Genomic DNA, 72,089 nt, shown 5'->3' with positions numbered 1-72,089 from the left:
CTGAAGTCCGTGGTGAAGGCCGTCTTGTGCTTGTCCATGTGAATACTCAAATTTTGAGACTCGAAAAAGCCGGTTTTCCCGGCCGCGGCGGTGGCGGCCGCCCTTAAAGGCGGCGGTAGCCGCTATCGCCGGCGGCACGGCCGCCGTCGACAGCGGCTGCAGTCGCCTGTGAATACTCAAATTTTTTGAGGCTCAAAAGCCTGTTTTTTTCGGACTGCGAACAGTCCGGCCGGACCGGAGGCCTTTCGGAAAGTTCACCGAAAATATGCCAATATGGTACTTGAAACGTCCGAAAAATTATGAGGATCACGGAACTGGTCTCGGAATATTTTTTGGAAGTCCGGAACTCCCGGAAAAGCCTCCGGAGCGGAAAAAAGAAGGCACGCCCGCCCAACCTGGGCGGACATGCCCGCCCAGAGTGGGCGGACATGCCCGCCCAGGCCGGGCGGACGTGCCCGCCCAGAGTGGGCGGACGTGCCCGCCCAGGCCGGGCGGACGTGCCCGCCCAGAGTGGGCGGACATGCCCGCCCAGGCCGGGCGGACATGCCCGCCCTCGAGGGCGGGCAGATGCGCCCAGGGGCACGTTTTTTCCTATAAAAAGAGGCCCCGGGGGCTCCATTTAGACACACAGTCTGTGTTGACGGACCTCTCTTCTCCCTTTGCGCTCTTTGCGATTCTTTTATCGCTTCCTGCATTTTATTTTATTTTAGTCAGCTTTCATTTGCTTTCTTGCTCTATTAAGTGGTCATTAAATTTCCAATTTAATTAATATTTCCCTTAACGAGGAGCTTAACCTGGAGTTAAGAAGTGGCCGTCGACTAAATCAGGTACACAAACTAAACTCTGTCTATCTAATTTTAGCATTACATGCATGCTTCTCTTCTACTCCTCCTAATTCTATAACTGCATAAATGCATTCATATCATCCACTAGGCAAATAAATTGCCTCAATTAAATAAAATTAAGCTTAGATGCCCGGTTAATTAATAATCGTGGTATTAAAAGCTTAAATCCGACAATATTGGCTATAGAAGCCTAGTTAATCAATAACTATGGTGAAATTGCCTTTATTTCGAACAGTTCTTGGCCTAAGTCCAGTTAATCAATGATTGTGACTAAAAGGTCCTACTTAAACACGTTTTTTTTTATGGCAATAAATTGCCTATATTTCAATTTAATTGATCACTTTAAAGCCCATAAATTGCTTATAAGTGAAAAGTTAATCTTGCATAGCGACAAATCGCTTAAATCAAAGAAATTTGGCTAGAAGCCTTTAATTAATCGCTTTAGACAAACAAATTGTCTATAAGTGAAAAATTAACCATTTTTATAGCGACAAATCGCTTAAATTAATTTCTTTTGGCTAAAAGCCTTAAATCAACCTTTGGCAACAATTGCCTAAATCCATTCATTTTGGCTAAAAGCCTTAATTCAACTTTTGGCAACAATTGCCTAAATCAATTCATTTTGGCTAAAAAGCCTTAAACCATTCAATTTTGGCGACAATCGCCTAAGCAATCAATTTTTTGGCAATAATAAGCCCAATTAATCTTTGGCAAACAAATAAGCCCAACTTACCTTTTGGCAAGAATAAGCCCAAATCCTTTCTTTTGGCAAAAAGCCTCAAATCAACATTTTGGCACCAAGTGCCTGAAACAAAGCAAATTCTTTGGCAAAATGCCTAAACAAAAATGCACAAAGCATACACACACTCATGCATAAAGCATCCCATCAAAAGCCCTCTAGAAGAGGCCTATCGAACTACGTTGACTTTGATCTTCCATTCAAACGGAAGTACGTAGGCACGTTCGGGATCTAACCCCGAGCGGCAAGTCGCAATCATTCGAAATCACATAAACATTTTTTTTTCCATTGGTCCAATTACTTCATCTCACCTTGCAAAGCATTCATTTTCTTTGGTTAGTTTATTCAGCATGACATAGTCTCGGGATCCACCTCGGGTTCGTAGACCATGCCTTAGACATTGGGATAATTAATCTAGTAACTAGGTTAATTAAAATTGGAGTCACTTAGGTTTTTTTCCTAGTTTACCCTAAAAATAATTAAACAAGGTGGCGACTCATACATTCACGTGCATTTCTTCCCTTAGTCACATGCAGTCATACGCATTTGCATTGTGATATTTTCGGGGAGGGGTTCACAGTTTGGCGACTTCACTGGGGAATGCTATGTAATCTTTTTGCATAATAGTGGACTACAATTGTTGAATAAACTAACCTGCCCTTCTTTAGGGCATTACTTTACTATGCTTTGTTTTGTAGGGTACCTTGACATACTCGATGAGAGGAAATTTGAACTTAAGTGACAAATTTGATTAAGACATTTAAATTTGTTGATTTATTTGCACGATCGAGAATCCTTTTCTCCATTGCATAAAAAATGAATTTCAAATGAATTTCTTCTCTTTCTGTTCAAACTTCTGAGTCTGGATAGCAAGTAGCGCTGATCGGCAGGTCTCTTTGATTATGTCGACGGACAGCCAAAGCGTCCTCCCTGTTACCACAAACCATCCCTAATCCTTTTGGGGGTGGCCCATGAGTATGCGTACCGTTGGACCCACGCGAAACTCTTTGTTTCACATGTGGTTAGGTATATCCTTACTCAAGGTTCAAGGGTCCCCTTATAAGCCAATTCTCTATTTGTGTCATAGCCTATAGAACCTATCCTTTAGGACTGTATGCACCCAATGATACGAATCATATCATTAAACAAAGTATGACGTGATGTTGTGCGCATTCATGACATATCATCTCATTAAAAAAAAAAGAACATTTAAAAAGCTGGAAAATCACATTTTTGGGCCCTGAGACCTGAAAAATTACATTTTGGCCCCTAAGGCCCAAAAATTCTCCATTTGGCCCCTAAGGCCCAAAAATGCCCAATTTGGCCACAAAGGCCCAAAAGTTCACATTTTGGCCCCTAAGGCCCAAGAAAAATTTTCTTTGAGAACTTAGGGCCATTCGAAAAGTCGAGGTGTCCTAGCATACCAACATTACCCTACCACATAGGGTCAGACCGTCCCATCTCACAGGGTCAAGTCATTCTTCCCTATATCAACACCACCCAACATTGTTTGGTCATACCACCCCACATCATAAGGGTCAAGTCCAAATACCTTACCCATACATTACCCCACCTCACACTATCTCACATACCCTATGAAAATACCTTATATAGGATTAGTCTAATCGTTTTGACTATGTCCTTTCACAGGTAACCCCCGTTCAAGTACCAGTCACGTCTACAGTACTATCACCGACCTCACCAGCTTCACCAGCTTCACCAGCTGCACCAGTTTTACCTACAACTCCTACAACCCTACCTGCACCAATGGCATCACTCACTGACATCCAAAATCTCATTGAACAACTGGAGGCCAGGATGGAGGCCAGAATGAATGAGGCATTGGCTGCCCAAAGGACTGCCCTGATAGCTGAACTAGGTAATGGTAATGGAAATGGGGCTTCGGCCGGGGGAAGTGGACCTACTACCTCTAATCAGGATCCTGCTGATGAACCGACAAACCCTGCCCTTAACCTGGATGACATGCCCTCCAGAACTGCTTCTGAGCTGGAAGCTCAGAAAATGAGAGAGAAGCTGGAATTGTTGGAAAGATCTATCACTGCTCTCAAAACCCACAAGGAAGTGGTGGACATGGACTCCTTGTCCTTGTTCCCCGAAGCAAGATTACCTACAAAATTCAAGATGCCTAACATGGACAAGTTTGATGGAACCACTTGTCCCAAAACTCATCTGAAAATGTATGTAGGTGCCCTAAACCCGTTTGGCCTGAACAGCGAGCTCCTTGCTCAGTTGTTTCAGCAATCTTTGACTGGTGCTGCATTAAGATGGTTTGTTAGCTTGGATCGTTCCAAAATGAAGAATTGGGAGGACATATGCAATGCTTTCAACACGCAGTACCATTATAATATTGAAGTGGATGTTACCCGGAGGGAGCTAGAAACCACTAAACAGAAGAACAATGAGCCTTTCTCCTCGTTCCTTTCGAGGTGGAGAGCCAAAGCCGCTCAAATGATCAACCGACCCTCTGAACAGGAACAAGTTGACATAATAATCAAGAATTTACTGCCAGTCTACCAGTCACAGCTTCAAACACAGTACTTGCCTACGTTCCAATCGCTTATTGCGACTGCAACTAAGGTGGAAGACTTAATCCAGTTGGGTCAACTCAAAGAATACTCATACAAGAAGCAGAATCATGCTGGGTCCAGTGAGACAAATGAAATAGCCAGTATAATCCCCACGAATCCTTTACGTGTTGGGAATTTGGGAAACAATCAGCCAAGGAGGCAATATACTGATCTCGGCATGCCAATCCTTTTGGTGTTCTGAGAAGCAGTGAAAGCAAATTTACTGAAGCCTTTAGAAGCAAGGCCATTACCAAACCCCCTGCCCCGAAATTTCAAAGCCAATGAATACTGTGAGTACCATCAAGGACATGGGCATAAAACCGAATCATGCTGGACTTTGAAAAACCGTCTACAAGACCTGGTTGACAATGGGTCCATCATCCCCAAGAGCAAGCTGAATATCAACCAATCCCTTGCCTAACCATGGGATTAATGCAAAAAAAAATTTGCTGAACAAGAATCATTCGATCCTTTCGAACTTTTCTCATAAATAAATGAAGTTTGTGCCTGAGAGGGTTGAGATCAAGCCTCCAAAAGAACAAAGGAATTGTTCAAAACCAACAACAACCTGCCTGATCGATTTAAGCATCGAGAAGAACAAAGTTACTACAGTCAATCCAATCCTAGTCTATCACAGTCCACCTAGAGTCTATCTTTTAGGGTCTAGTTTCTTTTCTTTTCATTTTCATTTCCCTTCAAGTTTTCATTCAATTCAAATTTGTAAATCTAAGTGTCTTTTGTACACAAATTTTGTCTTATCAATAAAAAGGAATCAGTTTACGTTCTAATCATGTTTATACTCTTTCCCTATCATTTCCTGTGAAAGCACAAAAAAAAAAAAAATCGAAAAAATAATAAAAAAAGAAATTAAAAAAAAATGATGATAAAAAAAAAGATAATAAAAATTGGCAAAGGAAAATGCATTCATTTGCTCTGCATCAATCAAAGCTGGGGCATACTAAGAAGCACCATCAAAAGGGAAGTTTTGAAGGGTAATCATGGAAAGGATCCAGCAAAGGGTACGCAAGACTTCAAACAGTACCGAGGCAAAGCCGATTGAAGGGGCTAGGGCCAGAATGGTTTCTCCGAAAACCCAGGAATGGAAGATGCTCTGACAGAGAGGTGTCTGAATTTTGAGCTTAAAAGCGACAGAATAAAGAAGTTATGTTTGGAATTGGATTGGGTCTGCACGAAGTCGCAATGCTGTCCATACACTACTCAAGTTATCTTAGAATCAAGTTGCCTCGAAATTCTTTATGGAGAGGCTGCTTCTAAGCAAGCAAAAGGAAAAACGGGACAAAAGGAACCCCTGGTCAAAAGGAAGCAAACAAGCAAAAGAAAAAAATGGGTCAGAAGGAACTTCTGCACACAAGAAAGAAATCAAGGACAAAGCTACAGGAAATCAAGTTGTCAAAAATGGGTCAACTGCAAGCTCTCCGTTAAATTCAAGCCCATCAAGGGTAGATGACAAATCATTTCAGCCATACGGACAAAGACCAAGCGGCTGCTCACATTTTGAAAAAGCAAGTTAAAAGAAGCAGTCATTTCCACAAATTGGATGACAACAAACACCTTGAAAATCGAGCGCCAAGCATGGCACAAGTACGAGTGTCCTTATAAACAAGGATCATTTCTCAAAACAAAGAAAAGGAAGAGTCTCCTCAAAATTCCTTATGGAGAGGAGAACCATTGAGGAAATAATTTTCAAATTCAGAGGAAGATAAAGTTCAAGAAAAGGAATCAAATTAACCTCAAGAATTCAAACATGGCGAAGCCACAAACTCAAAGCATAAAAGCTTCTTTAACATTCAAGCCACTCAAGTTACCACCACAATGTGGGTATTCAAAACTCTTTGTGATGAATGCAAGTCATATTTCGGTCAACCAGTGGTAAAACCACTACAACAACAAAGTCAGATTCGCCTAGGTTCATCACTATCATACGAGCCCGGGTCAATAAGTTGATTCAACAGCATCCAGCCGGGAAGGAATCCCGCAAAGACATCCAGCCGGGAAGGAATCCCGCGAAGACATTAAGCCGGGAAGGAATCCTGCGAAGAAATCAAAACAGAAATGAATTCTGCATCAACATCCAGCCGGGAAGGAATCCCGCGAAGACATTAAGCCGGGAAGGAATCCTGCGAAGAAATCAAAATAGAAATGAATTCTGCATCAACATCCAGCCGAGAAGGAATACCGCGAAGACATCAAGCCGGGAAGGAATCCTGCGAAGAAATCAAAAAAAAGAAATGAATTCTGCATCCAGCCGGGAAGGAATCCCGCAAAGACATCAAGCCGGGAAGGAATCCTGCGAAGACATCAAGCCAGAAATGAATTCTGCATCAACATCAAGTTGGGAAGGAATCCCGCAAAGACATCCAGTCGGGAAGGAATCTCGCAAAGACGTCAAGCCGGGAAGAAATCCCGCGAAGAAATCAAGCCGGAGATGAATTCCGCACTAGCCGAGCACGAAGTTCGCATCCTGGAAGGAACTACGAAAGACCTGATTCTCTCCATCCCCCGAAGAGTTCTTGGAGATACGTAGGCAGCCACGAAGGCGCGGTCACAAACATAAGTTTGCATCATAAAAAGCATTTTCTCTTTGCCAATATAATAAAAAAAAAAGAAGAATAAATAAAAAAAAAGAGAGAAGAAAAGAAAAATAAAAGTTGGAGTTGAAAACCCGAAAGGGCGGCTTCAGGCAAGAATTGAGCCCGCTAGACTGAAAACCCGAAAGGGCGGTCTAGGCAAAAGTTAGGGCAAAGAGCCTGCTAGAGTCGAAAACCCGAAAGGGCGGCTACTAGGCAAAAGTTAAGGCGAAAAGAAAAACAAAAGTGCCTTCAAAGGTCTCCTTGGGAGTATATAAATCATTTTTTCCAAGAATCACTGAGTTCCTTCGAGTCAAAATGCATTACAAGAAAAATTTGAGTCTCTAAATCGAGTCTCCAATGAGTCTCTAAAATCAAGTCTCCATCACCAGTGGTCATTCCACAATGGGTCACAAAGATCGAGTCATTCTCAAAAAAGTTCGTTTTGAAAGCGTCATTCTTTGAGTCATTCCTCGAAAAAAAAGAGAGCGAGGAAAATGTCAATTCACTCCCCGGGGTTTCCAAAACAGCCCTAAAAAAATGTCAAACATAATCGTTGAGAGGTAATTCTTTAATACCTTGTCGCCACTCGGACCATCGTTTCTTTGATCCTTTCAGACGAGCGATGTCATCCACATTGTCCGTTTTCCTCGAGTCATATAAGTGGCTTTGTTCTCTTTGATTCCTCAATCGATTGGACAAGTACAAACCCAATGTTTTGAAGTATTCCATGGTCAGCACCATTCTGGGGGCAAGAAGTGATAAGAACCTTCACCATTCTCCCATCACAGAAGTAATCACGGAATTTTGTCTTTCATTAAGAAGAAATTCCATTTCAGCTAATAAGGGCATCAATTCTCTCAAGCCGGGGGCAAAATCCTCCAAGTTGGATTCAGGGGCAAGTGTTATAAAAAAAAAAACATACACAACCCAGGGTGGAACCCAACCATCGTCAATATCTTTTACCCAAACCCAGGGTAGAACCCGGTTAATGGTTAACTTTCTTACATAAAACCTAGGGTGAAACCCTAACCAATAACCAACCCTTTTTCATCCAAAACCAAGCCATTTGATCATTTCGACTTTAGGTGGACCCTTTGGTTCTCAATGAGAAAAGTAAAAATAAAGCAAATCTCTTTTCAAGCCCTCATTAAGAGGCAAAACATCTTTTCAAGTCCTCTAAGAGGCCAAACATCTTTTCTAGCCCTCATTAAGAGGCAAAACATCTTTTCAAGCCCTCATTAAGAGGCAAAACATCTTTTCAAGCCCTCATTAAGAGGCAAAATCTCTTTTCAAGCCCTCATTAAGAGGCAAAACATCTTTTCAAGTCCTCTAAGAGGCAAAATTTCTTTTTAAGTCCTCAAAGAGGCAAAAACATCTTTAAATTGCAAACATAAATCCTTGCATTCGATCATTTCATTTCAAGGAAGAACCCAACGGCGGGGTTTCCTCCTCTGCCTATCCTCAAAATTTGGTCTTCAGACAACCACCGACGCCCATAAATCATTTTTATGGTTGCCGGTGGGGGGCAACTGTGAATACTCAAATTTTGAGACTCGAAAAAGCCGGTTTTCCCTGCCGCGGCAGTGGCGGCCGCCCTTAAAGGCGGCGGTAGCCGCTATCGCCGGCGGCACGGCCGCCGGCGACAGCGGCTGCAGTCGCCTGTGAATACTCAAATTTTTTGAGGCTCAAAAGCCTATTTTTTTCGGACTGCGAACAGTCCGGCCGGACCGGAGGCCTTTCGGAAAGTTCACCGAAAATATGCCAATATGGTACTTGAAACGTCCGGAAAATTACGAGGATCACGGAACTGGTCTCGGAATATTTTTTGGAAGTCCGGAACTCCCGGAAAAGCCTCCGGAGCGGAAAAAAGAAGGCACGCCCGCCCAACCTGGGCGGACATGCCCGCCCAGGCAGGGCGGACATGCCCGCCCAGAGTGGGCGGACATGCCCGCCCAGGCCGGGCGGACATGCCCGCCCAGAGTGGGCGGACATGCCCGCCCAGGCCGGGCGGACATGCCCGCCCAGAGTGGGCGGACATGACCGCCCAGGCAGGGCGGACATGCCCGCCCAAAGGGCGGTCATGTCCGCCCACTCTGGGCGGGCATGATCGCCCAGGCAGGGCGGACATGCCCGCCCTCGAGGGCGGGCAGATGCGCCCAGGGGCACGTTTTTTCCTATAAAAAGAGGCCCCGGGGGCTCCATTTAGACACACAGTCTGTGTTGACGGACCTCTCTTCTCCCTTTGCGCTCTTTGCGATTCTTTTATCGCTTTCTGCATTTTATTTTATTTTAGTCAGCTTTCATTTGCTTTCTTGCTCTATTAAGTGGTCATTAAATTTCCAATTTAATTAATATTTCCCTTAACGAGGAGCTTAACCTGGAGTTAAGAAGTGGCCGTCGACTAAATCAGGTACACAAACTAAACTCTGTCTATCTAATTTTAGCATTACATGCATGCTTCTCTTCTACTCCTCCTAATTCTATAACTGCATAAATGCATTCATATCATCCACTAGGCAAATAAATTGCCTCAATTAAATAAAATTAAGCTTAGATGCCCGGTTAATTAATAATCGTGGTATTAAAAGCTTAAATCCGACAATATTGGCTATAGAAGCCTAGTTAATCAATAACTATGGTGAAATTGCCTTTATTTCGAACAGTTCTTGGCCTAAGTCCAGTTAATCAATGATTGTGACTAAAAGGTCCTACTTAAACACGTTTTTTTTATGGCAATAAATTGCCTATATTTCAATTTAATTGATCACTTTAAAGCCCATAAATTGCTTATAAGTGAAAAGTTAATCTTGCATAGCGACAAATCGCTTAAATCAAAGAAATTTGGCTAGAAGCCTTTAATTAATCGCTTTAGACAAACAAATTGTCTATAAGTGAAAAATTAACCATTTTTATAGCGACAAATCGCTTAAATTAATTTCTTTTGGCTAAAAGCCTTAAATCAACCTTTGGCAACAATTGCCTAAATCCATTCATTTTGGCTAAAAGCCTTAATTCAACTTTTGGCAACAATTGCCTAAATCAATTCATTTTGGCTAAAAAGCCTTAAACCATTCAATTTTGGCGACAATCGCCTAAGCAATCAATTTTTTGGCAATAATAAGCCCAATTAATCTTTGGCAAACAAATAAGCCCAACTTACCTTTTGGCAAGAATAAGCCCAAATCCTTTCTTTTGGCAAAAAGCCTCAAATCAACATTTTGGCACCAAGTGCCTGAAACAAAGCAAATTCTTTGGCAAAATGCCTAAACAAAAATGCACAAAGCATACACACACTCATGCATAAAGCATCCCATCAAAAGCCCTCTAGAAGAGGCCTATCGAACTACGTTGACTTTGATCTTCCATTCAAACGGAAGTACGTAGGCACGTTCGGGATCTAACCCCGAGCGGCAAGTCGCAATCATTCGAAATCACATAAACATTTTTTTTTCCATTGGTCCAATTACTTCATCTCACCTTGCAAAGCATTCATTTTCTTTGGTTAGTTTATTCAGCATGACATAGTCTCGGGATCCACCTCGGGTTCGTAGACCATGCCTTAGACATTGGGATAATTAATCTAGTAACTAGGTTAATTAAAATTGGAGTCACTTAGGTTTTTTTCCTAGTTTACCCTAAAAATAATTAAACAAGGTGGCGACTCATACATTCACGTGCATTTCTTCCCTTAGTCACATGCAGTCATACGCATTTGCATTGTGATATTTTCGGGGAGGGGTTCACAGTCCACTAAGGCCATCAGTATTTGGTTGTATCCAGAAAATCCGTCCATGATAGAATAACATCCCATTCCGGCAGCACTGTCGATCAAAACATCTATGTGCGGAAGTGGAAAGTCGTCTTTAGGCGAGGCTTTATTCAGGTCCCTGTAATCAACACAGACCCTTATCCTCCCATCTTTTTTCAGCACCGGGACTATGTTTGCCAACCATTCTGGATAGTGAACTACTTCCAAGAATCTTGCATCCAGCTGCTTCTGGACTTCAGCTTTGATCTTGTCCTGCCACTCTGGTCTGACCCTTCTCCTTTTCTGCTTTACTGGCTTAACACTCGGATTAGTAGGAATGAAGTGCTCTGCTATTGATCTGTCGATTCCTAGCATGTCCGCATAGCTCCAGACAAATACCTCTGAATTTCTTCTAATACATTCTTGAAGATCCTGTCTGAGCTCAGGTTTAAAGTCTGATCCGATTTCAATTATTTTAGGATCTTCAGTGGTGCTTAAGTTAAATGTCAAATATCCGAGTGGTATAATCAATGCCATGAACGTGACAATCAGGAAAACAAGAAAACGAATAGTCAAAGTTCACTTCCATTGATTGAAATAAAAGAGGAAAACCATCCATATTGTTCTCAAAACAAGGATCAGAAAAACAAAATACAGGATTAACTGCCTGCTCAATACATTCATTACAAGTGTTTTTTATCGCCTGGATTACTTCATCAGCATCTGCACCTTCTTCTTCCTCCGGGGTAGCTTCTGTTTTCCTCGAAACATCACGAAAATCGGTTTTGGTTTTAGTTGGTTATTATTTTGAAAAAGAGGTGATAAAACCCTTTTTGGATACGCGGTGCCGATGAATCGGTCTTATAAATTATTTTAGTCGCCACCCATTATTTCGGCAATGGGACCGTTTATTTTGTAAAGGTGACTTCATTTAAAAACCCAATTTTATTTAAGGCCAAATTATTTGAAAGAAAACTGGTCAGGCGTACCAAGTACGATTCTAGGTAAGGGAATTAGGTACGTCGGCCCGTTGGAAACCGAAGCCCGAAAAATCGGCCTCTTTTAACCTACGATTTCTAATTGATTTTATTTTAGAAAAGCCAATTATTTAAACCCAACCCGAATAAATCGAACCGAGCTCCTATGTGGAAAATTATTTGATCGTCCCAAACAAACTCATCCATTGCATTCATTCATAAATTAAGCATCACATCCATCATTCATCCTCCATACATATCAAATAAAATTAAAAGACCAGCTCTTGCCTTATGGTTAAAGGCGGACCACAAACCGGCTTTAATAATATAGTTAAGAAGGAATAACAAATATTAAATCTCAAAATATCATGATCACAACATATTAATTAATTTGGTTTGATTAAAACTTGATTTGCCCATTATTGACCTTTTTTTGGATTGAGATTAAAATTTACTTAATGAAATAAAAATAACAAAAATAAACTACAACTGGACGACAGTCGCGTCACGCGGGTGTTCTATGGAAGAACAGTCGCGTGGCGCGACTCTTGTCTTTTATTCTGGAACTTATAGCGGTTGCGTCACGCGGGTGTTCTATGAAGAACAGTCGCGTGACGGAACTCTGTCATTCCTGCTGGAATTAAGAACAGTCGCGTCACACGGGTGTTCTATGAAGAACAGTTGCGTGACAGAACTCTTTCTTGCGTGACGGAACTCTTTCCTACGTGACGGAACTGTTTGTGACTTATTTATAACACTCAGACTTATTGATTATTCATTTTTAGCGAAACATTAAATACAAATATAAAACAAAATATAACTGAGTACACAAACAGCTGCGTCACGCAGGTGGTCCAATCCAGGTTAAGAGCTTTTGGACAGGAGCAGTCGCGTCACGCAGGTAGTAGCTGCGTGACGCGGCTGCTCTGGTCCGCAACTACCTTTCAAACTATTCTTTTCTACGTGTTTTTTTTTATTATAAATGATTAAAATCAACCCAGAAGATTTCAACAATGGACAAACTCACGTTTAATCAATAATAGGTCAACTAAACATTATGAAAATGAGATTTTTAGGAGATAAAATGCTAGAAATAAAAAGGAAAAGTTAGAATCGTTACCTAGCCCTCAGATTTGAGGATTGCATGCACTGAGATTAACTCAGAAGTGTTGTTTCACGATTCCAGAAGTGTATACTCCAAGTCCTTTCACAAAATAGATAGTTTTCTTTTTTTTTTTTTCTTTCTTTCTTTGCTCTCTCTTCGTCCTCTTATCTTTTTGTATTTTTTTTTTTATTTTGAATCTAAAATATCTATGACTTGATCTTCCCAAGTTTACTCAGTTGAATTCTTAAGGAAGAACCCTAGTCGTTAACCTAAAAACTTAAACTCAGAATGCGGTTTTTCTTAGAGGAAATGAGAGCAAAGTGTCCAAAAGTCCCGTTTTTGCTGTAAATGTTGTATTTATATGGCTAGGGCAACAGAGCAGCCGCATCACACGGGTATAAGCTGCGTGATGCACCCGTAAGCTCGCGTGACGCGACTTACTTTTCGTACAGTTGCCGCGTATCCATATAAACAGTGCAGGTCATTGCACGGGCGCGCGCCAGAGGTGTTAGCCCTGTTAGAGCTGCGTGACGCAACTAAGAGTGCCATCACGCAGGTACTAGCTGCGTGACATAACCCTAACGCGGGTCAGGCTCCTTTGGGCGGTTTGATTCAATTATTGGTTCAAACACTTCTGGTTTATCATGATACCTTCTCCCTTATCCTCGTATCATCATCAGGTTAGGTGGAGGCATAAAATCACGCGTCAACAGTTTGCCCCCCCACTTTATCATTAATTGTATAAACGATTAATGTTAAAGTGGTCTATTGACGCGCCTTCTATCAGGCAATCATCTCCGAAGCTCGGTTTGATCGGCTTGGAAAGATGCTGAGTCAATCATCTGGTCACCTCCTAAGCTCGATTTGATCAGCTTCGTCGGTTTCCGTCCAACATGTGAATGACTTTAAAGCTCGGTTTGATCGGCTTGGAAGACACCTTCGGGGCTCGGTTTGATCGGCCTGAAGGACTTTGAATGTTTGGTCACCTTCTCAGCTCGGTTTGATCGGCTTCGTCGGTTTCCATGGAATCTGAAAGGGGCATCCTCGAAGCTCGGTTTGATCGGCTCGAAAGATGTTGATTTGATAACAAAGTCTTCGAAGCTCGGTTTGATCGGCTTGAAGAGCTTTGATCTGGCCACCTTCTCAGCTCGGTTTGGTCGGCTTCGTCGGTTTCCGTCCAACATGTGAATGACTTCAAAGCTCGGTTTGATCGGCTTGGAAGACACCTTCGGGGCTCGGTTTGATCGGCTTGAAGGACTTTGAATGTTTGGTCACCTTCTCAGCTCGGTTTGATCGGCTTCGTCGGTTTCCATGGAATCTGAAAGGGCATCCTCAAAGCTCGGTTTGATCGGCTCGAAAGATGTTGATTTGATAACAAAGTCTTCAAAGCTCGGTTTGATCGGCTTGAAGAGCTTTGATCTGGCCACCTTCTCAGCTCGGTTTGGTCGGCTTTGTCGGCTCCAGTCGGTTTAGAAAAGGCATCCTCAAGGCTCGGTTTGATCGGCCTGAAAGATGTCGGTTTTACCCTAGTCAACTTCGCAATTCATCATCATCGACCGGGGGGAAAATTTCAAACAGCTTTGCAATGCACTATCACTGTTTTGAAATTGTTCTGATTAACTTCGCAATGCACCATCACTAATCAGAAGGACCTATCGGCTTCGGAAAACCATCACCGGTTGGCCTGAAAAATTGTTCATAAAAAGAAAAGCAATATCCGTGTGCAAACGAACCTTGCCTTTTGTTAGAAAAATATTGGAACGTCATACGTTCCCATGTAAAGATGCACATTAAGGCAAAAGGTTATATTTTTGCCCCTAGTACGGAATTTCGGCCTAGGACCAAAGATATCCACTTTTATAGGCATATTTTAATCATTTTGCAAAAGTTGCAAAATTTTTTTTTTTTTTTTTAGCAAAAATTTCAGCATAAAGGATTTGACAAAACTTGTTATCTGCATTTTCCAGTATACCCTTTATGATATAGTGGTTGAAAGAAAAATTACCTGAGGGTAATCTGGCAATTTGATGCTCCTGCCCCCTGTGCGGTGAGTAGACAAAAATTGCTGAAGTGTACGAGCCGCATGTGAACGTCAAATTGCCGAAGTGGACCATTATGGGCTTTAAAATCAGCCGCACGGGCCTGTTGGGCTTAAAAAGGGATAACAGGTCCATCTCGGTGGAGTGGGCTTGGGCCCATTGTTTGGAGAAATGGGCTTGAGCCCAGATATTTACTATAAATAACTTTTTTTCATAACCGATTCAATTTCACTTATCACAAACCCTAAACACTTGAGAATTCTCTGAACTTTCAACCGAAAAGATGTCTTAGATTTCAGAAATCCTCGCTTCTGCTTACACTCCTAAAATGGAGATTCTCGGGGCCCTACCCGATATTCCAACGTTCGATGGCGAACCGGTGCCGGTGAGCCGAAATCCGTTGACCCCCGGGACACGACCGCTGCAGCTTCTGCCATTGCCGGGTACGGAGTTCCCGATCAGATATGAGACGAGCCGGATGCACGGCTTTCAATCCGAGGTAAGTAAAAATTTTCTTTCAATCTTCATTTTTTACTGCTTTTAATCCATAGTTGTAGCAATTGTGAACTCCTACCCCGAATATCATAGGCATACGAATGCATGTGACTAAGGGCAGAAATGCACGTGAATGTATGAGTCGCCACCTTGTTTAATTATTTTAGGGTAAACTAGGAAAAACCCTAAGTGACTCTAATTTTAATTAACCTAATTACTAGATTAATTAAACCCAATGTTAAAGGCATGGTCTGCGAACCCGAGGTGGATCCCGAGACTATGTCATGCTGATGAACTAACCAAAGAATGAATGCTTTGCAAGGTGAATGATGTAATTAGACCAATGAAAATGTTTATGTGATTTCAACTTGCCGCTTGGGGTTAAATCCCAAACGTGCCTACGTACTTCCGTTTGAATGGAAGATCAAAGTCAACGTAGTTCGATAGGCCTTTTTAAAAGGGCTTTGAATGGGTATGCTTTATGCCTGGGTGTGTGTATGCTTCGTGCATTTTGTTTAGGCATTTTGCTTGAAAATTGATTGATTTTTAGGCATTTGATGCCAAAAAATGTTGATTTTAATGGCTTTTAGCCAAAAAGATTGATTTGGGCAATTGTTGCCAAAAATTGATGTGATTTAGGCGATTCTCGCCAAAATGCTTGATTTTAAGGCTTTTAGCCAAAAGATTGATTAATTTGAAGGCTTTTAGCCAAAAAAGGTTGATTTAGGCAATCTGTTTGCCAAAAGATGATTATTTAGGCGATTGTCGCCAAAATTTATTATTTGAAGGCTTTTAGCCAAAAAAAAAGTTGATTAATTTAAGGCATTTTGCCAAAGAATTGATTTAAGCGATTTATCGCTGAAAGTAGTTAATCTAATTTATAGGCAATGTGTTTGCCAAAAAATTGATTAACTGGATTGTAATGTAGGCAATTTTATTGCCAAGAAAAACGTGTTTGAATTAAGGCCTTTTAGTCACAATTATTGATTAATTGGACATAAGCCGAATTTGTTCGAAATAAAGGCAATTTCACCATAGTTATTGATTAACTAGGCCTTTTTTAGCCAATATTATCGGATTTAAGCTTAACACCACGATTATTGATTAATCGGACATTTAGCCTAAATTTATTTAATTGAGGCAGTTTAATTGCCTAATAATGACGTGGATGCATTTATGCAATTATAGAATTATTAGGAGTAGAAGAGAAGCATGCATGAAGTGCTAAAATTAAATAGGCAGAGTTTAGTTCATGTACCTGATTTAATCGTCGACCGCTTCTTAACTCCAGGTTAAGCTCCTCATTAAGGGAATATTAATTAATTTGATTTTAATGACCACTTAACAAAACAAGAAAGCAATTAAAGCTAAACTAAAATGCAGAAAAGCAGTAAAGAATCGCAAGGAGCGTAGGGGAGAAGGAGCGTTCGTCAACACAGACTGAGTGAGTTGAAAGGTCACACCGGGGCCGTATTTATAGGCCAAAATGGACTGTTTCGGCAGCCTGGACCGCCGGACCTCGGCGGCTTGGGCCATCAGAGCGCGGCGTTTCCGCTATTTTTTTGTTCCGGAGGTTTTTTCGGGAGTTTCGGACCTCCAAAAAATATTCTGGGACCAATTCCGCGATCCTCGCGACGTCCCGGACGTTTTAAGTACCATATTGGCATACCGCCGGTAAATTTCCAAAATGGCCTCTGGTCCGGCCGAACTGTTTGTAGTCCGGGAAAACTGGCCTTTTGAGCCTCAAAATTTGAGTATTCACAGTTGCCCTCCCACTGGCTATCATAAAAATGATTTATGAGAGCCAGTGGCTGTCTGAAGGAGCAAATTTTGAGGATGGGCAGAGGAGGAAACCCCGCCGTTGGTTTTTTTTCTTTGAAATGAAATGATCAAATGCATGGATTTATGTTTGCAACTTAAAGATGTTTTTGCCTCTTTGAGGACTTGCAACTTAAAGATGTTTTTGCCTCTTTGAGGACTTGAAAAGAGATTTTACCTCTTAGAGGACCTGAAAAGATGTTTTGCCTCTTAATGAGGGCTTGAAAAGATGTTTTACCTCTTAGAGGACTTGAAAAGATGTTTTGTCTCTTAATGAAGGCCTGAAAAGAGATTTTGCCTCTTAATGAGGGCTTGAAAAGATGTTTTGCCTCTTAATGAGGGCTTGAAAAGAGATTTGTTTTATTTTTGTTTTTTTTTTTCTTTTAGAACCAAGGGTCCACCTAAAGTCGAAATGACCAAATGGCTTGGTTTTGGAAAAAAAGGTTGGCTATTGGTTAGGGTTTCACCCTAGGTTTTATGTAAAAAAAAAAAAAGGTCAACCATTAGCCAGGTTCTACCCTGGGTTTATGTAAAAGAGATTGACGATGGTTGGATTTCACCCTGGGTTGTGTATGTTTTTTTTTATAACACTTGCCCCTGAATCCGACTTGGAGGATTTTGCCCCCTGCTTGAGAGAATTGATGCCCTTATTAGCTGAAATAGAATTTCTTCTTAATGAAAGACTAAAAATTCCGTGATTACTTCTGTGATGGGAGAATGGTGAAGGTTCTTATCACTTCTTGCCCCCAGAATGGTGCTGACCATGGAATACTTCAAAACATTGGTGTTGCACTTGTCCAACCGATTGAGGAATCAAAGAGAACAAAGCCACTTATATGACTCGAGGAAACGGACAATGTGGATGACATCGCTGGTCTGAAAGGATCGAAGAAACGATGGTTCGAGTGGAGACGAGGTATTGAAGAATTACCTCCCAACGATTATGCTTGACATTTTTTAGGATTATTTTGGAAACCCCGGGGATTGAATTGACATTTTCCTCTCTCTTTTTATTTCGAGGAATGACTCAAAGAGTGACGCTTTCAAAACGAACTTTTGAGAATGACTCGATTTTTGTGACTCGTTGTGGAATGACCACTGGTGATGGAGACTTGATTTTAGAGACTCATTGGAGACTCGATTTAGAGACTCAAATTTTTTCTTGTAGCGAAATTTGACTCGAAGGAACTCAGTGATTCCTGGAAAAAATGATTTATATACTCCCAAGGAGACCTTTGAAAGGGATTTTTTTTTAAAGGACATACTTTGCTGTTTATCCTACAAAAATGGACTCTCTAAAAGAATTCATGAAAGCACTTTTTTTTTTTTTTTTTTACTTTTGCCTAGTAGCCGCCCTTTCGAGTTTTCGACTCTAGCAGGCCCTTTGCCCTAACTTTTGCCTAGACCGCCCTTTCGGGTTTTCAGCCTAGCGGGCTCAATTCTTGCCTGAAGCCGTCCTTTCAGGTTTTCAACTCCAGCTTTTATTTTTCTTTTCTTCTCTTTTTTTCATTTTTTTTTATTTTTATATTGGCAAAGAGAAAATGCTATTTATGATGCAAACTTATGTTTGTGACCGCGCCTTTGCGGTTGCCTACGTATCTCCAAGAACTCTTCGGGGGATGGGGAAAATCAGGTCTTTCGTAGTTCCTTCAGGGATGCGAACTTCGTGCTCGGCTGGTGCGGAATTCATCTCCGACTTGATGTTAGTGCGGAATTCCTTTCCGTCTTGGTGCAGAATTTATTTCCGACTTGCTGTTGGGGCAAAATTCAATTCAGACTTAATGCTGATTGTGGAATTCATTTCCGATTTGATTTCTTCGGGATTCCTTCCCAACTTGATATTAATACATAATTCATTTCTGACTTGATTTTTTCGCGGGATTTCTTCCCGGCTTGATGTCTTTGCGGGATTCCTTCCCGACTGGATGTCTTTGCAGGATTCCTTCCTGACTTGATGTTGATGCAGAATTCATTTCTGACTTGATTTCTTCGCGGGATTCCTTCCCGGCTTGATGTCTTTGCGGGATTCCTTCCCGACTTGATGTCTTTGTGGGATTCCTTCCCGACTAGATGTCTTTACGGGATTCATTCCCGACTTTGATGATGTTGAATCAATTTATTGACTCGAGCTCGTATGATAGTGATGACCCTAGGCGAATCTGACTTTGTTGTTGTAGTGGTTTTACCACTGGTTGACTGAAATATGACTTGTATTCATCACAAAAAGTTTTGAATACCCACATTGTGGTGGTAACTTGAGTGGCTTGAGTGTTGAAGAAGCTTTTATGCTTTGAGTTTGTGGCTTCGCCATGTTTGACTTCTTGAGGTCAATTTGATTCCTTTTCTTGAACTTTATCTTCTTCTGAATTTGAAACTTATTTCCTCAATGATTCTCCTCTCCATAAGAAATTTTGAGGAGACTCTTCCTGTTCCTTGTTTTGAGAAATGATCCTTGTTTATAAGGACACTTGTACTTGTGCCATGCCTGGCGCTTGATTTTCAAGGTGTTTGTTGTTATCCAATTTGTGGAAATGACTGCTCCTTTTAACTTGCTTTTTCAAAATGTGAGCAGCCGCTTGGTCTTTGTCCTTATGGCTGAAATGATTTGTCATCTACCCTTGATGGGCTTGAATTTAACGTAAAGCTTGCAGTTGACCCGTTTTTGACAACTTGATTTCCTGTAGCTTTGTCCTCGATTTCTTTCTTTTATGCAGACGTTCCTTTTGACCCATTTTTTTCTTTTGCTTTGTTTGCTTCCTTTTGACCAGGGGTTCCTTTTGTCCCGTTTTTCCTTTTGCTTGCTTAGAAGCAGCCTCTCCATAAAGAATTTCGAGGCAACTTGATTCTGAGATGTATGGATAGCATTGCGACTTCGTGCAGACCCAACCCAATAACTTCTTTATTCTGTCGCTTTTAAGCTCAAAATTTAGACACCTCTTTGTCGGAGCATCTTCCATTCCTGGGTTTTCGGAGAAACCATTCTGGCCCTAACCCCTTCAATCGGCTTTACCTCGGTACTGTTTGAAGTCTTGCGTACCCTTTGCTGGATCCTTTCCATGATTACCCTTCAAAACTTCCCCTTTAATGGTGCTTCTTAGGATGCCCCCCAGTTTTGATTGATGCAGAGCAAATGAATGCATTTTTCTTTGCCAATTTTTATTATCTTTTTTTTTTCATCATTTTTTTTAATTTTTTATTATTTTTTTTCGATTTTTTTTTTTTTGCTTTCATAGGAAATGGTAGGGAAAGAGTATAAACATGATTGGAATGTAAACTGATCCCTTTTTATTGATAAGACAAAATTTGTGTACAAAAGACACTTAGATTTGCAAATTTGAATTGAATGAAAACTTGAATGGGAATGAAAATGAAAAGAAAAAACTAGACCCTAAAAGATAGACTCTAGGTGGACTGTGATGGACTAGGATTGGATTGACTGTAGTGACTTTGTTCTTCTCGATGCTTAAATCGATCAGACAGGTTGTTGTTGGTCTTGAACAATTCCTTTGTTCTTTTGGAGGTTTGATCTCAACCTTCTCAGACACAAACTTCATTCATTTCTAAGAAAAGTTCGAAAGGATCGAATGATTCTTGTTCAACAATTTTTTTTGCATTAATCCCATGGTTAGGCAAGGGATTGGTTGATATTCATCTTGCTCTTGGGGATGATGGACCCATTGTCAACTAGGTCTTGTAGACGGTTTTTCAAAGTCTAGCATGATTCAGTCTTATGCCCATGTCCTTGATGGTACTCACAGTATTCATTGGCTTTGAAATTCTGGGGTAGGGGGTTTGGTAATGGCCTTGCTTCTAAGGGCTTCAGTAAATTTGCTTTCACTGCTTCTCGGAACACCAAAAGGATTGGCATGCCGAGATCGGTATATTGCCTCCTTGGCTGATTGTTTCCCAAATTCCCAACACGTAAAGGATTCGTGGGGATTATACTGGCTATTTCATTTGTCTCACTAGACCCAGCATGATTCTGCTTCTTGTATGAGTCTTCCTTGAGTTGACCCAACTGGATTAAGTCTTCCACCTTAGTTGCAGTTGCAATGAGTGATTGGAATGTAGGCAAGTACTGTGTTTGAAGCTGTGACTGGTAGACAGGCAGTAAATTCTTGATTATTATGTCAACTTGTTCCTGTTCAAAGGGTCGGTTGATCATTTGAGCAGCTTTGGCTCTCCACCTCAAAAGGAACGAGAAAAGGGCTCATTGTTCTTTTGTTTAGTGGTTTCCAGCTCCCTCCGGGTAACATCTACTTCGATATTATAATGGTACTGCGTGTTGAAAGCATTGCATATGTCCTCCCAATTCTTCATTTTGGAACGATCCAAGCTTACAAACCATCTTAATGCAGCACCAGTCAAAGATTGCTGAAACAACTGAGCAAGGAGCTCGCTGTTCAGGCCAAACGGGTTGAGGGCACCCACATACATTTTCAGGTGCGTTTTGGGACAAGTGGTTCCGTCAAACTTGTCCATGTTAGGCATCTTGAATTTTGTAGGTAATCTTGCTTCGGGGAACAAGGACAAGGAGTCCATGTCCACCACTTCCTTGTGTGTCTTGAGGGCAGTAATAGACCTTTCCAACAATTCCAGCTTCTCTCTCATTTTCTGAGCTTCCAGCTCAGAAGCAGTTCCAGAGGGCATGTCGTCCAGGTTAAGGGCAAGGTTTGTCGGTTCAGTAGCAGGACCCTGATTGGAGGTAGCAGGTCCACTTCCCCCAGCAGAAACCCCATTTCCATTACCACCACCTAGTTCAGCTATTAAGGCAGTCCTCTGGGCAGCCAATGCCTCATTCATTCTAGCCTCCATTCTGGCTTCCAATTGTTCAATGAGGTTTTGGATGTCAGAAAGTGATGCCATGGGTGCAGTTGGAGTTGGTGAAGCTGGTGAGGTTGGTGATAGCACTGTAGGTGTGACTGGGACCTGGATAGGCACTCGAATAATGGGTTCCTGTGAAAGGACATAGTCAAAATGATTAGACTATCCTATATAAGGTGTTTTCATAGGGTATGTGAGATAATGTGAGGTAGGGTAGTGTATGGGTAAAGTATTTGGACTTGACCCTTTGAGATGGGACGGTTTGACCCTGTGTGGTAGGGTAATGTTGGCATGCTAGGACACCTAGGATAGAACCCAATGGGATGTGCTATGTAAGGTAGAGTGCTTAGGGCTGGACACCTCGACTTTTCGAAAGGCCCTAAGTTCTCAAAAAAATTTTGTTTTTTTGGGCCTTAGGGGCCAAAATGTGAACTTTTGGGCCTTTGTGGCCAAATTGGGCATTTTTGGGCCTTTGGGGCCAAATTAAGAATTTTTGGGCCTTAGGGGCCAAATTGAGAAGTTTTGGGCCTTAGGGGCCAAAATGTGAACTTCTGGGCCTTTGTGGCCAAATTGGGCATTTTTGGGCCTTTGGGGCCAAATTGGGCACTCTTGGGCCTTAGGGGCCAAATTGGGAATTTTTGGGCCTTTGGGGCCAAATTGGGGATTTTTGGGCCTCTGGGGCCAAATTGCGAATTTTTGGGCCTTTGGGGCCAAGATGTGAATTTTTGGGCCTAAGCACCAAAATGTAATTTTTCAGGTCTTAGGGACCAAAATGTGATTTTCCAGCTTTGAAATGGAATGTTTTTTTTGTGAAGCATGGGGTGAATGCGCACAACATCACGTCATAATCTGTTTATGATATGATTCACATCATTGGGTGCATACAGTCCTAAAGGGTAGGTTCTATAGGCTATGACACAAATAAAGAATCGGCTTATTAAGGGACTCTTGAACCTTGAGTAAGGATATACCTAACCACATGTGAAAAAAAGAGTTTCGTGTGGGTCCAACGGTACGCATACTCATGGGCCATCCCCAAAAGGATTAGGGACGGTTTGCGGTAACAGGGAGGACGCTTTGGCTGTCCGTCGACATAATCAAAGAGACCCGCCGATCAGCGCTACTTGCTATCTAGACTCAGAAGTTTGAACAGAGAGAGAAGAAATTCATTTGAAATTCATTTTTTATGCAATGGAGAAAAGGATTCTCAATCGTGCAAATAAATAAACAAATTTGAATGATTCAAAATAAATTTCAATTAGGTCCAAATTCTTTTTTATTAAGCATTCTTAAAGAAAGAATACTTAATCTTTGTTGGGGTGCCCTGCAAAACAAAGCATAGTAAAAGAATACCCTAAAGAAGGGCAGGTTAGTTTACACAACAATTGTAGTCCACTTTATGCAAAATGATTACATAAGTCCCCAGCGGAGTCGCCAAACTGTGAACCCCTACCCCGAATATCATAGGCATACGAATGTATGTGACTAAGGGCAGAAATGCACGTGAATGTATGAGTCGCCACCTTGTTTAATTATTTTAGGGTAAACTAGGAAAAACCCTACGTGACTCCAATTTTAATTAACCTAATTACTAGATTAATTAAACCCAATGTTAAAGGCATGGTCTGCGAACCCGAGGTGGATCCCGAGACTATGTCATGCTGATGAACTAACCAAAGAATGAATGCTTTGCAAGGTGAATGATGTAATTAGACCAATGAAAATGTTTATGTGATTTCAACTTGCCGCTCGGGGTTAAATCCCAAACATGCCTACGTACTTCCGTTTGAATGGAAGATCAAAGTCAACGTAGTTCGATAGGCCTTTTTAAAAGGGCTTTGAACGAGTATGCTTTATGCATGGGTGTGTGTATGCTTCGTGCATTTTGTTTAGGCATTTTGCCTGAAAATTGATTGATTTTTAGGCATTTGATGCCAAAAAATGTTGATTTAATGGCTTTTAGCCAAGAAGATTGATTTGGGCAATTGTTGCCAAAAATTGATGTGATTTAGGCGATTGTCGCCAAAATGCTTGATTTTAAGGCTTTTAGCCAAAAGATTGATTAATTTGAAGGCTTTTAGCCAAAAAAGGTTGATTTAGGCAATCTGTTTGCCAAAAGATGATTATTTAGGCGATTGTCGCTAAAATTTATTATTCGAAGGCTTTTAGCCAAAAAAAAAAGTTGATTAATTTAAGGCATTTTGCTAAAGAATTGATTTAAGTGATTTATCGCTGAAAGTAGTTAATCTAATTTATAGGCAATGTGTTTGCCAAAAAATTGATTAACTGGATTGTAATGTAGGCAATTTTATTGCCAAGAAAAACGTGTTTGAATTAAGGCCTTTTAGTCACAATTATTGATTAATTGGACATAAGCCGAATTTGTTCGAAATAAAGGCAATTTCACCATAGTTATTGATTAACTAGGCCTTTTTTAGCCAATATTGTCGGATTTAAGCTTAACACCACGATTATTGATTAATCGGGCGTTTAGCCTAAATTTATTTAATTGAGGCAGTTTAATTGCCTAATAATGACGTGGATGCATTTATGCAATTGTAGAATTATTAGGAGTAGAAGAGAAGCATGCATGAAGTGCTAAAATTAAATAGGCAGAGTTTAGTTCATGTACCTGATTTAATCGTCGACCGCTTCTTAACTCCAGGTTAAGCTCCTCGTTAAGGGAATATTAATTAATTTGATTTTAATGACCACTTAACAAAGCAAGAAAACAATTAAAGCTAAACTAAAAGGCAGAAAAGCAGTAAAGAATCGCAAGGAGCGTAGGGGAGAAGGAGCGTCCGTCAACACAGACTGAGTGAGTTGAAAGGTCACACCGGGGCCGTATTTATAGGCCAAAACGGACTGTTTCGGCGGCTGCTCCAGCGGCCTGGGCCGCCTAAGCTCGGCGTTTCCGCTATTTTTTTGTTCCGGAGGTTTTTCCGGGAGTTCCGGACCTCCAAAAAATATTCCGGGACCAGTTCCGCGATTCTCGTGACGTCTCCGACGTTTTAAGTACCATATTGGCATACCTCCGGTAAATTTTCAAAATGGCCTCTGGTCCGGCCGAACTGTTTGTAGTCCGGGAAAACTGGCTTTTTGAGCCTCAAAATTTGAGTATTCACAGCAATAGGACTATGTTTTGTGTTTATGCCTGCGTCAACAGTCGCGTCACGCTGGTAGGAGTTGCGTGGCGCGGCTATTCTTCCATGAACAGGCACCAGAAACCCTAGCTTGCCTTGAACCTTAGAATCGACCCTCTTTTATTGCATTAAAACTTAATTCGTTGACCTTTAATTGTTGGTAGATTTAGGTGACTTGATTTTGCCCTGAAAATTGCATGAAAACAACACGAACATAGTGAAATTAGGTTGAAATTGAATTACTGCGTACCTTCGATAGTTGCGTCACGTTGCTGTTCTTTGGAGGAACAGGTGCGTAAGAGTCTTGAACAGTTGCGTGACGCAGTTAGAGAGATGCGGGGCGCGACTTCGTGGTTGCGTGGCGCATTTGTTCTTAGGGCAACGTATTTCGAACAGTCGTGTGACGCAGCTGTGGAGTGGCGTTATGTGAGTGCTGAGATGCGCTACGCAGCCGTGCTTCTGGGTGCGCAACTTGGACGAAGCTGCGTGACGCGGCTACGTGGGCGCGTGACGCGGCTTTGTAGTTGCGTGACGCAGCTACGGTTCAAACCGTTTTTGGTCTTTTTTCATTTTTCCTGCCATATAAGAAGATAAACAATTGTTAGTATGTATTTATTGAAATTGAAAATTTTTTCTTACAGGTTAATCTGGGCAAGGCCCGCTCGGGTGGATCGGCCACTGATGCTTCTGCTTTCTGGGATTTACTGGACCCTCCTATGCGAGCCCGGGTCGTTGCTGCTGAGTTCAGGGATTACGCCGCAGGATTGCGTCGCACCCAGCCTCGTTTCCCGCCCGCTATGTGATATGCATTGATGGAGCGGTGGAACGACTGCACACACACTTTTGTGTTCGGGTTCGGTGAGATGACCCTCACACCCGTGGACTATGCTGCGATCACTGGCCTGCGCTTCACTGGCCCGGTTCCCCCGCTGGATGCTCGGTATCAGACGGCCACTCTCGGGGCCCAGCTGGTCCGTTCCTTGCTCGACGTCACCTCACAGACTCGGTACACCGTGCAGGGATGTATGTCCTACGAGATGGTCTTCCGGTTCTGGGCCGAGAGGATCAGGACCCGTTTGGAGGCTTGGAGGGAGTTGCCAGAGGAGGCCCGACCTGCTGCTCCTGCGTATACTCGGGAGGAGAGGGACCAGGCTGCTCGGTCTTTCTTATTCTACATCATCTCATCTCAGCTGCTATGCACCTCCCAGAATAAGGGAGATCTGGCGGTCCTGGCCTGTCTTCGGGATCTGAGCCAGGTCGGGTCCTTCGACTGGGCCACACTCGGTTTGGCTCATCTCTATCACGGTCTGGATGTCTGGACCCGTGGTAGTGGTGAGTCGAACTGGCTGTTCATCCGGCCTATGGAGGTAAAATTCTTTCACCCTTCACTTTTTTTTTCATCATTTATCAACTGTCCAACTAACTAATGTCATTTCTTTCTCTGCTGCAGGTATGGTCTTATGAGTACTGCATCTACCCGGGCGGTCCGAGCGGTGATTCTCCGGTCGGGTCTAGGAGGATTCCTCGCTACTTGGCCCACTGCCATCATACTTATGCCAGTGGCTAGGATCCAGAATATTGGCGGAGCTTCCTTAATGATCGGGAGCTGTCTGATGTAAGTACATACAGAAACTCTGAACATTTAGCTTATCTTCTTCTTCTTCTTCTTTTTCTTTTGCACAACAAATATTGATTTCTGCAGCTATCCTTGACTCCATGGGACTGTGAGGCCTGGCGGACCTACCCGGGCCGAGAGGTGGCTGAGTTGCACACCCGGTCGAGGCTGCTGATGCGCGGGTATTGGGCCGACCGGTACTTCCTAGGAGAGAGGGTCTTTGACACTCCAGTAGCTCCAACACGGCGGAGGGTGCCTCATGCCCCTCCTCGGCACATGTGTCTGCTGGAGGGCTTAACTCGGGAGGACTTGGAGGTAGAGTACAGAGGCTTCTCGGCGAACGATTTCCTGTCTGTCGGTGACTTCCCCTCTTACTTCGCCTCTCGGATGCAGGCGCGGCTCCCCGAGGTTCTTGAGTATACACAGGTAACTTTTCTGATCTTCAGTCTTATTTACCGTTATTACTATTTTCACTGTTTCAAATCACTGATGCCATTACTTTCTCTGTAACTTAATGCAGGAGCAGAAGACGCATAAGACTGCGGCTCACTACCGAGCTGAGGCAGGTGGCGTGGCGGCTCCGGCTGGACCGGCCGGTGTAGTGCTGGGTGACGTCCCGCTCCCACCGGACATGGAGGTGGTGTTGGACCCTAGTCTAGGTTTGGGATCTGGCGTCATTATTCCTGCTGATCTTCGGTAGGCTCCTCCTCCGGTGCAGTTGGACCCTGAGCACGCTACACACGTAAGTCATAAACTGAATTTACAAAGTTAGAAGCATTTTACCTGAGTAATCTTTTAATGGATGTTCCTTGTTTGCAGGTACCGGCCCAAAAATATCAGGAGATTTGCCAGCGTTTCGGGTTTGCCCGGTCCTACATTGGTCGATTGTACTTCGAGCAGCATGAGTTGGTATGAATTTTACACACATTTACCTTTTTTGCTTCTTATTATTTGGTAAACTTTCTTACACATGTCTACTTTTACAGGAGCTGGAGAACCGGAGGTTGCGGAGGCATCAGTCTCGTCAGTCCAGTGCTGTGAGCCAGCTTCAGGCGGAGGTAGAGCGGCTTCGGACGAAGCTGGAGGTTGAGGGCATCCTGTTCGACTCTTCTGATGAGGATGTGGATGGCTCTTCTTCCGATGAGGCACCACCGTCTCCATCTCCTTCGGCTGCCGCTAGTCCTAGCCGTAGGCGGCGGTAGTCCTGCTGCACGTCTCAGCCATTTTTGAACATTTTTGCACATTTTGAACACTCAGTAGTGTTAAATTATTTTTGGATGGTTGTACAGTTATTTATTTTTATTTTCTTTTCATGGTATTATTTACACACATTTTTTTATATCGTTGTATGTGTTTATATCTTACGACTGCGAAGTCTTATTCCTGCAAAAATAAAACACAAATACAAGAATATGAAAAATATTACGGTGTCCTGTTTGTTTGCAAAAACGGTGCACCTTGTTAGTGGTCTATGGACCAATTTATTATAAATAAAATGAATGAAATAAATTAAAATAAAGAATAAAATAATGGACTTAAAACGAAATACTACAAAAATCAATCACCAAGCAACAGTGGATCGTATCACTTACCTGACAGGGTGATTAACGCGGTCATAAAGGTTCAACCTCCTTATTTGTACAAATCTTCCTTCTTATTGATTAGTGCGGCTTTAAATGCTCACCAACCCAAGTAGTCCATACATGAATGTCTTTTCAACTACCTCTGACAGTGGACATTAAGTCGAGTGATGACAATGCTTCACTCACCGGTCCCTTTACCCTTCTATAAATGGGCGTTTCATTTCACTTTTCCTTCGCATCCAATCATTCAAAGCAGATCAATTTCTTAGATAATCCTTTTTCATGGCTTTCAGAAACCAAGTCTCAACCTTCGTCCAATCCATTTCTGATGACTTATGGCAGATTCCCCCTATGGATCAACTTGCCTGGTTAAGGTATTTCAAAGATCTAAAACCTAATCATGGCTTCTTGTCTTGGCTCGTTACTCATTTTAATCCGAATACCATGGTTTTCCGGTTTGAAGACTCTGAAGTGACTCCGACCTACGAGGAAATTTGTGCCGTGATGGATCATCATCCTGAACAAAATGAAACTCCGGCCTTGCTCCCAGGTCCTAGGTATAATCTAGCTGAGATTGGGGCCTTGTGTCTGGTTTATCTTCCTGATGGCATAGACACGGATCTGGGTCTTCCTTTGGAGCCCTTTCTCAACAAGGTTCTGTCCATGAATGTGGATCCTTCTTGGATTCGAGCTTGTTGCTTCTTGTTGCTGAGTGTATATGGCCTGAAGAATCGTCAACCCGGAATTGGAGATTTTCGACTTCTGACAGTAATCCGTGACATGCAGCTGTACCGTCGTACTGTCTTTATGATGATCATGGGAGAAACAATGTGCTGGGTGAGGGATATTGCGCTTCATATCACCAATTTCAATATTCATCATCGTGGTTGTCCAATATTGCTGCAGGCCTGGGCTTTAGACAAGTTAAGTCTGCTTCTTTCGGTCCCTGCTCGTTTGATTCCAACCTATGGTCCTGCCAACTTTCGGTCTCGGACTCGAGGACATTTCGACTTTGGGGATAACCCAGTGATTTGGTGGACTTGTCCCTGGTGGAGGATCAGGTTGGTTACTACTGGAAGCGTGAGCCTTAATTATGTGCTGTATGCTAGTCTAGATCGTTCCATGGCCTATTTCCCAGACAGGATCAGCTGTCAATATGGTATGATACAGCGCGTTCCCAGAGTCTATAACTTCGAGAGCGGTCTGATAACATCACATCTGTTGACCAATTTGGCTGATCGTTGGCGGAATCGAAATACTGTGTATTTAGATGAAAGAACGATGCAGGATACCGTGACACCTGCATATGTCAACTGGTTCTTTACTCCACAATGATGTCGTGCCCTTGAAGGTTGGCCTCTACTGATAGGCCCTACTAGAATAAATTGTTGTCTTTTCTTTTCCTTTTGTACCCGGGCCATGAGCTTTTATTTAAATGTATCTGCTTTTCTTTCAATTAATGACCTTGATGGCTTTGGCTTTATTAGTTTCTGCTTCCTGCACACATGAATCAACGACATACAACAAACTTTTTCCTTTGGAATTATTTGTTGCGTTAGTTATTTGGGCCTCCTACCCTTGGGTTAACAAATGAAAGTTCGTAAAGTAAAGGTTATTTTGCAAAAATAAAATAAAAGCTTACGCTTGGAAACAATAAAGAATGGAGTGATTATTTTATTACCTGCACAAATCAAACAAACAAAAATAACAAATGTAACTCCTTTATGTATGCATGAACCCATGCAAGTGCTAAGGTTTATTCATGGTTTTATATTGATCTTTCCAGGGAAATCACTGAGAAATTGGTGCTCGTCCCTCTGATCAATGTCTTAAAAGAGTTCATGGTTTAGGCAAGGCCAACACTCGGAACATCTTAGATCAAATGAGTCGATCTTGGATCAAATAAGCAGAGAGGAAGGTCTTGCATCCTTCAACCATATCCCCGGAATAGGAAGAAAAATTTTGAACTTCAAATCTTTTATTAATCTTTCTTCTTTTTAACATTATACAGAAGTAAAGAAAGTTTATTCTAATACAATGGTCATTTACTCTAACTACTCGATTTCATATTCTCCTTCAAGTCGGGTTGATGGCGTTGAGTAACCAATCACACATTTATCACGAACGCATGGCATGAATTCTGCATTTAAACTAAGCACCACACGTTGATCCTGAAAAATTTTGTTTTATTTTATTATTATTTTTTTTATACTCTAACTTTTGCCTAGGCCGCCCTTTCGGGTTTTCAACCTAGTGAGCTTAATTCTTGCCCAAGCCGCCCTTTCGGGTTTTCGACTTAGCTTTTTTTTTTTTTTTTTTTTGAAATCATCATTTCAGATGTAGAATCTTTTCATTTGGTCTTGATTGACAATTCGATTGATAGGTTCTCCTTCCATAGTGACCAATTCAGCGGCGCCTTTTGCTAATAGTTTGTGAACTCTGAACGGTCCATGCCAGTTGGGTTTAAATTTCCCACCAGGATGATTCTAGGCTTCATGGTCTAATAATCTGATCAAAACCAGATCTCAGTTTCTTACTGCCCTTGGGTGTACTCGTTTATTGTAGAAACGAGCAATTCTTCTTTTTCTCATTTGATCCTGGAATCGAGCATTCAGTCTTTTCCCATCTAAGAGCGCCAGATCTTCATATCTCTTCTTGACCCATTCCTCTTCAGTCAGACCAGCTTCTATCAAAACTCTGAGAGACTTCTTTTCGAGCTCTATCGGTAACACTGCCTCCATCCCGTATACAAGTTCAAAAGGAGAAGCTCCGTTTACTGATTTGAATGTAGTGCGATGCCCCCAGAGCGCGAAAGGAAGTTTCTCAGCCCAGCTTCTATACCTTTCACACATCTTTGACAGGATTCTTTTGATCTCCTTATTCGCAGCTTCTATTGTGCCATTAGCCTGAGGGCAATAAGGAGAAGAATGGTGATGCTCAACCTTGTATCTATAAAGCAATTGGCCAACATCTGCCTGAAAATGAGAGCCATTATCTGTAACTATGTGATGGGGCACACCATAACGACAGAAAATGTTCTGTTCGATGAATCTAGCCACATGTTTGGCGGTAAGGTTTTGTAAGATTGAGCCTCAATCCATCTAGAGAAGTAGTCAACTGCGACCAATATATACTGATGGCCGTTGGATGCTGCTGGTGAAATTTTGCCGATGATGTCTATGCCCCATGCAGAAAAAGACCAAGAAGGAGTTGTCAGATGGAGTTCAACAGCAGGTAAGTGGCTTTTATTGTCATGATATTGGCAAGCTTTGCAATGACGCACATCCTGAACACAGTCACCTTCCATCTGCATCCAGAAATAACCCTGCCTCATGATTTTTCTTGCTAGGCTCATGCCACTTAAATGAGTACCGCAAACTCCTTCATGCACCTTCCTCATTATGTCTTCTCCTTCTCTCTTGCTCACACATCTCAGCAACATTCCATCCCAAGCTCTTCTGTAGAGTTCACCATCGGCTAGAACATAATTCAGAGCCATTTTTCTGAGAACTGCACGGTCTTCTTTTGTAGCATCATCAGAAAAAGTACTGTCTTTCATGTACCTCAGAATATCCGTGAACCATGGTTCTTCATCTGGCTCTACCTGGTTCACAAAATGTTCTTTATAGCACGGGATATTGGTTGTGGCAATGATAAATGGCTTCTTCGGAACTTTACTCAAATCTTGCCAAGCCGATGCTAAGTTTGCCAAAGCGTTTGGAATTCTGTTGTAGATTCTTCCTATGTGAGTGAAAGTGATCTTGTCAAATAGTGCTGCCTTCTTCAACAAGTACTCAACATAGGGTTTCAGTCTTTCTTCCTCTACCCTCCATCTCTCGTTAGCGTGCTCAATAACCAATAACGAATCTCCTATTACTTCGACCTCCTTAGCGCCAGATGCAAGGAGAGCTTCCATCCCCATGATGCATGCTTCATATTCTGCCATGTTATTAGTGACCGGGAACAACAGTCTCCTGCACATCGTGGTAACCTCGCCATTAGGTGCTTCAATTACGATACCAGCTCCAGCTCCATTTCTGTTGGCTGATCCATCAAAATACAATCTCCAAGCTCCTGTTTCGATACATAGTAGGTACTCATCCGGAAACTCCAATTCCCAAGGTTCATCACTTTGTGAACCCCTCCCCCGAAAACATAGGCACATATGAATGCATGTGACTAAGGAAGAAATGCACGTGAATGTATGAGTCGCCACCTTGTTTAATTGTTTTAGGGTAAACTAGGAAAAAACCCTAAGTGACTCCGATTTTAATTAACCTAGTTACTAGATTAATTATCCCAATGTCTAAGGCATGGTGTACAAACCCGAGATGGATCCTGAGACTATGTCATGCTGATAAACTAACCATGAATGAATGTTTTGCAAGGAAGATGAAGTAATTGGACCAACGAAAATGTTTATGTGATTTCGACTTGCCGCTCGGGGTTAAATCCCTAACGTGCCTACGTACTTCCGTTTGAATGGAAGATCAAAGTCAACGTAGTTCAATAGGCCTTCTTTGAAGGGCTTTGAATGGGATGCTTAATGCATGAGTGTGTGTATGCTTTGTGCATTTTTGTTTAGGCATTTTGCCAAAGAGTTGATTTTTAGGCGTTTGTTGCCAAAAATGTTGATTTTAATGGCTTTTAGCCAAAAAGAATGATTTAGGCAAATGTTGCCAAAAATATTGTGATTTAGGCGATTGTCGCCAAAATGCTTGATTTAAGGCTTTTAGCCACAAGATTGATTAATTTGAAGGCTTTTAGCCAAAAAGGTTGATTTAGGCAATTTGTTTGCCAAAAGATGATTATTTAGGCAATTGTCGCCAAAGTGATTGATTTAAGGCTTTTAGCCAAAATAAGTTGATTAATTTTAGGCATTTTGCCAAAAAAAAAAACTGATTTAATTGTAGGCAATTGGTTTGCCAAAACGTGATCGATTAAGGCTTTTAGCCACAATTATTAATTAATTGGACTTAAGCCGGATTTGTTTGAAATAAAGGCGATTACACCGTAGCTATTAATTAACTAGGTATTTTAAGCCAATATTGTCGGATTTAGGCTTTAATACCATGATTATTAATTAACCGGGCATTTAGCCTAAATTTATTTAATTGAGGCAATTTGTTTGCCTAATGACGACATGGATGCATTTATGCAGTTGTAGAATTATTAGGAGTAGAAAAGAAGCATGCATGAAGTGCTAAAATTAAATAGGCAGAGTTCAGTTCATGTACCTGATTTAACCGTCGACTGCTTCTTAACTCCAGGTTAAGCTCCTCGTTAAGGGAATTAATTTTAATTTAATTTTAAGTGACCAAGTATCACAACGATAAAATAAAACTAAAATTAAAAAATGCAAGAAAGCAGTAAAAAATCGCAAAGAGCGTAGGGAGAAGGAGCGTCCGTCAACACAGACTGAGTGAGGAAAACGGAGTGCCGGGGCCACTACTTATAGGCGAAATCGGACTGTTTCAGCGGCTGGGCCGCTGGGCTCGACGGCTGGGTTCGGCGGCCGAGCTCGGCGGCTGGGCTGTCGGGGTTCGGCGGTCGAGTTCGGCGGCTGGGCCGCCAGATCTCGGCGGACGGGCCGCTGGCAGTCGGCAGCCAGAGCCGCCGTGCTTGGTGGTTTTGCTATTTCTCGCTCCGGAGGCTTTTTCGGGAGCTCCGGACCTCCGAAAAAAGTTTTGGGACCAGTTCCGCGATCCTCGTGACGTCCCGGACGTTTCAAGTACCATATTGGCATACTTTCGGTGAACTTCCAAAATGGCCTTTGGTCCGGTCGGACTGTTTGCAGTCCGGGAAAATTGGCTCTTCGAGCCTCAAAATAATGGGTATTCACAGGCGACCGGCGACAGCGGCTCCGCCGCCTTTAAGGGCGGCCGCCACCGCCGCGGCCGGGAAAACTGGCTTTTTGAGCCTCAAAATTTGAGTATTCACACACTTGTAATTGAATTTTCTGCCAGGAATTCTGCTACAGCCCGACCTTTGACCGTTTTCTTCGTTAGAAACTCTGCATCCACGCTAGACATCTGAATTAACCACTTAGACAACCGTCCCTCTAGAGTAGGCGTTTTCTGCAAATACTTCAGAGGATCAATTTTGGAGACAAAAGTGACCTTGAAGGAATCAAAATAAGGCTGCAACTTCTTTATCGACCATACTACTGTGATGCATGTTTTCTCCCCCAATTTATACTTCTCCTCTGTAGGCAGTAGTTTCTTGCTAATGTAATAAATGGCCTTTTCCACTCCAGCGGCGTCCGGCTGTACCAACATTGCTCCAACTCCTGCATCTTCTATAGATAGATACAAGATTAGGGGTTCTCCTGGTCTTGGTGAACTAAGCACCGGTGGATTCATCAAGTATTTCTTTATGTGGTCAAAGGCCTTCTGGCAGTCCTCGTTCCACTTGACTGGCTGATTTTTCTTCAGTAACTTGAAAATTGGAGCACAGGTGATGGATAACCTCGAAATAAACCTGCTAATGTACTGAATTTTACCCAAAAAGCTTCTCACCTGACGTTCTGTTCTTGGCGGTTCCATATCCTGAATGGCTTTTATTTTGTCCGGGTCAACCTCAATCCCGTTAGGTCCTAGAACGAAACCTAACAACTTCCCTTTCGTCACTCCGAATACGCACTTCTTGGGATTGAGTCTCAAGTTGTACTGCTTGACCCGTGCGAAGAACTTTTCCAACATCTCTGCATGTTCTTCTTGTGTTTTTGTCATGATCACCATGTCATCCACATATACTTCTAGCCCTTTATGGATCATATCATGAAACAGTGTGGTAGCCATTCTCTGGTATGTTGCCGCGGCATTCTTCAACCCAAATGGCATTACTTTGTAGCAAAATGTTCCGAAGTCTGTGGTGAAGGCCGTCTTGTGTTTGTCCACTAAAGCCATCAGTATCTGATTGTATCCGGAAAATTCATCCATAATAGAATAACATCCCATTCCGGCAGCGTTGTCGATCAAAACATCTATGTGCGGAAGTGGAGAGTCATCTTTAGGTGAGGCTTTATTCAAGTCTCTGTAATCGACACAGACCCTTATCCTCCCATCTTTCTTCAGTACCGGGACTATATTCGCCAACCATTCTGGATAGTTAACTACTTCTAAGAATCCTGCATCCAACTGCTTCTGGACTTCAGCTTTGATCTTGTCTTGCCATTCTGGTCTGACCCTTCTCCTTTTCTGCTTTACTGGCTTAACACTCGGATCAGTAGGAATGAAGTGCTCTGCTATTGATCTGTCGATCCCTGGCATGTCCGCATAACTCCAGGCAAATACCTCTGAATTTCTTTTGATGCATTCTTGAAGATCCTGTCTAAGCTCAGGTTTAAAGTCTGATCCGATTTCGATTATTTTAGGATCTTCAGTAGTGCTTAAGTTAAATGCAAAATGATGCAATGCATTTATGTCAAATATGCGCGTGGTATAATCAATGCCATGAACGTGACAATCAGGAAAACAAGAAAACAAATAGTCAAAGTTCACTTCCATTGATTGAAATAAAAGAGGAAAACCATCCATAGTGTTCTCAAAACAAGGATCTTCAGTAGTGCTTAAGTTAAATGCAAAATGATGCAATGCATTTATGTCAAATATGCGCGTGGTATAATCAATGCCATGAACGTGACAATCAGGAAAACAAGAAAACAAATAGTCAAAGTTCACTTCCATTGATTGAAATAAAAGAGGAAAACCATCCATAGTGTTCTCAAAACAAGGATCAGAAAAACAAAATGCAGGATTAACCGCCTGTTCAATACATTCATTACAAGTGTCTTTTATTGCCTGGATTACTTCATCGGCATCTGCAACTCCTTCTTCTTCTGCCGGGGTAGCTTCTATCTTCTCTTCTATCAGCTTCACCTTCAATGCCTTCCTCTCCTCTTCTTCGGTGTCTTCAGCAGCTAGAACCGACTAGAGGATGCGCACCTTGGCCTTTTGCTCTTGCGCCAGCTTTGAAGCTTCATCCCGAATCCCCAGAAAGTCTTCAAACTTGGATATCTTCTTCAACCACTCAGATTCAGTGCTCGCTTCTGTCATACATACCATGAATTCAGTCCCATCCACCAGCTATTCCAAGGAAGGTTCGGGCGACTTGACCAGCTTCTCCTCATAATCGGTCATGAATATCTCCATGCCGGGATAGGTCTTTCCCCTACTCTGAAATTCCCCTTCAGCCTATGGAATAAAGAAGATCTTATTCACATTCGATGCTCTGATTGGAGACCGAACCTCATATTTTTCTTTCTTTCTATTCTCAGAGGAGCCCAATCCGCGCTTGTCTTGTTGCCCCAATGCCAATGAGAGAGGCTCAAACCTTCCTTGTAGCTCCCTGCCTAAACCCTTGCCGTATTGCCAATTCATCTTCTTCATCATTTTCCTAGAGAAAGGACTCATTCTATTCACTGCACTTTTGCTCTTGATGGGGGACGCATCAATTACTGCCACCTGAAAACCTAATAACGGTACTACTAGCTCTAAACCTTCCACTGTTGCCACACTCAGATCCTCTTGCGCGTTGACTATCACCACATCTGTACCCCACGGAATTTTTACTTTTCTGTGCAGAGTGGACGGAACTGCGCCCAAAGGATGGAGCCAGGGTCTTCCCAACAAAAGAGCATAGTTGGCTAAAATGTCAAGCACAACCACGTCTACCCAGCTTTCGACTGCCCCTGTGGATATCTTTGCTTTGAAGGTCCCTTTTGCATTCCGCATAGTGTTATCATAAGCCTTGACCACCAAGTTTGATGGCTCAAGCTCTGATTCCTCGATTTTAAACTTAGATAGCATCTTCAGCGGACATACACACAATGCTGATCCATTATCTACCATCACATTCCGGGTATCTTGTCCATTGACGGTGATCTGAATGTACAACCGCTTACAGTGGTTTCTTCCTTCTGGTGGAAGGTCTGAGTCAAAGAAAGTGACTTCGCCTATTCTCCGCTGTAGCACGTTGATCATATCAGCACTTTGAATTCGAGCTGGCATTCTGACAAAGGTCATGGCTTCAAGTAAAGCTTCTCTATGCTCCTTGGATGCAATCAGCAAATCCCATATAGAAATATCAGCTCTTGTTCTTTGCAATTGACTCAGCACTGAGCCGGCGAACACCCCACTAGGCGCCTTACTCTAACTGCTTTCTCCAACCTCAACAGCCTTCTTCTGTCCTTTTACTACCTCTTCCTCTTTCTTCTTTTCTTTTGGCTCCTCTTCACCTTTCTCTGTCACTTTCTTCTTCATTTCGCCAACAGCAACCTCTTTCCCCTTAGCCTGCATGCTACTCTCGGGATTATATACTCGCCCACTCCGAGTCAAACTCTAAACACCTACCTCGTTCACTTCCTCCTCACTGCTATAGTACCACTGTTCTTCTTGATCAGCTAAGCTCTTTTGAATGGCAAGCTGCAGTTGCTCATCTTCATCTTCAGGTACATCACCCACTTTCACCGTGATGCCAAATTATTTGGAAGAAAACTGGTCAGGCGTACCAAGTACGATTCTAGGTAAGGGAATTAGGTACGTCGGCCCGTTGGAAACCGACGCCCGAAAAACTGGCCTCTTTTAACCTACGATTTCTAATTGATTTTATTTTAGAAAAGCCAATTATTTAAACCCAACCTGAATAAATCGAACCGAGCTCCTATGTGGAAAATTATTTGATCGTCCCAAACAAACTCATCCATTGCATTCATTCATAAATTAAGCATCACATCCATCATTCATCCTCCATACATATCAAATAAAATTAAAAGACCCGCTCTTGCCTTATGGTTAAAGGCGGGCCACAAACCGGCTTTAATAATATAGTTAAGAAGGAATAACAAATATTAAATCTCAAAATATCATGATCACAACATATTAATTGATTTGGTTTGATTAAAACTCGATTTGCCCATTATTGACCTTTTTTTGGATTGAGATTAAAATTTACTTAATGAAATAAAAATAACAAAAATAAACTGCAACTGGAGGACAGTCGCGTCACGCGGGTGTTCTATGGAAGAACAGTCGCGTCACGCGGGTGTTCTATGGAAGAACAGTCGCGTGGCGCGACTCTTGTCTTTTATTCTGGAACTTATAGCGGTTGCGTCACGCGGGTGTTCTATGAAGAACAGTTGCGTGACAGAACTCTGTCATTCCTGCTGGAATTAAGAACAGTCGCATCACGCGGGTGTTCTATGAAGAACAGTCGCGTGACGGAACTCTTTCCTACGTGACGGAACTGTTTGTGACTTATTTATAACACTGAGACTTATTGATTATTCATTTTTAGCGAAACATTAAATACAAATATAAAACAAAATATAACTGAGTACACAAACAGCTGCGTCACGCAGGTGGTCCAATCCAGGTTAAGAGCTTTTGGACAGGAGCAGTCGCGTCACGCAGGTAGTAGCTGCGTGACGCGGCTACTACCTGCGTGACGCGGCTGCTCCGGTCCGCAACTACCTTTCAAACTATTCTTTTCTACGTTTTTTTTTTATTATAAATGATTAAAATCAACCCAGAAGATTTCAACAATGGACAAACTCACGTTTAATCAATAATAGGTCAACTAAACACTATGAAAATGATATTTTTAGGAGATAAAATGCTAGAAATAAAAAGGAAAAGTTAGAATCGTTACCTAGCCCTCAGATTTGAGGATTGCATGCACTAAGATTAACTCAGAAGTGTTGTTTCACGATTCCAGAAGTGTATACACCAAGTCCTTTCACAAAATAGATAGTTTTCTTTTTTTTTTCTTTCTTTCTTTGCTCTCTCTTCCTCCTCTTATCTTTTTGTATTTTTTTTTTTTTTTGATTTTGAATCTAAAATATCTATGACTCGATCTTCCCAAGTTTACTCAGTTGAATTCTTAAGGAAGAACCCTAGTCGTTAACCTAAAAACTTAAACTCAGAATGCGGTTTTTCTTAGAAGAAATGAGAGCAAAGTGTCCAAAAGTCCCGTTTTTGCTGTAAAATGTTGTATTTATATGGCTAGGGCAACAGAGCAGTCGCGTCACGCGGGTATAAGCTGCGTGACGCACCCGTAAGCTTGCCTGACGTGACTTACTTTTCGTATAGTTGCCGCGTATCCATACAAACAGTGCAGGCCGTTGCACGGGCGCGCGCCAGAGGTGTCAGCCCTGTTAGAGCTGCGTGACGCAACTAAGAGTGCCATCACGCAGGTACTAGCTGCGTGACGCAACCCTAATGCGGGTCAGGCTCCTTTGGACGGTTTGATTCAATTATTGGTTCAAACACTTCTGGTTTATCATGATACCTTCTCCCTTATCCTCGTATCATCATCGGGTCAGGTGGAGGCATAAAATCACGCGTCAACAGCTTCCACCTTCTCTTCGGCTAGCTTCATCTTCAATACCTTCCTCTCTGCCTCTTCGGCATCTTCAGCAGCTAGAACCGACTGGAGGATCCGTGCCTTGGCCTTCTGCTCTTGCACCAACTTGGAAGCTTCATTCCCAATCCCCAGAAAGTCTTCAAACTCTGATATATTCTTTGACCACTCAGATTCGGTGCTTGCTTCTGTCATACACACCATAAACTCGGTTCCATCCACCAGCTGTTCCAAGGAAGGTTCGGGTGACCTGATCAGCCTCTCCTCATAATCAATCATGAATATCTCCAAGCCGGGGTAGGTCTTCCCCCTACTCTGAAATTCTCCTTCAGCTTGTGGAACAAAAAAGATATGATTCAAATTTGAACCTCTGACCAGAGACCGAATCTTATACCTTTCCTTCTTTCTGTTTTCAGAATACCCCAATCCGCGCTTGTCTTGTTGTCCCAATGTCGATGAGAGTGGTTCAAACCTTCCTTGCAGTTCCCGACCCAAGCCTTTGCCGTACTGCCAATTCATCTTCTTCATCATCTTTCTCGAAAAAGGACTCATTTTATTCACTGCACTCTTGCTCTTGGTGGGGGCGCATCAATTACTGCCACCTGAAAACCCGATAACGGTATCGCCAGCTCTAAACCTTCCACTGTTGCCACACTCAGATCCTCTTGCACGTTGACTGTCACTACGTCTGTACCCCATGGAATTTTTACTTTTCTGTGTAAGGTGGATGGAACTGCACCTAAAGGATGGAGCCAGGGTCTTCCTAACAAAAGAGCATAGTTGGCTAAAATGTCAAGCACAACCATGTCTACCCAGCTTTCCACTGCCTCTGTGGATATCTTCGCTTTAAAAGTTCCTTTTGCATTCCTCATAGTGTTGTCGTAAGCTTTGACCACCATATTTGATGGCTCAAGTTCTGACTCTTCTATTTTGAACGTAGACAGCATCTTCAACGGGCATACGCACAGTGCTGATCCGTTATCCACCATCACGTTCCGGGTATCACGTCCGTTGACGGCAATCTGAATATACAATGGCTTACTGTGGTTTCTTCCTTCTGGTGGGAGGTCCGAGTCAAAGAAAGTGACCTCGCCTATTCTTCGCTGTAGCACGTTGATCATATCAACACTTTGAATCCGAGCCGGCACCCTGACGAAAGTCATAGCTTCAAGTAAAGCTTCCCTATGCTCCTTAGATGCTATCAGCAAGTCCTATATTGAAATGTCTGCTCTTGTTCTTTGCAACTGACTCAGTACCGAACTGGCGGTCACCCCACTAGGTATCTTATTCTGACTGCTTTCTCCAACCTCGACAGTCTTCTTATGCCCTTTCACTATCTCCTCCCCTTTCTTTTTCTCTTTCGGCTCCTCTCGGCCTTTCTCTATCATTTTCTTCTTTGTTCCATCAGAAATAACCTCTTTTCCCTTAGCCTGCACATTGCTCTTGGGATTGTATACTCGCCCACTGCGGGTTAAGCTCTGGACGCCTACCTCATTCACGTCCTCTTCACTGCTGTAGTACCACTGTTCTTCTTGGTCGGCTAAGCTCTTTTGAATTGCAAGCTGGAGTTGCTCATCCTCATCTTCCGGCACATCACCCACCTTCACCGTGATGCTTTTCTCGATTTCAATCTTCACTGGCACCTTCCCTTCTTCATTGCTACTGTAGTCATCCCATATGTTCAACATGGCGCACATCCGCTCTTCCCATTCCGCTTCTGCCAATACCACTTCTTCTGGCAATCCACTCCCAATCGCATTGATTGATCCACCCGACTAAGTCTTACGGGATAGATAATTGTACTGATATTGGGGAAGCGGGTTGTTCTTAGTACTTGGCTTGCTCTTGTCCGAACGCTTAGTAATCTTCCCACTGTCAATCAAGTCCTGAATATCGTGCCTTAACTTGAAACAATCGTCAGTTGAATGTCCCTTGCACTGATGATAATCACAGTTTCGGTCCATATATCTCCCTCGCATGGGCTTAGTTGGGTCGACTGGCAGCTTCGACAGCACTCCATTCTTGATGCATGATCTTAGCACTGTGCTCAAAGGTCTTCCTAAATCGGTGAACTCTCTTCTGGCTCTTTCATTGATTGCCCCCACTATTGTATTACTGTTCCCTGACTGGTTCTGATTACTACCTCTGGCACCTCTGTCACCATAAGAAGTCCGGTAGTTGCCAAACCCTCTATTCTTCTTCTTTTCTTCCTTGTATAACTCCTCAATGTTCAAACCAGCGCTTTGAACTAAAGCAAAATCAGTGAGAGGCTGGGTTAACATCCTTTCCTTAAAGAAGGGCTCCTACTGAAGATTCTGATCTGAACTCTATATAACTTGGTTCTCTACCTCCTATAGTAATCAGAAAAGCTCTCGTCCTTCCCCTGTCTTAAACCCTCCAAATCGCGCAAACCGAACTCGTCACTCTCATCGGTCTTGAAATGCTTGAGAAAAGCGGTCTGCAGTTTGATCCAATTCTTCTGAACCTCCTCATCTAGACCATCATACCACCTCCGATAGTCCTTGTGTAATGTTTGCGGGAATGCTCGCAAAACATCTTCCTCGTTGTATCGGTTCATCTGAGAGACTCGGAGAAATTCGGACAGGTGAGAACGGGGATCATTGTCTCCTTCAAATATAGTATGCTTGAATGTCTTAAATGAGGCAGAGCTGGTTGGATGCAAAACATACTCGGTTATATGAAAGTTGGTGACCGAGTCTTTTTCCTTTACTGCAGCCATTTTGTCAAATCTTTCTTTCAGCTCGACAAGTTGCTTGAGCACATCATTCTTGACAGGGGTAGTGTTTCCCACAGAGGTTTGATTATCTGATACAGGATCCGGCATTTGCCTCTCTTCAACCACAGGTTGGCTGCTAGAAGGGGGAGTATTTTGGTTTTGGGCCCTATCTTGGGCGAGAGCTGCAGCCACAATCTGAGCAATGGTCCTTATCTGAGCTTGAGAAAATCCAGGCTCATCCCCTATATCATCTGCCATTTCTACTGGATCTGAATCGGGCTCTGAATCTGATGAACTTGAATAGCTCACTGAACTGACTGGAATAAACTCGGGGATTGTGGATGTTCTGACTAAACACTAACCAGGACGTCTGTTCCAAGCTCTCTAAGTAGTTTCCCGGGAAGGATCAATTCTAATAAAAAATTTCTGAGTTAAAGAGGGTCCTGCATGTATGCATGCGAAAATGAAAGAACATGGGATGAGAAATGCATTTCTAATGTGCTAAGGTCAGCATGGAAATAAGATCTCGATTTCAACGACTGGACCAAAAATTTGGTACGAATAACACGTCAATAACTTATTTTATATTTAAACATTTCATGCATTATCTGTCGTCGATCGTTCCTTTTGGACTTACGATCAACTATTTTCTCTCGAACCCCTAACTTTTGCCTCGGAACGAAAGAATTTCGAGCGGAATTTTATTATTTTATTATTTTTTATTGTGTATTTGTATCCTTACTTTTTGCCTTGGAACATATGGCCCCAAGCAGGATTTTCATTTTATTTTATTACAAAATTCTATAATCTCTCACTTACTTTCAGATAATGCGAGAAATGTAAAAATACAAAGGAATCGCAACCCCCTTATATCTCCCTTTTCTTTTGGGTATTGATTCACTATAAGTGATTGCATAATATTATTCAAAACGAATTTGAAATCCAGTCTCAAAATCAAGGTCAAATGTCCATACCGAACATTAGCTCTTATTAATGCATGGCTGAAAAAGAAAATGTTACATGATGCATGAATGTCACAACATATGTACAGTTTATATCAAACAGGGGAACGGGAGTTGGGAAATGCATGCCTTCCAACCTTGTTTCTCCCACACACGGATTCCGTTGGTATAAAATTCCGACATCTGTTTCCTAGGAATTGGTCTAATCTCAACAACCAACAGGGGGTTTTGAGATTGACATTTTCAACTCTCAGAAATGAATGCAGCACAACAACAGCAAATAGAATCGGGTGCACCTTAGGGGAAGTAACTAAGGCTTTTAACTATGTGCATTGGCTTTAGTCTTATTGGGTTTAACAAAGTCTGGGTTCCGCAAACAGGCTTCGAGCTTTGTTGGGCCTACTCCTTTTGACGCACCTTTAAGGTACTAGGCTTGCGGTTGGTAGTAATGTTAATTCACGGATGGATGCACCTAAATCGCATGGTCTAGGCTAGATCCACCGTCAAACTTAACACCAGTACCGAAGGGTAGTATGGGTAGAATGAGGTGAGAAGAGAGAAATGCGAATGAATGCAAAAATCCTAAAAAGAAAAAGGAAAGCATTTAAACACGTACGGACGATTAATAATTTTCCATCGGCTTTTCTAACCAATTTTATTTAGAAAGTAGGTTTTTTAGAGTCAATTCCTAATTCCAACCACTAAATTATTTATTAAAAACAACCGGGGATTAGTGGGTGCAAGATCCCCAGTGAAGTCGCCAAACTGTTTTCGCCGAAATCCCGAACCCCGGATGGATCCCGAAAAACATCAATCTTTATTAGTTTGTGTTATTTGCTTTTGGAAAAAGGTGATAAAAAAATCTTTTTGGATACGCGATGCCGATAAATCGGTCTTATAAATTATTTTGAGAAGCCACCCATTTTTTCGGCAATGGGACCGTTTCTATTTTAATTTTATTAAATGACTTCATTGTAAACCCAATTTTATTTAAGGCCAAATTATTTAGAAAAACTGGCCAGGCGTACCAAGTACGATTCTAGGTAAGGGAATTAGGTACGTCGGCCCGTTGGAAGCCGACGCCCGGAAAACCGGCCTCTTTTAACCTACGATTTCTAATTGATTTTATTTTGGAAAAGCCAATTATTTAAACCCAACCTGAACAAATCGAACCGAGTTCCTATATGGAAAATCAATTAATCATCCCAATTATATTCATTCATTGCATCCATTCATGAATTAATTGTCACATCCACCATTCATCCATAATATAAAGCAAAAATAATTAAAAGACCCGCTCTTGCCTTATGGTTAAAGGCGGGCCACAAACCGATTTCAACAATATAATCAATAATAAACAATAGATAATAAATTCTAAAATCTCATAATCACAAGTAATTAATTGGTTTGGTTTGATTAAAACACAATTTGCCCATTACTGGTTATTTTCCGGATTAAGATTAGAAATCTACTTAGTAATATGAAATTAAAACAAAATAAGGCAATTTTTCTGGAATTTGAAGATAGTCGCGTCACGCAGCTGTTCTATGAAGAACAGTCGCGTGGCGCAACTCTCATTATTTATTCTGGAATTTAGAATAGTTACGTCACGCAGCTGTTCTATGAAGAACAGTCGCGTGACGGAACTATGGTTATTACCCTGGAGACTAGAACAGTTGCGTCACGCGGCTGTTCTAGGAAGAACAGTCGCGTGACGGAACTACTTACTTTTCGTACAGTTGCTGCGTATCCATACAAATAGTGCAGGCCGTTGCACGAGCGCGCGCTAGAGGTGTCAGCCCTGTTAGAGTTACGTGACGCAACTATGAGTGCCGTCACGCAGCTTATAGCTGCGTGACCCAACCCTAACGCGGGTCAGGCTCCTCTGGGTGGTTTGGTTCAAATTTTGGTTCAAACACTTCTGGTTGATCGTGATTCCTTATCCCTTATCCTCATATCATCATCGGGTCAGGTGGGGGCATAAAATTACGTGTCAACAGTAACTGGCGTCTATGCCCAGGTAAGCTCCCTTGTTTATTTGTTTATTTATTTTGGGCCTTAGGGGCCAAAATGTGAATTTTTGGGCCTTTGTGGCCAAATTGGGCATTTTTGGGCCTTTGGGGCCAAATTGGGAATTTTTGGGCCTTAGGGGCCAAAATGTGAACTTCTGGGGCCTTTGTGGCCAAATTGTGAACTTTTGGGCCTTTGGGGCCAAATTGGGAATTTCTGGGCCTTAGGGGCCAAAATGTGAACTTTTGGGCCTTAGGGGCCAAAATGTGAACTTTTGGGCCGTTGTGGCCAAATTGTGAACTTTTGGGCCTTTGGGGCCAAATTGGGAATTTTTGGGCCTTAAGGGCCAAAATGTGAACTTTTTTTTATGTTTCTGCACTTACTGTTTTATTAGCATGCATGCTAGGATAGAATTAAGATATTACCCTTAGTAAGGAACCAAGGAATAACTCTTAGACTGCTTTACCTTTTAGGATCCACACATTAGATTGGACGTAGGCGAGACCTCTGTTGCTGAAATCCCGGTCGAGATACTCGACCACAACAACCCGGTCGGAGCCATTATCAGTCCCTCTCATCTGGACTTTTTAAGACATCTTGAGATGGCTCGGCACAATTACAAGGACTTACTGGGCGCGTTGGCCGAGAGATGGTGGGACACCACCAATACTTTCCATTTCCCTTGGGGTGAGATGACAATGACCCCCACTGATTTTTCGGTGATCTCTGGGATTCCTTTTGGCATTCGGCCGATCGAGCTGTATAATGACTGGAGGACTGAGTTCTCTCCTGATCGGATGGTTGAGCTGATAGGGATCGACCTGCCCCGGATTGTCGGGCCAAGCTCTACTACTCCCGTTTTGAGCGTTTCCCGACGTTGGTTAACCCTCCAGGCCCCCGACATTTATGCTAGATACAAGCAGGGAGAGCTGACGGCTACTCAGGTGGCCAGATTCACTTTGTTGCTGCTGTTCGCTTCGACCTTCTGGTCCAACAGGAAGGATAAGTTTAATCCTTCCATCTTGAAGAGTTTGGAAAATCTGGCCCATCTTGAGGAGTACGACTGGGCCAGTGCTATTCTGAGCCGCATGTATGATGACATGTGTGATCTGAGTCGGGGCCACTGTAAACTCAACGGGACCTACTACTTTTGGGAGGTAATGTAAAGAACATTCTCCCTTTCTGTGTTTTTCTGTTTATTTATTGATTTTCCCTCACTGATTCTTGCTTCTGTTTTGCAGACTTGGGCATTTGAGTACTTTCCTTACACTCGCCCGGAGCTGATTCATGCTGATCTTGGATTAGGGCTGGTACCTTTGGCTTGGAGGTGGTACTGAACAAACCTCCAAACTGTTCAATGCAAAAAGTCGTTAAGGGACCTGCGGACCTTCTTCGATACTTGCACCGTGGAGCAGGTAATTGTCTTGTAATTTTTTTTAAGTATGTGAAACTAAAAAGGATTTATTAACACATTTGCTTCTTTCATAGGTTGAGGCGGGGGCGATGAATGCCCGTCTTCAAAGTTGGATTGAGGCTGACCCCCCATTTCAAGCGATTAGAGGCCTTGTCTCGGCGGAGGGTTGTCTTGTCACATCCCGTCTTGAGACGCTATTATCTGGGCGAGAGAGTAGACTTTCAGATCAGAGGCTGCCGCTCCCTCCCTTATCCCCCTCCCGAGGACATGCGAGCGGGAAAGCAGATGATGCTTACCGACGCTCATATTGAGGGCTTCCCACATTCTGGGAGGAGATTATGATGAGTTCTGCAAGATGTTTCTGATGCAGCCTATCGGATCTCGGTTTGATGATTTTCAGGCACCTTCCCAGCCTCCTATCACACATTCTTCTCGGGCTTCAGGCCCCTTGACCATGACTCCAAGGAGGAGGCCCCAGACTGATCCTTCTTCTTCCACTTCGGTTGAGGGCCCGTCTCAGGCTGGGCCTAGTCGCCCGTCAGGTCCTTCCAGGGCTCCCCGGGCCATCTAAGAGGCTACCGGGCCGCTTCATCCAGGCTTGGCTAACCTACGTCTTCCATACAGCATTTCCTACCATACTCCTGATGGCACTCTAGCTTTTCGGGAGGTCTCCCTGGAGAATGTGGATCGCTTGGATCTTCCTCCCGAGGACATTAATGAGGTAATGACTGATAAATCTCTCACAAAAAAGGATTCGTAAGAGATTTGATATTGACTTGTGTTTTTTGTATGATTTCCAGGTTCCTAACAGCTTGGTCAGTCAGATGATGGAGCTGATGCTTGGGATGCAACAAGAACTTTCTTCGTCCTGGACTCTGAGGGCCTTTGATGATCAGAGGAGGAGGAGGCCCCGTCGCTGATGCCATGGTTGCTAGATTTTTCCTTTTTTTTTTTTTGTCTGTATTCCTGTACTGAACTTTGACTGTACCTGCACTTGGTTAGTACTGAAAATTTTATATGTATGCATGATTATCCACTTTGATTTGTAAGAAAACGAGATTTTTTTTTTCAATTTCAATTTTCAATTCTTTTCAATTTCTGATCTTTTTTTCAAAAAATGAATCCCTTTTATAACCACAGCATGCACAATTGGTCTAAGAGTCTCTCCAAGGTAGAAAAGATCAATTTGGGGAGGTATGGTCTATCTCCTATTGCTTATTGTCTCTTCTTTCTTTTGGTTCATTCCTTTGTAATAGAAAGGATCCATTACTCAGGTTTGGTTAGAGGACCACCTCCAAGTGGTTGCTGCTCCTACTTTCTTGCCTTACAACCCCTCTTAGTATCGTATGCGGAGGATCCTGATCACTCATCCGTCTACTGAAGCATGGACCTCATGGCTGATTGAGCTGGGTCCAAATGAGGTACTGTGGTACATTTCCTGGTATGACATCACCTGTTTTATCCAGGTTAGCTCTCGCCATACTTAGGTTTACCTTTTAGGCCTTACACACTGTACTTGGTACTGCGCTTCGCACGTTGTGAGGCAGATGGGGATAGACCAGACTGTCCTAATTGTAGATGGCACTTCAGCTGATTCAGCCATCACTCCGGGTGTTACCCGAGCCGTCCTTAGGGCTTGGGTTAGAGACCATCACATGGTTAGGCCTTTACCTAATCCTGTCGATGTCCAGACTTCTCCTGAGTATCGGACCTAGTTCATTGCCATTGTCTGGCCGGTTGAAAGGCCAAGGAGGAACGCACTGCTGAGTGCACTTGAAGGTTGGGCTCAGGCTGACGCTGATAATGAGGTTGCGACTGATGAGGAGATTGTGTTGGCTCCCCGGACAGGCGAGGTTGGAGAGAGTTCAGCAGCTAGGGATGACTCGGAGGATGTTGCCCCACGGAAGCGACGGGACACCTAGACTCTTATAGGCTTTTGGACTTTTGTTGTTTTTTCCCTTATTTTGACTTTTTTGACTTTTTATTTGGGACTTTGACTTTGGATTTTGGATTTCGTTCTTTGGCTTTGGATGTATATTTCGTTTTTTTTTTTTTTTTTTTTTTGGACTTGGACTTAGACTTCATTATTTATTTATTTTTCTTGGACTCTTTTGCTTTCTGCTTGACTTCGGACTGTTTGACTTTATTGCTTTAATTGGGAATGTCATTCAACTTTTAAGCTTTCCAAGCATTTTCCAACTTTATTTATTCAAGCTCTAATTTTTGCCTAAGCTGCCCTTTCGGGTTTTCAACTTAGCGAGCTACCCATTTTTGCCTAAGCCGCCCTTTTCGGGTTTTCAACTTAGCGGGCCCCGACTTTTGCCTAAGCCGCCCTTTCGGGTTTTTGACTTAGCGGGTTTTTCTCTCTTTTTTTTCCCTTTCTTTTTCTTTTTTTTTTTTGGCAAAGAAGAGTGAATTATGAAATGATTCTCTCATTAATGTTTAGACCGCGCCCAAAGAGGGTTGCCTACATATCTCCGATACATAATTTCTTTTTTTTTGAAGAGAATCAAGTCTAATGTAGCTCTTTTTTACATTATGCAATGCTTATTATACAAAATATCTTTTTAACTAATCTAAATTACATGGATTCGTGAATTCCAAACCATCCAAATCAATCAAAATGACGGCTCCGCCAGACAATATTTTCTTCAACACATAGGGTCCAGCCCAATGAGGACGAAACTTCCCACGTGGGTCTATGATTGGCTGCCTAATTTCCTTCAGGGCCAAACAACCTTCTTCCAGTTTTCGGTCTTTGACCTTCTTATTAAAATGTCGTGCCATTCTTCTCTGGTAAACTTTGAGTTTGGTGGATCCCTCCGGGTAGGCTTCATTCTGAAGATAATTCTGTGTATCCCAATACCAGGGCTTGTCATCCCCCAAATTCATGATATGTGCTGGCTGTTTCTGCAACCGAGCTATCAAAGGTCTAATAATTTGATTCCCCTCTACATTGACCATGGAAGCTAAAGTAGCCAAAGCATCAGCAAACTGATTTTTGGCTCACGGCAAGTAGTGGAAGGATAAATCCTCAAATTCCTGAGCCAATTCGTCCAAGCGTTGTAGGTAAGGAACCAAACGCTCTTCTTTAATTTTCCATTTTCTCAAAGCTTGGGAGACTATTAAATTAGAATCCTCGAAAACCTTGAGGACCTTTATTTCCTTTTCCAGGGCTGCTTCTAACCTCTTTATGCAAGCTTCATATTCAGCTTCATTGTTGGTGCAGTCGAAATCTAATTTGACTGCGATTGGGACGTATTCGCCACAAGGAGTTTTGAATACGACTCCAACCCCATTTCCATGGTAGTTTGAAGCTCCATCGAAGTACATTTCCCAGACTTCACTTTCCAAGCTCAACAAGTCTTCATCAGGAAATTCTACCTCTGGCATTTGGTCTTCGACCGGTAATTCTGCTAATTGATCAGCCAAGGCTCCGCCTTTCACTGCCTTCCATTGTACAAATTTTAAATCATAGGCTGCGAGCACTGACACCCACTTAGCCATCTTACTGTCAAGAACCGACCTCTCCATAAGGAATTTCAAGGGGTTCGATTCAGAAACAACGTATGTGGTGTAGGACGAGAGGTAGTGCTGCAGCTTTGTACAAGCCCAAACTAGAGCCAGACACAACTTCTCTATCTTATTGTATTTTAGCTCGTAGTCTAGCATCCTTTTGCTGAGGTAATACACGGCATTTTCTACCCTTGTATCTTCTGCTTGTTGAGCTAGCATTGCACCCATCGCTTCTTCTGTCACTGATAGGTACAATAGCAAAGGCTTTCCTAGCCTTGGTGGCTGTAAAACTGGCGGGGATAACAGATATTGCTTGACTTGGTCGAAAGCTTTCTGACAATCCTCATTCCATTTGATGGCTGCTCCTTTCCTGAGTAATTTGAAAATTGGACCACAAGTATTGGCCAATTGATTGATGAACCAGCTGATGTACTGTAGCCTTCCCAGGAAACCCTAAACTTCTTTTTCCGTCTTCGGTGCTGGCATTTCCAAAATGGCTTTGGCTTTTGACCATATGCCCCAGAAATACTCCGGATGTAGCTACAAATAGACATTTCACCGGGTTGAGCTTTAAATTGTACTTTCAAAGTCTAAGGAAGAACTTCTCAAGTGATGTTGTATGTTCTTTAGCTGTTTTTGATTTAACAACCATATCGTCCACATACACTTCTACTTCTTTGTGAATCATGTCATGGAAGATGGTCGTTGCCATTCTTTGATAGGTTGGCCCGGCATTTTTGAGCCCAAAAGGCATAACCCTGTAGTAGTAGGTTCCCCACTCCGTGATGAATGCCGTTTTCTCTTTGTCTGGCAAATGCATCATTATTTGATTGTATCCGACAGCAAGATCGGTCAAGGAGACCATCTCGTGTCCAGCCATTCGGTCGACCAACAAGTCAATATGCGGCAGGGGAAAGTCGTCCTTCGGACATGCTTTATTCAAATCCTGGTAATCTACACACATTCTAACTTTGCCATCTTTCTTCGACACCAGCACAATATTTGCTAACCACGTCGGGTAGGCAATGGGTTCTATGAACTTATTCTCCAGTTGCTTGGCTACTTCCTCCTTGATTTTCAAGGACCATTCTGTTTTCAGCCTTCTTAGCTTTTGTTTTACCGGTTTAGCCTCAGGGTATACTGGGATCTTGTGCACCGTTATTGCCGGGTCAATTCCCGTGATGTCACTTGCCTTTCACATGAAGCAATCAGCAAACTTTTTCAAGCATTCAATGACCTGTTCCCTGTTCACACAGTCAGATGCAATGTATGTATGTTCATTTTCTTCTTTGCCAATTATTATTTTTTCTTTTTCATTTTTTATTTCATTTATTTGATTTTCATTATTTTTGCTTGGGAATGCTTGGAAAGATAGACACGCGGGGTAGCCAATAATTTGCAAGCTCTTATTAATTAGGACGGAATTGTCCTCAAAAATTACATCAAATTTGAAGTCTGGATTTTCTAAATCCGACATAGACGACTCAGAACTGGAACTAGACTCTGACTCGGTTTCAGATTCGGGGTCAGACTCAGGCTCAGTACAGGACTTGATTACAGACTTTGACTCTAGGTTTGACTCGGGAGGGGGTTTATCAGCAGTGTGCTCCTCCTCGGCGTACAAGTTGGTGAGAGGCCCTTTGTATGGCTGGATCAGGCTCAGCAGGTCTTGGTTCCCATCATTTCCTGTAATGACCGCAACCTCGTCAAAGAGACTGGGCTGTATGAAGTCTTCCACTTCCAGTTCAGTTATTGTTTCAGGCTTGTTGCCCCAGACATCAGAAAATACTTCTAACCCTATGAATACTCAAATTTTGAGGCTCAAAAAAGCCTGTTTTCTCGGACTGCAAACAGTCCGGCCGGACCGGAGGCCATTCGGAAAGTTCACTGAAAGTATGCCAATATGGTACTTGAAACGTCCAGAAAATTACAAGGATCGCAAAACTGGTCCCGGAATATTTTTTGGAGGTATAGAACTCCCGAAAAAGCCTTCGGAACAAAAGACTAGCAAGTCCGCCGGCCACGGCGGTGGCGGTGGCGACGGCGACCGCCGTCCATGGCGGCGGCTGCCTCCGGCGACGGCGGAGGCGGCAACGACGGCAGCGGCAGAGGCTACCCTCCACGGCGGCGGCGACCACCCTCCACGGCGGCGGCTGCTGCCGGCGACGGCGGCAGAGGCTGCCCTGGACGGCGGCAACGGCCGCCCTCCAGCCCATTTTTCCCTATAAATACAGCCCCGATGCGACTTTTTTACTCACTCAGTCTGTGTTGACGGACGCTTTCTTCTCCCCTACGCTCCTTGCGGTTCTTTTACTACCTTTTCTGCATTTAGTGTAGGCTTTTATTCTGTGTTGTGATACTTGGTCACTTAAATCGAATTAATTTTAATTAATATTCCCCAAACAAGGAGCTTAATCCGGAGTTTTCAAGCTGAAGCTAAGAAGCGGTCGCAGATTGACTCAGGTAATAACGAAACCCTGCCTATTTAATTTCAGCATTTCATGCATATTCTCTTCTACTCCTAATTCTACAACCGCATTCACACCATCATCATCATTTTGGCAAATAAATTGCCTTAAGTGAATAAGTTTAGGCTAAGATGCCCAGTTAATCAATAATTGTGGTATTCATGCCAAACTCCGAACATACTGGCTAAAGTATCTGGTCAATTAATGACTACGGTATAATCGCCTTTATTTCGAACAGTCTGACTTAAGTCCAATTAATCAATAATTGTGGCTAAATGGCCTTAATTAGACAAGTTTTTTGGCAATAAATTGCCTATATTGCAATTCAATTGATCACTTTTGGCAAACAAATTGCCTATAAGTAGATTAATCATTTTTAGCGACAAATCGCTTAAGTCGAATTTTTGGCAAAATGCCTTGAATTAATCAATCTTTTGGCTAAAAGCCTTAAATCACTCATTTTGGCGACAATCGCCCAATCAACACTTTTGGCAAACAAATTGCCTAAATCAACTCATTTTGGCTAAAAGCCTTCAAATAATCAATTTTGGCGACAATCGCCTAAATCACATCAACTTTTGGCAATAAATTGCCTAAATCAATCTTTTTGTCTAAAAGCCTTAAATCAACACTTTTGGCAACGAACGCCTAATCAAATCAATCAATTCTTTGGCAAAATGCCTGAACAAAATGCACGAAGCATACACACACTCATGCATTAAGCATACCCATTCAAAGCCCTTTAAAAAAGGCCTATCGAACTACGTCGACTTTGATCTTCCATTCAAACGGAAGTACGTAGGCACGTTTGGGATTTAACCCCGAGCGGCAAGTCGAAATCACTTAAACATTTTCATTGGTCCGATTACATCATTTACCTTACAAAGCATTCATTCATGGGTTAGTTCATCAACATGACATGGTCTTGGGATCCACCTCAGGTTCGCAGATTGTGCCTTAAACTTTGGGATAATTAATCTAGTAATTAGGTTAATTAAAATTGGAGTCAACTTAGGGTTTTTTCCTAGTTTACCCTAAAATAATTAAATAAGGTGGCGACTCACACATTCACGTGCATTTCTGCCCTTAGTCATATTCATTATACGCCTATTTTTGGGGGAGGGGTTCACAAACCCAGGCAGCATCTTCTTAGCAGTCGGGCAGTAAAATGGTTCTTGGAAGTCACGATAAGGAATTGTTTCTCCCAGTTTGTAGAAATGACCATTCAAAGTCAAAAGGTAAGGCTGCATCTGTACACTCTTCTTCTTTCTTCTCCCGGTCCTTCCAGCCAGGTCTTCATCAGTGGGCTCATATCCTAGCCCAAAAGTCCCTTTATTCACTGGACATTCCCAAGCTTGCAGTGCGGGGTATGTCTTTCCGGACCTTGCCATAACCATTCCTCGTAGGTATGACATTCTCAGCATCAAAGGCACTATGCAGTTTATTTGCATCGTCCCGAAATCAAAGAGAATTTGAGAGTTTGCAGTCTTTTCTTCTATGCGCTGTACTGTGTCATATTGCAATCCTGAGAGGGGCAGGTTGGCATTCTCAGGGTTGACCTGAAAGAGAGGCTGGCCCTTTGTCTTCTCCAGTTAGCTCATAAGGTTTTGGATGTCAGAGATAGATGCCATTGATGCAGGTGGGGTTGTTGGAGTTGTAGGTGAAGCTGATGTAGCTGGTGAAGCTGGTGATGTTGGGGATGGTACCGTAGGTGTGACTGGCACTGATGTTGGCACTTGAACAATGGGTAAGTATAAGGGTAATTGGATTAGGGTATAGTGGTTCGTGTATCAAGGTAGCTGATGTGAGGTAGATCGACTCTTTGTCCAACTGTGCATGACTAAAAAAAACAAAAGAATGTTTTGTGTTCTTTTTGTGTTTATTCAATGTTTATGATATGTCGTGAATGCGCACAACAACATGTCATAATCCGTTTTAATGAGATGCTTCAAGCATTGGGTACATACAGCCCTAAAGGATAGGTACTATAGGCTATGACACAAATAGAAAATAGGCTTATAAAGGGACCCTTGAACCTTGAGCATGGATATACCTAACCACATGTGAATCAAGGAGTTTCGCGTGGGTCCGACAGTACGCATACTCATGGGCCACCCCCAAAAGGATTAGGGATGGTTTGCGGTAATAGGGAGGACGCTTTGGCTATCCGTCGACATAATGAAGGAGACCTGCCGATCAGCGCTACTTGCTATCCAGACTTAGAAATTTGAACAGAAGAGAAGAAATTCATTTGAAATTCATTTTTTATGCAATGGAGAAAAGGATTCTCAATTCGTGCAAATAAATAAACAAATTTAAATGATTTAAAGTAAATTTCAATTAGGTCCAAATTCTCCTTATTAAGCATTCTTAAAAAAAGAATACTTAATCTTTGTTGGGGTACCCTACAAAACAAAGCATAGTAAAATAATACCCTGAAGAAGGGCCGGTTAGTTTACACAACAATCGTAGTCCACTTTATGCAATTTTAATTAATAGTCCCCAGCAGAGTCGCCAAACTGTGAACCCCTCCCCAAAAAATAGGCATATAATGAATATGACTAAGGGCAGAAATGCACGTGAATGTGTGAGTCGCCACCTTGTTTAATTATTTTAGGGTAAACGAGGAAAAAACCCTAAGTTGACTCAAATTTTAATTAACCTAATTACTAGATTAATTATCCCAATGTTTAAGACATAGTTTGCGAACCCGAGGTGGATCCCGAGACCATGTCATGTTGATGAACTAACCAATGAATGAATGCTTTGCAAGGTAAATGATGTAATTGGACCAATGAAATGTTTAAGTGATTTCGACTTGCCGCTCGGGGTTAAATCCCAAACGTGCCTACGTACTTCCGTTTGAATGGAAGATCAAAGTCGATGTAGTTCGATAGGCCTTTTTTAAAGGGCTTTGAATGGGTATGCTTAATGCATGAGTGTGTGTATGCTTCGTGCATTTTGTTCAGGCATTTTGCCAAAGAATTGATTGATTTGATTAGGCGTTTGTTGCCAAAAGTATTGATTTAAGGCTTTTAGCCAAAAAGATTGATTTAGGCAATTTGTTTGCCAAAAGTTGATGGGATTTAGGCAATTGGTTTGCCAAAAGTGATTATTTGAAGGCTTTTAGCCAAAATGGGTTGATTTAGGCAATTTGTTTGCCAAAAGTGTTGATTGGGCGATTGTCGCCAAAATTAATTGATTGGGCAATTTATTGCCAAAAATTGATATTTGGGCTTTTTGTTGTCAAAATGGTTGATTGGGCAATTTATTGCCAAAAATTGATGTTTGGGCTTTTTGTTGCCAAAAATTGATGTTTGGGCTTTTTGTTGCCAAAATGGTTGATTTAGGCAATTTGTTTGCCAAGAGTGTTGATTGGGCGATTGTCGCCAAAATGATTGATTTAAGGCTTTTAGCCAAAAGATTGATTAATTCAAGGCATTTTGCCAAAGCTTCGATTTAAGCGATTTGTCGCTAAAAATGGCTAATCTTATTTATAGGCAATTTGTTTGCCAAAAGTGATCTATTGAATTGCAATATAAGCATTTTATTGCCAAAAAAAAAACGTGGTTAATTAAGGCTATTTAGCCACAATTATTGATTAATTGGACTTAAGCCGGACTGTTCGAAATAAAGGCGATTATACCGTAGTCATTAATTGACCAGATACTTTAGCCAATATTGTCGGATTTAGGCTTTAACACCACGATTATTAATTAACCGGGCATTTAAGCTTAATCATATTTAATTGAGGTCGTTTATTTGCCAAATTGATGACGTGAATGCATTTATGCAGCAGTTTAATTCAGAATTGGAGTAGAAGAGAATATGCACAAAATACTGAAATTAAATGGGCAGAGTTTCGTTATTACCTGAGTTAATCGGCGGCCGCTTCTTAGCTTCAGCTTGAATATTCCAGATTAAGCTCCTCGTTTGGGGAATATTTAATTAAAATTAATTTAATTAAGTGACCAGATATCACAACAGCAGAGTAATAAAAGCCTACACTAAATGCAGAAAAGCAGTAAAAGAACCGCAAGGAGCGTAGGGGAGAAGAGAGCGTCCGTCAACACAGACCGGGCTGTATTTATAGGAAAACCCGGGCTGGAGGGCGGTAGCTGCCGCCGTGGACGGCAGCTGCTGTCCACTCGCTAGTTTTTCGTTCCAAAGGCTTTTTCGGAAGTTTCGTACCTCCAAAAAATATTCCGGGACCAGTTCTGCGATCCTCGTAATTTTTCGGACGTTTAAAGTACCATATTGGCATACTTTCGGTGAACTTTTTCGAATGGCCTCCTGTCCGCAGTCCGACCGGACTATTTGCAGTCCGGGAAAACAGGCTTTTTAAGCCTCAAAATTTGAGTATTCACAAACGCGGGTCAGACTCCTTTGGATCGGTTCGATTTAATTTTTGGTTCAAACACTTCTGGTTGATCGTGATTCTTTATCTTTTATCCTCATATCATCACCGGGTTAGGCGGGGGCATAAAATTACACGTCAACACTAGCTAGCGCCCTTGTATCATGGTTTAGCAAGAAATAAACATTAGTTGCTCTTTCTACTGCAAAAGCATAATATATTGCTATTAGAAGCTGTGTTGCACAAGTTCTATGGATCAAGCAATAATTGGTAGACTATGATCTGAAATTAGAAACAGTGCCAATTAAATGTGACAACATAAGCGCCACAATCTATTTAAGAATCCAGTCCAACATTCTCGAACCAAGCACATAGAACTCAGACATCACTTCATACGTTATCATGTTCAAAAAAGTGATACAATGATTGAGTTCATTCCTATAGAAAAGCAATTGGCAGATATCTTTACTAAACCTTTAAATGAAAGTCAATTCTGCTTAATTAGAAGAGAACTTGGTATGTTAGTTCTAAACTCTTAACTTTAGAACTCTGTAAGTATGTTCTAAGCTGCTTTCTATATTTGAAAGTGAAAGACTTGCTCTGTGATTTGTTTTGATTATATTCTGTGTGATTCTTAAAAATGTTTTTGTCTAAAAGAAATGCATATTGCTCTGATATGACTTTCTAATGTCATTATCATATTCTATTTTTAGACAAAATTCAAAAATAGTCAATTTATTTTATTTTATTTTATTTTGTGTATTTATGTCTTCGCTTTATTTAAGTTTTGGCGGTACTATTTTTTTTTTAAATTCTTTGAGTCAGTTTGAATTTCCCTAAAATTGCTTTTATTTTTTTTATTTTTTTTCTTTTTTTTTTTGTGTTTCTTTCTTTCCTAAAGGTTATTTCTCAACTTAAATCGTTTTTGCTTCCTTACTAAAAACTGCACTGTCTTCTCTCTTGCCCTCTTGCAATAAAACCCTAAATCGCTCTCTGCTTCAAAATCCTAACAATGGCCGGATCGAGTTCTACCTCTTCTTCCTCAAATTTCCTGATGGAATAAGAACTTCAACTTCTCAAAAGGTTATCAAAAGAAGTATGAACAGAAGGAGTCAAAATAGAAAAATCAAAGAAACAAGTCGCTCGTTCTCGCGCCAAAGGTAAATCTGTTCTTTCTCCATACCCTCTTATGCGTTCTTATGTAATATACTGGAAGTTCTTTGGGAAGGACGAGTTCAACTTCAGTGAACTCTTTAAGTTCCAAGGATGGATGGATTATTTATCCTTGAACAGACCGTGTTATGAGAATTGGTTAAGGAGTTTTATGGTTCTCTTAAAACTAGCTGGTTAGAATCAATTTCTGTAATACTTGAAGGAGAAATTAAAGCGTTGTCTTACGCTGACTTGAGCAAGATATTTAATTTTCCAAATACTGGGTCTAGGGTAACAAAAATCAAAGATATTTCTAGGGTTAGCGAATACAAAAAGGAAGAATTTGTTAAGAAAATTGTAAAGAAAGGTTCTGCAGATAAACAGGGTGTTATTGAATGTTCAAACCAAACGGACAGTATGAAGTGATTGTATAAATTGATTGTGCACTACATTTATCTAAAGAGTGCATCACTCACTTATGTGAATCAGGTTGAGATGTGCATAATGTGGCACATAACTGAGAAGAAATCCTTCAACCTTTGTAACACTATCTTTGATAAAATGCAGAATAGCCCTAAGAAACTACCCTATAGCATGGTGCTCACACTTGTGTTTGAATTTTCGGAAGTTAAGTTAAACGAGAGTGAGGATCACAGTGTTTCAAAGCTGGACAGTGGGTCTTTGAAACTAAAAGATGAAGAAGGAGACGAGGAAAAAGAAAAAGAAACTGAAGAAAAGAAAGAAAAGAAATAAAAGGAAGAAAAAGAAGAAGAAGCTGAGAAAAAGAAAAGAAAAGAAGAAAAAGGGAAAGTTAAGTTAGAAGAAGCAGATAAGAAAGAAAAAGAAGAGAATTTGGAAGAAGAAGAGAAGGAAGAAAGAGAGGAAGAAAAGGAGACAGTGGCTGAGGTTGAGAAAGAATCAAAAAGGGAAATAGAAAAAGAAAAGGAGAAAATTGAAGTTAAAACTGAAGAGAAAAAGGATTCTGAAAAGTTTGAGAAAGAAAAGACAGTAGATATAGAGGAAGCTAGTGATGTAGAAATAGAAAAATTGGTATTGAGTGAAGAAGAAAAGGAAACTGAGGCTAAGGTAGAAAAAGAATCTAAACTTTTATCAACACAAAGGAGTAGAGAAGCTATGCTGGGCAGAATGGAAAAAGAGCTTATAGAAGAACACAATAGGGAACTTGATGAGGCAATAAAAGAAAGCAAAGCTGTGATTGAACATAATCAGTCCCTCATTGAATCCTTAGAAAGAATGAAGAATATTAATGAGAGAAGGCTAGCTACTCTGAAAGTCAAGGGAACACCCTACACTCCTGCCTTAGAAAAGCCAAAGAGAGTAAAGAACACTACTGGCAAACACAGAGTTCATGGAAGAAAGCCTCCACTACACCCTTCTTCTAAGCATCCTGAAAGTTCTACTGAAACTACTCCTACTTAAAATCTCAAAAGTTTTAAGAGACTTAGAATTGACCCAAAATCCCTCTGATTGATTTTTTTTTTACAATATTTTTTGTTGTGTTTTTTATTTGTTTTTACTCTGATCTTTACTAACCCTCTTGTATGATGACAAAAAGGGGGAGAACACAGGATATTTTGATGGTTAAATACTCTGCTAATATGTGGTAACTTTAGTGCTTACACCTTATTGCTTAGTATTTTCTAATCTGTGTTATTTTGTGAGCTATATGTTTTACATGACGAACTGATTGGTTAGCTTTTAGAATTTAGATTCTTGTTCTAACGTATGCTTTACAGGTTAGACTTAAGATTTCTGTTCTATTTCTAAAGTCAGTTTTTATTCTATTCTTATTGCTCTGATTATTAGAACTTAAAACTCAGGGGGAGCATTATACATGTTCTAAACCTGCTTCATGATAGAACATATGCCATGTTTAGAACTTATATTTTATTGACATGCATAAACTTAGGGGGAGCACATGTTTTTTGTTTGATAAATTTATTGGTTTTGTCATCATCATCAAAAAGGAGGAGAATGTTGGCTCAAGGGTCAAATATTTATCCGAGATTTTGATGATTAAAACAAAACAAATAAATTTAAATTATTTTTTTGTGCTAATAATTTTATGCAGATTATATATGGAAGGTAATAAATAAACAAGGCAAGTCCTACAATTTCAAGGATCATGAAGACTATTGAAGACCTTAGTGGTTAGATTTTTAGGATTCATTGTAGGATAGAAAGAATATCCATTTATAAGCACAAAATTAATTTCTTCTCTCTTTATCAAAAGGATTTTTTTGAAAATAACTCTTTAAAAATCAAAAGCTTTTTTCGTTCCTTGATTATCTTACCTAAAATGGAAGAGATATTGTCTCAATCATTTTTGGTAATAAATATCTTAGAAAAAGCTTGTTTTAGTTTTTCGAAAATTATCTTCATAAAGGTTGGAAATTTATTCACTTACCTAAATTAAAGAGACTTTGTCTCAAATGATTTTGGTAATAAGAATAAATCGAACAAGATTTTTATGCTCTTCATTTTCGGAAACAAATTTTTTAAAGAGATCCAAAATCTTAATTTTATCTTCTTACCTAAACGAAAGAGATTCTATCTGAAATCGTTTTTAGTAAATATTTATTTCGAAAAAGATTTCTTTTATTTTCAAAAATCTTGTTCTTAAAGGAAAGTTAGATTTTCTCTTATTCGCTTACCAAAAAGAAAGAACATTGACTCAAAAGAATTTTCCGTAACAAAGATTTACATATCTTCTGAAAATGGAAAGTCAATATTCTGATTTAAAAATGAGATTTCACTTTCTATATACGGGAGTCTCATCCCTCTCTATAAAAAGGTATTTCGTCTTTTACAGATGTGGAAAAGAGTTTTCGTTTTAAGAGTATTCGTCCATTGATCATATCTTTTATCTCTCAAAACTTACTCTCTACCTGCTTATTTCTTTTCATCTTAATACTTTATGTTTTATCTTTAAAAGAGAAAAGCAATTTCATAACAACTTCTTTTGAAAAACAATTCTGATTTCTAAAACAATTTTCTAATCTTAAAAACTGTTTTTCCTATGCTTATATTTGCATTTCTGTCTGTCTGTTTAGATTCTGTAATCTTTAGTAGACAGGTGTTTTCATAAACTTTTGTGTAATAGCTTAGGTGAAAAGCTATTGTGAAATAGGTTATCACGCGACCTTCTCCGTGAGAGAGATTCTAATGTCTTGATTTGAGTTTTTGTTCTTTGCCAAAAACAGAAAGGGTTGCGGTTAACTAGAACCTTCAGAAAATCTAGCGGGACAAAGGGTAGATCTAGGAGTTGATCTATTGCCTTGTACTGTTGGTTTTGTCTCTTAACCTTGAAAAGAGATAACATAGTTGAGGATCTCAAGATGAGTCTTAAGGAGTGGATGTAGGCGAGTTAGTGCCGAGCCACTGTGTTGATCTTTTTATTTTCTAAAGTTCTTCTTGATACTATTTTATTTACACTTCAGAACCTATGTATGATTTTGAAATAGAAATAGAGGATGGATATAATCATATCAATCCTTGGCAAATAGTAAAATCTTTTTATCCTGAGAATTGGTATTTTATGCCAACTGATTTTTCTAAACCTCAGGAATTTTATAGTAATATTTTGATTGATACAGGATCAGTAAAAATTAAGCATACTTTTGATAAAAATATTAAAAATATAATCTCCTACTCTTCTATACAAATAAAACGCGTCATCCATCCTAAGGAATGGCCCGTACCTTCTCTTTGTACTCCAGTAAAGTTTAAACACTTGTATAACCGTTGTACTACTTATAATTATTTTGATTATAAAGAAGCGTGGGAAAAAATTTTTAATATTCAAAATCCCACTTATACACATTCTTGGTTAGTTTATTTTGACCAAACCACTTTTACTAAAATTGGTAAAGTTCCTAACTGGTTCAAACGATGGTGGCAATTCAAAGGAATTTCAGAGGATATTATGCCTCATGAAATCCATTATTTATTTCAATTTTTTAAAACCCACTATAAACCTACACTTGAAGAAGTACATATACCATCCCTGATGTATTACTGTATGACCTTCTTCACACCTTGGGTTTACCAATGGTATTTTGATTCCCAGTATATTTCGGGAACCCAAATTCCCATGCTAGTTAAACGCCATAAAATTAAATGGTGGGGAGCTTTCAAAAATACCACCACTAAACTTAAAATTGGTCAATGGATTCGCAATAAATTATCCAATCCCATTAAACCTGCTTTAACCTATGCTAGCACATTGGCTATACCCGAAAATCCACATTTTGGGATCCAAAAAGCCCAATGCCAAGCTCGGTTAGCAGCAGCTAAAACTCCTGAGGAGTATAAACTCATTTGTCAAGAAATGTTCGAACAGCTATTAACCAGCTCGAACCCCTGTGAACCCCTCCCCCGAAAACATAGGCATGTGATGCATATGATAAAGGACAGAAATGCACGTGATGTGTGAGTCGCCACCTTGTTTAATTATTTTAGGGTAAACTAGGAAAAAACCCTAAGTGACTTCGATTTTAATTAACCTAGTTACTAGATTAATTAACCCAATGTTTAAGGCATGGTGTGTAAACCCGAGATGGATCCCGAGACTATGTCATGCTGATGAACTAACCATGAATGCTTTGCAAGGTGAATGATGTAATTGGACCAAATGAAATGTTTATGTGATTTTGACTTGCCACCCGGGGTTAAATCCCGAACGTGCCTACGTACTTCCGTTTGAATGGAAGATCAAAGTCAACGTAGTTCGATAGGCCTCTTTTAGAGGGCTTTGAATGGTATGCTTAATGCATGGGTGTGTGTATGCTTTGTGCATTTTGTTTAGGCATTTTGCCAAAGATTGATTGATTTAGGCAACTTGGTGCCAAAAGTGTTGATTTCGAGGCTTTTAGCCAGGAGAATTGATTTGGGCTTATTCTTGCCAAAGTGATTGATTGGGCTTATGGTTGCCAACAATCTCGTTTTAAGGCTTTTAGCCAAAATGAGTTGATTTAGGCAATTAGTTTGCCAAAATGTGTTCAGGCGATTGTCGCCAAAATTGATTGATTTTATTAAGGCATTTTGCCAAAAATGTGTCAATTTAGGCAATTAGTTTGCCAAATGATGTCGATGTGATTTAAGCAATTTGTTTGCTAAAAATGCAGTTTAGGCAATTGTCGCCAAAAAAAGTTGATTTTAAGGCTTTTAGCCGAAATTAGGCAATTTATTTGCCAAAATGTGTGATTTAGGCGATTGTCGCCAAAATGATTGATTTTAAGGCCTTTGGCCAAAATGTTTTGATTTAGGCAATTAGTTTGCCAACAGGTGCGATTTAGGCGATTGTCGCCAAAATGGTTGATTTACGGCCTTTGGCCAAAATGACGTTTCTTAGGCAATTAGTTTGCCAAGAAACGCGATTTAAGCGATTTGTCGCTAAAATTGTTAATCTCATTTATAGGCAATTTGTTTGCCAAAATTTGATTAAGCCATAGGCAATTTGTTGCCAAAGTGATTGATTAAGGCTTTTAGTCACAATTATTGATTAATTGAACTTAAGCCGGATTTGTTCGAAATAAGGCAGTTGAACCGTAGTTATTAATTAACTAAGCTCTTTCAGCCAATATTGTCGGATTTAAGCTTTAATGCCACGGTTATTAATTAACCGGACGTTTAAGCTTAATCGTATTTATTTAAGACAGTTTATTTGTCTAAATGATGATGTGAATGCATTTATGCAGTTATAGAATTATTAAGAGTAGAAAAGAAGTATGCATGAAGTGCTAAAATTAAATAGGCAGAGTTTCGTTTACGTACCTGATTTAATCGTCGACCACTTCTTAACTCCAAGTTAAGCTCCTCGTTTAGGTATATTAATTAATTTTAATTTTATTTAATTTTAGTGGTCAAATATCATAATAAAAATGCAATAAAAATTAAATTAAAATGCATAAAGCGGTGAAGAAGGACGCAAAGAGCATGAGAGGGAGAGGGTTTCGTCCGTCAACACAGACAGGAGTGCCAAAAAATGGCTGAAAATGGCCTATTTATAGGCCATTTTCGGGTCCCGGGCGGCAGGTGCCGCCTGGCTTGGCGGCAATTGCCGCCCAAGAGGCTGGGCGGCAGGTGCCGCCCGGGAGGGCGGCAGCTACCGCCCTGTCGGTGGGGCGACAGGCCCCGCCCACGCTGGGCGGAGGGTGCCGCCTGGGAGCGCGGCAGCTGCCGCGCAGTCGGTGGGGGCGGCAGGCCCCGCTCAGTCTGGGCGGCAGGTGTCGCCCAAGCTGGGCGGCAGGTGCCGCCCAGGGGGGTGGGGGGCCAGGCCCCGCGCGCGCTGGGCGGCAGGCCTCGCCCGCGCGGGGCGACAGGCCCCGCGCGCGCTTGGTGGCACGCCTCGCCCGCGCGGGGCGACAGGCCTCGCGCGCGCTGGGCGGCAGGCCTCGCCCGCGCGTGGGCGACAGGCCCCGCGAGCGCTGGGTGGCAGGCCTCGCCCGCGCTGGGCGGCAGGCCTCGCCCGCATGGGGCGGCAGCCATCGCCCGCGCTGGGCGACAGGCCTCGCCCAGGAAGTGGGGCGGCAGGCCTCGCTGCCGCCGTGCCCGGCGGCCGGAGTCGCCGTGGCCGGCGGCCGGCTCCGCCGTGACCGGCGGCAGGCGCCGCCGTGCCCGGCGGCCGGTGCCGCCGTGGCCGATGTGGACACCGTGCCTCGCTCCGGGAGCCTTTTTGGGAGTTCCGGACCTCCAAAAAATATTCCGGGACCTGTTCCGCCATCCTCGCGACATTCCGGACGTTTTAAGTACCATATTGACATATTTTCGGTGAACTTCCGAAATAGCCTCCGGTCCGGCCAGACTATTTGCAGTCCAGGAAAACAGGCTTTCTGAGCCTCAAAATTTGGGTATTCCCAGTTGCCCCCCACCATCGACCATAAAAATGATTTATGGGAGTCGGTGGTTGTCTGAAATGCAAATTTAGTAGGCGAAAATTGGACGCGTCCAGAAGACCCGCCTCTTGACTATTTGCTTATAAATAGCTTGAAAAAACTCATTTTCATTCATTCTAAACGTTCTAACTTAAGGAACTCTCTCAAATTCTCTCAACTTCTAAAGCTCCTAAAATTTTTTTTTTGTTCATGGCTTCCTCTGATCTGAGCGGTGAGGAGTACCTAGAGTCTCTGGGGATCTCGCTTGACGAGGTCAACCTTACGGCGGACGCTAAAACTCACGCCTCCGTAACAGGCATCTTCGCCCAGGTACGCCTCCTCTTTTTTTTTTTTTTTTTTAGGGGCTTACAAAATGGGGATTGTGATTTTTCGGGCCTCCTGTGGCCAGAAAGAGAACTTTGGGCCTTCGTGGCCTGAATGTGCTTTTCGGGCCTTAGGCCGAATTGTGAATTGTTGGGCCTCTATGGCCAGAGTGTGATTTTCGGGCCTTAGGCCGAATTTGTGAATTTTGGGCCTCTGCGGCCGAATTGTGATTCTCGGGCCTCTGTGGCCGAACTGTGAATTTTTATTTTTCTGTATTTGCTGTTTTATTAGTATGCATGCTAAGATATTACCCTTAGTAAAGAACCAAGGAACAATTCTTATATTACTTTACCTTTTAGGATCCTTACATTAAATTGGATGTGGCTGAGACCTCTATGTCCGAAATCCCGATCGAGATATTGGATCCGAGCCACCCGGTCGGGGCAATCATCAATCCGTCCCGTCTGGGTTACTTGAGGCATTTTGATGTTGGCCGAAATAGCCACAAGGAGTTGCTGGGTGCTTTGGCCGAGAGATGGTGGGACACTACTAACACTTTTCATTTTTCTTGGGGCGAGATGACAATGACCCCTGTGGATTTTTTTGTGATTACCGGAATCCCTTTTGGTATTCGGACGATTGAATTATATGATGACTGGAGGATAGAGATTTCCCCTGATCGGATGGCGGAATTGATTGGTATAAACCTGCCTCGGATTGTCGGGCCAGGCTCTGCTACTCCAGCTTTGAGTGTTTCCAGGCGCTGGCTATATCTCCAAGCCCCCGGCATTTATGCTAGACATAGGCGGGGAGAGCTGACGGCTACTCAGGTGGCCAGATTCACTTTGTTGCTGATGTTTGCTTCGACCTTTTGGTCCAACAGGAAAGAAAGGTTTAATCCTTCTATCTTGAAGAGTTTAGAAAACCTAGCCCATCTCATGGAGTACGACTGGGCCGGCGCTATTCTGAGCCGTATGTATGATGACATGTGTGATCTGAGTCGGAGCCACTGTAAACTTAGCGGGACCTATTACTTCTGGGAGGTAATGCGAAGAACATTCTGTGTATTTTTCTATTTTATTAGCCCTCTTTTGACTCTCGTTTCTTCTTTGTTGCAGATTTGGGCATTTGAGTATTTTCCTTACACTCGCCCGAAGCAGATTCATGCAGATCTCGGATTAGGGCTGGTACCTTTGGCTTGGAGATGGTACCGAACAAACCTTCATACCAGTCGGCATAAGCACTCGCTAAAAGACCTGAGAACCTTTTTTGATACGTGTAGCCCAGCGCAGGTATGTGTTCAGTAATTCTTGAATACGTTGAATAAAAAAGATTTATCAACATATTTGCATCTTTTTTAGGTTGAGGTGGGGGCGATGGCCATTCGCCTACAGAGCTGGATCCAGGTTGATCCTCATTTCCAGCGGTCGGATGACTTGTCTCGGCGGAGGGTGATCCTGTCGCATCCCGTCCTGAGACGATATTACTTGGGCGAGAGAGTAGACTTTCAAATAAGAGGCTGTCGTTCCATCCCTTATCCTCCTCCCGGGGACATGCGAGCGGGCAGGCAGATGACTCTCACCGATGCGCATACTGAGGGTATTCCGTATGGAGAGTTCATCTTGGAGGGGGATTATGCTGAGTTCTGCAGACTCTTTCTGATGCAGCCAATTGGATCGCGGCTTGACAATTTTCAGAGATCAGCTCCTTTCCATCCGCCCGCCACCCGCTCTTCTCGGGCCGCGGGTTCTTCGAGTAGGACTCCAAAGAGGAGGCCTACGACTGATCCTTCTTCTTCTACTCGGGCTGAAGGTTCATCTCAAGCCGGCCCTAGCCACTCGGCCGGCCATTCCAGGGCTCCCCGAGCTGTGACAGAGGCTACCGGGTCACTTCATTCAGACTTGGCCAATTTACGTCTTCCGTACAGCATTTCCTACCATACTCCTGACGCTCCTTTAGCCTTTCGAGAGGTCTCGCTGGAAAATGTGGATCGCTTGGCTCTGCCTTCTGAGGACATTACTGAGGTAAGTAAAAACTGCTAAATCTCTCACAAAAACGATTCATAAGAGATTTGACGTTGATTTGCATTTTTTTTTTATAGGTTCCTATTGGATTGATCAATCAGATGATGGAATTGATGCTCGGGATGCAACAGGAACTGTCTTCGTCCTGGACTCGTGAGGCTTACAACGATCAGAGAAGGCAGAGGCCCCGTCGCTGAAGCCATGATTGCCGGATTTTTCTGTTCCTCTTTCTTTCTTTCTTGTCTGACTACTGTACTAAACTTTGATCGTGCTTCTGTACTGTATCGTTGTACTGAGTTTTATTTTGTACCTGCACTTGGTTAGTATTGAAATATATGTATGCATGTTTATTGTATTTGAAACAAAATGGGAGGACTTCATCATTTTGGCTTATGGACAAAATACTCTCTTTTTTTTTTTTTTTTTATGCGTGGCGGTCGCTACCGCCATCATTCAGTGGCAATTTGGCGGCCGCTGCCGCCGTCATTTGGTGGCAATTCGGCGGCTGCTGCCACCATCATTCGGCGGCTGCTGCCGCCCTCATTCGGTGCATTTTCTCCTATAAAAGCTTGTTCTTTGTTTCGGCTCTTCACTCATTCCTTATCTTCTCTCTTCTTCTTTTCTCTCTGTGTTTATCTTTTCCAAAGAATGAATCCTTCTTTCAATCATAGCATGCACAGCTGGGCTAGGAGTCTCTCCAAAGTTGAAAAGATCAACTTGAAGAGGTATGGCCTCTCTCCTATCATTACCCTTAGGGGGGTAGTGATCGACTGGAACTTTTTATGGGCCTGTATCAGACTCTGGGACCCTGAGGCCCACATTTTTCGGTTCGGGGCCATGATGGAGGAGATGTGTCCTCTTTTCGAGGAGTTTTGTGCTATCATAGGGTGTGACCCTAATGCCCCTTTAGTCAGGCATGAGGTTAAAGTTGGGTATGTTCGGTCATTTGAAAATTTATTTCAATTCAGCCGGCCACAAGCTAAGGCCATGATTGTTGACGACCAGAAGGCGATTCTGATGCCCCTGATTGATGAATTTTCAGAGGTCCGTTTGGATGACCCAGACCGGATGAGGCTTAGGATGCGGGCCTTTCTATTCTGCTTATTATCTGGTTTCTTGTTTAACAAGGATCCAGGCTTCGGGGATCTGCGATTTTGTCCTATGATTCGACAAATGGAGGACATGGGTTGCATTGGTGGCATTGTGCTAGCAGAAACTATTAGGAGCCTTGACAGAGCTGCTTTAGGCTTCGAGGACTGGACGGTTTCCCCGATTATTCTCCAGGTACTTCTCCTCTCTTCCTTTCCCTATTTTTGTCCTTATTTTTTTTTTCTTCTTTCGGTCTGTCTCTTTGTAACAGAAAGGATCCATTACTCAGGTTTGGTTAAAGGATCACCTCCAAGTGGTTGCTGTTCCTACTTTACTGCCTTATAACCCTGTCCAGTATCGCATGCGGAGGATCTTGATCACACATCCGTCCGCTGACGCATGGACCTCATGGCTAATTGAATTGGGTCCAAATGAAGTGCTGTGGTTCGTACCTTGGTATGGCATTACCCGCTTTATCCAGGTTAGCTCTTGCCACACTCAGGTTTACCTTCTAGGCCTTACCCATTGTACTTGGTACTGTGCTTCGCGCGTTATGAGGCAGATGGGAATAGATCAGACTGTACCGATCGTGGATGACTCGTTATCTGATTCAACCATCACCCCGGGAGTTACCCGTGCTGTCCTTAGAGCTTGGGTTAGAGACCATCAGATGGTTGGGCCTTTACCTAATCCTGCTGGTGTTCAGACTTCTCCTGAATATCGGGCCTGGTTCATGACCGTTGTCTGGCCAGTTGAAAAGCCAAGGAGGAACGCATTGCTGAGTGCACTCGAGGGTTGGACTCAGGCTGACGCTGGCGATGGGATTAGGACTGATGAGGGGATCATGTTGGCTCCTCGGACGGGCGAGGCTGGAGGGAGTTCAGCAACTGGGGATGATTCGGAGGACGTTGCCCCACGGAGGCGACGGGGTACCTAGACTCTGATAGGCTTTTGGGCTTTGTTGTTTGTTGTTGTTGTTTTGACTCTTTTGTTTTTAATTGGGCATGTCCTTTGATTTTTAAGCTTTCCAAGCATTTTCCAACTTTATTTATTCAAGCTCTGATTTTTGCCTAAGCCGCCCTTTCGGGTTTTCAACTTAGCGAGCTACCCATTTTTTGCCTAAGCCGCCCTTTTCGGGTTTTCAACTTAGCGGGCCCCGATTTTTGCCTAAGCCGCCCTTTCGGGTTTTCAACTTAGCGGGTTTTTTTTTGATTATTTTATTACTTTATTATTATATATTTATTTTTTTTTGGCAAAGGAAAAAGAATTATGGAATGATTTTTATTAATGTTTAGACCGTACCCAATGAGGGCTGCCTACATATCTCCGATACATAATTTCTTTTTTCCGAAGAGAATTAGGTCTAATGTAGTTCTCTTTACATCATGTAATGCTTATTACACAAAATACCTTTTTAACTGATCTAAATTACATGGATTCATGAATTCCAAACCATCTAAATCAGTCAAAATGACAGCTCCGCCGGACAAAATTTTCTTCAATACATAGGGTCCAGCCCAGTGAGGACGAAACTTCCCACGTGGGTCTAGCATTGGCTGTTTAATTTCCTTTAGGACTAAACATCCTTCGTCTAGTTTCCGGTCTTTGACCTTCTTATTGAAATGTCGTGCCATCCTTCTTTGGTACACTTGAGTTTGGTGGACTGCTTGTAGTTGCTTTTCATCCATACTCAAAAGCTGTAAATGATAATTCTTTGCCCAATCTGCTTCGCTAATCTGGCTTTCCTGGATAATCCTTGCCGACTGAACTTCCAGCTCAATAGGCAACACTGCTTCCATACCATATACTAAAGAATACGGAGTTGCTCCGGTGGGTGTTCTAATTGAAGTCCTATATCCCCATAAGGCATTCGGTAACTGTTCATGCCAAGCTTTGTGCTTTTTAACTGTCTTTTGCAAAATAACTTTTATGGCCTTATTTGCAGCTTCTACAGCCCCGTTCGTTTGCGGACGATAGGGCGAGGACTTATGATGTTGAATTCTCGTCTCTTTCAACAAATTAGCAAATTCACCCTGAAAGTGAGCTCCGTTATCCGTGGTGATCTCGAATGGCGTTCCGTACCTGCAAAGGATGTTGGTACGAACGAACTGTGCTGCCTTCTTGGCATTCAGAATCAAATAAGAGGCCGCCTCGATCCACTTAGTGAAATAATCTATAGCAACCAAAATGAACTAGTGACCGTTGGAAGCCTTCGGGTGGATTTTTCCGATCACGTCTATGCCCCAGGTCGTGAAAGGCCATGGTGAAGTGATAGGATTCAGATTGACCGGAGGCTGTTTTTGCAATTTAGCAAAAATTTGACATTCGTGGCACTTCTGCGCATGCCTCACACAATCTGCCTTCATGGTTGACCAGTAATAACCTAGGTTCATGATTTTTCGAGCCAAGGCTATCCCGTGCATGTGTGGGCTAGACTCCCCGTTATGTAAGGAATCCATGATGGTTTGAGCTTCTTCCTCATCAACGCACCTTAGGTGCAGGCCATTCCAACTTCTTTTGTATAGAATTCCCCCAGTAAGGAAATATCCGGATGCTAGTTGTCTCAATGTCCGTTGATCAGTTTTGGTGGATCCCTCTGGGTAAACTTCATTCTGAAGATAATTCTGTATATTCCAATACCAGGGCTTATCGTCGACCAAATTCATGATATGTGCTGGCTGTTTTTGTAGCCGCACTATCAAGGGTCGAATGACTCAATCTCCTTCTACATCGACCATGGAGGCTAAAGTAGCCAGAGCATCTGCAAACTGATTTTTGGCTCGCGGCAAGTAGTGGAAGGATAAATCCTCAAATTGCTGAACCAATTCGTCCAAGCGTCGTAGGTAAGGAACCAAACGCTCTTCTTTAATTTTCCATTTTCTTAGAGCTTGAGAGACTATCAGATTGGAATCTCCAAAAACCCTAAGGATTTTTATTTCTTTCTCCAGGGCCACTTCTAACCCCTTGATGCAAGCTTCATACTCGGCTTCATTGTTGGTACAGTCGAAATCTAATTTGACAGCGATTGGAATGTATTCTCCACAAGGAGTTTTGAATACGACTCCAACCCCATTTCCATGGTAGTTCGAAGCTCCATCGAAGTACATCTCCTAGACTTCACTTTCTAAGCTTAACAAGTCTTCATCAGGAAATTCCACTTCCAGCATTTGGTCTCCGACCGGTAATTCAGCTAATTGATCAGCTAAAGCACCGCCTTTTATGGCCTTCCGTTGTACAAACTTTAAGTCATAAGCTGCAAGTACTGATACCCACTTTGCCATCTTACAGTCAAGAACCGGCCTCTCCATAAGGAATTTCAAGGGGTTCGACTCAGAAATAACGTACGTAGTGTAAGACGAGAGGTAGTGCTGTAGCTTGGTACAGGCCCAGACTAGAGCCAGACACAACTTCTCTATTTTATTGTACTTTAATTCGTATTCTAGCATCCTTTTGCTGAGATAATACACTGCATTTTCTATCCTTGTATCTTCTGCTTGCTGAGCTAACATTGCACCAATAGCTTCTTCTGTGATTGATAGGTACAATAGCAAAGGTTTCCCTAGCCTTGGTGGCTGTAAAACCGGCGGGGATAGCAGATATTGTTTGACTTGGTCGAAAGCTTCCTGACAATCCTCATTCCACTTGACTGCTACTCCTTTCCTAAGTAAC

The sequence above is a fragment of the Jatropha curcas genome, chromosome 1, assembly GCF_041381405.1.
Source record: "Jatropha curcas cultivar XTBG-Jc1 chromosome 1, XTBG_Jcur_1.0, whole genome shotgun sequence".
Taxonomy (NCBI): domain Eukaryota; kingdom Viridiplantae; phylum Streptophyta; class Magnoliopsida; order Malpighiales; family Euphorbiaceae; genus Jatropha; species Jatropha curcas.
This window is presented reverse-complemented; position numbering follows the sequence as displayed.